Raw genomic sequence first — 72,089 nt, 5'->3', positions numbered from 1 at the left:
AGGCTTGATCTTGAATGAAATTGGACCATGAGGAGCTTCATGTGGCAAGTGATCTTCAGTTTTGTCAAGGATGAATCAGCACGCGTTTGTTGCGCTTGTCTCCACATGCTTCAATGTATCATTTTCACTTTCCTTACTTGCTCCCCTTGCTTAAGTAGTATTTTCCCTGCTTTTCCCCCATGCATGTGTGGCATCTTCTCCGGCAGTATTTGCCCTCTGATGCCGGAGTGGAGTACAACCCTTGCATTTGGATGGTTCATCACTTTTTGGTGACTGGAGACCCAGCTCCAACCGTTGAAGATGACTACTCGAGAGCAATACTAGGTAAGCAATCAGGAAAGGTTCCAGGTAGTCGGTTCCTTACCGGGAGTTTGAGTGGAGGTTCCGACATATTGCTTTCTTTATCCTTGTCTTTGCAGGCAAGAACAAGGACAAAGGAAAGGACAGGGAGATTGCATGATATGAGATAATCTTGCTCTGGTCCCTGAAGATATGTGATAATCTTGCTCTGGTGTGACATGTTTGAAGAGGTATTCTCGGAGAGGAAGAAAACTGAGTATTTCGAGATGCTATGTTGAAGATGCATTCTCGGAGATGAGGAAGAGTTAGGTATTCTTGCAGTGTTGCAGGTCTGCCTTGTTATGGAGAACAGATGTCGACATATATAGAGATTTCTCAATAGCAAGTGGTGGTGCTGTGCTTTTACTCTTGTCAGCAACTGTGGTGTAAATAGAACAGTAAGATTTACGCGTTTTCAACTTTGTCAGAGATCTTTGACAAAGTTGCACGCGATATCTGAAAAGCTGAGATTACGTCTGAAAAATGCCAACGAATTTTATTCAGGAAAATCTGGCTTTTGAAATTCGGAGAGCGGTGCCTCATCGATCATTGAACAAGTGGCTCTGCTGCCTCTTCTTTTATAGAGACATCAATTGTGTTCAAGAGTTGCTCAGAAAGTTGCTGCTTGTAGAAATTTCCCCTATCTTGCACCTTTGAAATTTTATTTGACCTCTGTTTTTGCTTCATCATTTCTGAAAAATGACTTGCCCATCTAACATTTGCTTAGATTTGAGTCTTAGGAGTGATACAGACGAGCAACGTCAGGATAATATATGGCGCCCGTCCTTCTTATCTTCTAATGGTCCTCTTACGGTTGGGGACTCTATGATAAAGAATAACATAACCGCTACTGTGGTAGCTAGGAATCTTTTCACTCCAAGGGATAACAAGATCCTTTCAGAATAGTCTGAAGAGTCGGCTGTTCAAGACTCATTGGCTCTCAGTGTTCAGTGTGCTGGCTCTGTGTCTAATATGGGCCAACGCCTACTTGCTCAAACTCGCCAAGTTAAATTATTGATGGCGGAGGTGGCAAGTCTTAAACAAGAGATCAGAGGGCTCAAGCACAAGAATAGGGTGTTACACGTGCTTGCAAATAGTTACTCTACGAGCATGAAAAGAAAGCTCGTTCAACTGCAGGAATCCGAAAGTCGGATTCAAAGTGATCACCAGAGGTTCGTTGCTAGATTCCAAAAGCAACTGATGCCTTCCCCTTCTGGTGTTTTGCTAAGTACTGGGGTGCCACATGATCAATCTCCAGTGCCTCCTCCTTCTGGGGTACTTCCGAGTACTGAGGCTTCACATGAGCAACCTTTGTGAAGGCTCCATCCTGTTTGTTTGTTTTAACTCATGTGTATGTATATATCTGTAATTTCTTGGAGATATTAATAAATAAGCTTTATTTCATTCAATGTATTGTGCTAAATACAATAAAGCATATACTTCACTAAGATATAGTACTTCTGGACCAAATATTAATTTATCTTTACCCTCACGAAGATAAATGATTATTCTTAGTGTCTTCATCATATGAGTATTCAACTCATAATCTTCAATCCATATGGTTCTTTTAATATCATAAATATCATGGATAAGATTCGTGTTGGTAGATTGTTCGATCTGCAGCTCGAGACAATAATTCCTTTAACACTTTATAATTTTTCTAGACTCTTCAGGAGTCCCAATTTAATATCATCAACTCTTCAAGAGTTCTAATTTAATGTCATTGACTCTTGCAAGAGATTTTAGTATGTTGCAACAATATCATAATGATAGTACTCACTAAGGCAATTTATATCATTAATTGGTATTGAGTACATATTTTATGTTTTACCCTTCAGAGGCTTAATTCAAGCAATTTGAATCCTTCAAGGGTTTTCTACACTTCATGACACATTTTCCTTTGGAATTTATACAGAGCAATTTGCTCCCATGTATACTTGAGGGATTTACTTATGGAGATATAATGTGGGCGACTCACAACCCTTCGTATATAATTCTCCATTCATATGACCTCGTTTACAACCTTGTGTCATATCAGGTAAGTGTATTACACTGTATTACAAATGCCCATATATAACCTCCTTGGTTCAACATCTTTTGGCTATTTGTATTGTATTCAAATATATATAGGTTCATTTGCCCACGTTCTTACAAAATTGTAATGGAATTGCCTTTCTCCATTTTGGCCAATAATTTTTCTTTTGTCGACGAACAAAAGAACGTGACTCAATATTAACACAGCTCATTGATGAATTTAGTAGCTACTTGTAAAAACCAAAATTACCATTGGTTATCATCAATCCGTGATCCCATATTCTCATGTGCATGCGCATGCATAAAAGCTTTTCATTTCTTTGGATATCCATTGCCTCTTCAAGGGCATGACGCTATCTCTTCCAAGATAGTCATAATTTAGAGAATGTGGATCATAACCTCCTCTTGAGCGTTATAGAGCTTGGATTTTAATCTCCACTTCCGGGAGTTGAGTCATTGGAACCTATATGTCTATTATGCTCCATGTATGAGACATCAACATTCCCATGTCTGTGGATTGTCCTATCTGGGACGTGTATCCATGCAACGACTGTCATGCTTCTGGCATGCAACAGTTATGCTTCGGGAATGCAATAGTTCAGTAGTGCCATATTATTCTTCTTTCGAATAACTGAACCTTTTGAGTCTAAAAATCTGTCACGCTTCAGGCGTGCAACAGATAAATCATTTATTGTCTCATTATTTTATCCAACAGAGACATCAATTCTTGTAGGCACATTTGCAGTAAGTATATATGATTTCATCACTTTCGTTGCATCATTCATTTATTCATATTTCATTTTCTCATTGATTGCTTCGTGAATCAAAATAAGACAAATTCTCTTCGTTCTTCTGGAACGGTCTTTTCTCATCATTCTTTTGGAATGATATTTTCTCATCGTTCTTCTGGAACGATATCATTTTCTCCCCCTAATGGCAGGAAAATTGTCTTATCAAAATGACAGTCCGCAAACCAAGCGGTAAATATATCCCCAGTCAAAGGTTCTAAATATTGAATGATAGATGATGTTCAACATCAATGCCCATTTCATTACGTTGTGGCAGTGCAATAGGCACATAGATAACACAACCAAAAACTCGTAAATGTATAATGTTTGGCTAGTTCCCAAACACGAGTTGTACTGAGCAATACTGATGGTTGGAAACTGGTCTCATCCGAACTTAATAATGCGTCATGTAAAATGACATGTCCCCATGTAGAAAACTGATAATTTCGTTTTCATGAGCAGAGTGCGGGTAATCAATTTCATCCGCTTAATAAATGCTTCTGCTAAACCATTTTAAGTATGGACATAAGGAACTTCTGGTCCTTATTAAATAGTCTATGAACTGAGACTTTTATGACCTTTATTATAATTAAGTTGAGGCACTGTGGCACTTCAAACTTAAGGTACTTATCAAGAAACTTCATGTCCGATCTTGAGGATCTAGGGACTTCATGTTTGATCTTTTTGCATGATGGAACTTCGGGTCCTATCATTTTATGTGATGAGGATCAAGAAACTGCAGGTTCTGATCTAATCAAGGAACTCTGGGTCCTTGTTATACTCATCGTAACAAAAGATAAGTACAATAAATAAATTAAAGCAATAGGCGGTAATTCCAGCCATAGTAAATAAATTGAACAATAAATAAATTAAAGCTTGTGACAAGGGCTTTAATTCAGCACCATTCACATAAATCAAAACTTAAAGCAGTAGGCGGTAAAACCGTCCATGATAAATAAATTGCTTTAAAGTAAATAGAACTTGTGACATGGGCTTTAAACCAACACCATGCACATAAATATCGAAGCTTTAAAGCAAAGGTGACATGGGCTTTAAACCAACACCATGCACATAAATAAATATATACATATTTTCTTCTTTCGTTTCAGATGGTGTAACACCATCCAAAAAACTTTACCTTTATTTTATTTTTATTATTTTCTTATTCAATCACATTCTACACCATTCCAAAAAAAAACATTGCCTTTTTCTTTCATTTTACATGGTGCAACGCACCTTTCCAAATCATTGGCCCCATTTCCCCTTTTCTTTGTCTATCTCTACCAGTCTCGAAACCCAGTACCAGCTGGGTTGTTGTGGGGGTTACACAAAACCAATTCAATCCAAAAAGGCTACCAGAGACTGGCGTTGTTCTTGCATGGCCCAAAGAACATGGCATCGCAAAGCAAGAACCTCTCCATAGAGACATAGATGACAGTGAGGTTGACGAAGACACAAGAGAGGGAGACCTGTGTGGAGTCAGTAATGCCATCACCATCTCAGACAACTGAGGATTCATGGAGGTCCTCGAGATCCATTGAGAACGACACGATTTGGGTTTCCAAGTCTAATGAGATTCTTCTGGATCTCTGGAAACCAGTTGTCAGGTACGAGTTTTCTTATCTCGTGACGACTTCAGGTCGTTGGAAATTTCAATTCGCACTGGAATTCGGTGGGGCGCTTCTGGCGCGGTGGGAGAAATGAAAAATGGACATACCTTTGCTTGTTTTGCTGCACCTTTGTTTGTCTATAAGATCTCTCCATCTTTCTTGTCCACGAGAGAAAAATAGATTGCAGGTCTAGTAGGGATAAGGATTAGCACATCAATAGTTAGAGTGATAAAAGAAAAAGTGATAAAAGAAAGGTTGATGGATTTTTGTGACAAGATGATCTTCCCTATTTGACATGTCTGGCTTGCTGTCTCTACTCTGTGAGATTTTAGCTGACCGAGGTGAGAGGTAGATAATGCTTCACCGGATTTATGGTGTTGTGCTTTCCACTGACATGAGAGCTTTTCGTGCTAATAACGTGTTGTAAAATTGACTGTGGGTGCAGTGGAATAAATGAAACAAGACACAAAATTTACGAGGTTCCTCTACAGTCAGTGTGACTGGAGTACGTCCTCGGGGCAGCAGTGGTGCTTTCATTATAATTTGAAATAATAGGAGTACAAAGATAACTCTCTCTATTATCTCCTCTCATCTTCCTCTATTTTCTCTCTTCCTCTTCATTCTCTCTCTTCTCTTTCTTTCTTTCTTTTCATTCCCATCTTTCCCGTGAACTCACCTCACTTCATCTCCTCTTCTTCCTTTATATAAACAAAAGAAAGCACTATTCACTTTACAAATTTTCCACAAATGAATAGTGAAAATACTGTGCATAAATAGTAACAAACTATTCATGTGGACCATCCACATAATATTTACAACAAGTTAATAATTATTAGCTAGATGTTAGGTGATATATAAAGTCAAAGGACAAATCAGTATTTAATCTTACACCCAACTTTAATGAAAAATAGATCTTATTTAGGGATTATAATCAAGTTTTTTTTTTTAAACACTATGTTTGGATGGGGGAAATAAACGTGAAATTTGGGTAAAAGTTGAAATTTATAAATTGACATGCTCCAATTCTCAAGTTTAGATTCATAAACATAGAAATTTAGAATTTCTGCGTGAAAAAAAAAACTTGGAATTTGAGACCTCCAATTCCCAAGTTTAAATTCCATGTAAATATGTGTTATTTCCCAATTTCTATGATTGAGAGTTTAAAAATAACAAATTCCGTATTCAATTTCATTGTTCTTTTAAGTTAACCAAAGAAGAAAATTCACAAATTCACAAATTCTAAAAAATAAAATCTGGTCATTTCAATTTTCATCATTTTAAAATTTCTTATTAATCTTAAATCTCTCCATCCAAATATAGTGTATAGGGTAATGCTAGTGTAACAGCCCGTCCCTAAAAATGATGATTTTATAATTTTAATACTTGAGTTTACGAAAATGCCCTTCAAGGCAGAGTTTTGACTTGTGTTGACTACCGTGTCGTGTCATATGAGACTCATTTTATTGGCGTATTCTCGTTGTGCTCATCGTTACAGACGCGTGGGTGCCAACGGGATGTGATTTGGAGCTATAACGAAAGAGTTATTAACATTTAAAGTTAAGGACATTTTAGTAAATTAATTAATTTTGAGATTTGTGTTGAGGGGAAAATCTAGAGTGCCATGTGGTTGGCCCAGATTAAAGGAAATGAGGAATGGATGGTGGAGATGCAAAGAAAAGAAGATAAAAGAAAAATGAGAGGAAGTGTGTGACCAATAGGGAAAAGAGAGTTAGAATTTGCCCAATTAGGAGAGGGAGAAGGGAGAGAAAGGAGGGAGGTGAAGGAACGCCGAATCCTCTTGGATCCGTACAACTCGACCCGACCCGGTTTCTTGACCCGGCTCTAACTCCTCCGTCTGACATCCATTCGAGGTGATTTTGGTGTCTATGGAAAGCTCTTGTCAAGCCCAATCTCCCTATGGTGTTAGATTATTAAATTCCTTATCCAATTTTCCAAATCAAGGCTCTAAACCCACGGTGGTTCCGACGGGTTTCTCCTTTTTTTTCGATGAATCCGTCAACAAATATTATCGATGACCACACCCAAAAGACTCCCCTCAACCCCAGGGACAAGGCCCAAACATTGGATGAGGAGTCGGAGTTCATTTTGGGTGGCGAATCGTAGGGCTGGGTTCGGTTCTTATCGGTTCGGTTTTTTGTCAAAACCGAAACCAAACCGAAATTTCGGTTCGGTTCGGTTCGGCCCAAATTTTTTTCGGTTTTTTTCGGTTCGGTTTTTTCGGTTCGGTTTCGGTTTTTTTTCGGTTTTTTTTTTTTTTTCCTCCAAAAAATGCAAAACAAGCACAACATAATATAGGAATAGAAAATATGACATGTTTCCATCTCTACGTATAAAGTCTCATAAAACTAAAAGTCTCATAAAACTTAAAGTCCAACTATAAATAGAATCAATCATCAATCAAGTTTAAGTCTTCAAAAAGTCCAAATTAAACATCAAAGTTTAAGTCTTCAAAAAGTCCAAATTTAAACATCACAAGTCAAATAAACCTTCAAGGTTTCATCACTTCATGTCTTGCACAAATAAAATCTTCCAAGTCTTCAAGCTCAAGCTCAACGCATAGGCGGCCTAGGAGGCAACATAGCACCTTTCTTTGAGCTTCCCCTTGCCATTTCTACATACAAATAAAAATAAAAATAAGAACATGACATAATTGGCACACATACTTGGCATAATTGAAATTTCAGATTATATTTTTGGCACACATACTTGGCATAATTGAAATTTCCAGCAACTATAGTACATAGTTACTAGCGAAGAAAACAATACCGATTGATGAAAATAACATCTTGGAAAATGCCTTCATCTCTCTTAGACCGATTCTCATAATTGCAGCCTGGTCATTCAAAATAAGCAGTCACAATGACATAGAAAAAGCAGATGAGATGTGGGTTCAACTTTTACCAAAATTTTTGAGCTTACCTTTGTGTTATTTCCCATCTCCAACCCATCCACAAAACCTGCTGCTATGGCCACAACATTTTTCAGGGTTCCACATAGTTCTACCCCTTCCACATCTTGGATCTATAAATTTCAAACACGGAAAGGTGTCAATGGAGCATTCCAATATAAATTTGATGTCAATCGCTAAATCAAATTATATGCTGGGATAAGCATTTAGCGTAGCTAACATACTACCAAATTTTTACTAAATGTGTGGGAAACTAAAGTAGTTCCCGTCCGTGCCAAACATTCATGATAGTAAAAGACTAAAAGTACACTATTATGGCATTCATTGTAACAACGTATTCGATGTACTCACAGGTGTCATATATCCCATTCAGAGTGCAGTATGATATCCAAATCTAGGGAGACAAATTGGTGATCCATGGTGAAGGAAAAACATAAATGAACGCAAAGATTAACCACGGAAACAAGGGCCTAGCCATCAGTGCGTCTCCTACCGACAACCATATCGAACAATAGGCCCAAAAGTCAAAACCTTTTCGATTTTAAAGTATAATACTGATTCATGAAACTAAAACAGAGAATTGTAGCTAAGTGTGAGATAGGTAAACGCAAGATCTATAAGTTTAATCGACGAAAAACTCATTACAATTTTTGCAGATCCACAGTTTTTAAAGCAAATGAAAGATGATTTCTTCAAAATTTAGCTAAACAATCCCATTTCTACAACCCACAGAATGCAAATCTCAAATCATAAGATCCAAATTCGCAATTAAAAACCGATTCCAATCAGATCTACAGCAAGCAGTGAGAAACTACAAAGATCTACACATTCCAGCACACCCAAACAGCATCACAAGTAAATGAGCAACCTTTCTGAATCAAACACCGCAACACACAGAACCCAAATCGAATCATGCAAAAACAATATCGAAAAATATCCATAAACAAAAAAAATCGAAAACAACCCAATTGAGCAAAACCACGGAGCTCGACGAAATACCAAATGAGCAGAGCAGATGAATATTACCTCAGTCAATGTGAGGCGGGAGGTCGACAGCGGAGAGAGCGAGAGAGATCTTATGCGGAAGAAGAGCGAGAGAGAGAAGAGAGAGGATAGGGAGATCCTTCTCCTCCAGATCTGCCAATCGGCGGGCCTCGGACTTCCGCGTGGCAGCCTCCGCCAGCTTCTCGGCTTCTTCCTCGCGCTTCTTGGCCGCGGGGGATTTGCTGATGAAGCATTCTCGTTGCAGCCATCCCAGGGAGTCGGTGACCCCCAAATCCTTCCTCGCGCTTCTTGGCCACGGGGGATTTGCTGCCCTTCACCTCGCACCAGTACTACTCGTCCTTCTCGCGAGCCTCGCGTTCCTTGCGCTTGGCTTCGATGAAGCTCTTCACAGAGAGACAGAGAGAGTGAGAAAGATGAGGCTCGGCTGCACGAGAAGGTTACTGGGCTAGGTTACACTGGACTGGAGGCAGGGAATGAGAGAGAGAAGAGAGGAATGAAAAAAATAAAAGGTGCGGCTAGGGTTAAAACTTAAAAGGTTTGTTGATTGCTCAAAAAAACTAAAAAACTTTTTTGAAACCCTGGAGGCATGAGGATTCGAACCCATGCGCAGGGACTTGAAGAGTTTCAAGCAAACCAACTTGGTACCTGGTTATGTCTTGTTATGATTGTATCACTAAATTATTTATAATATTGAAAAAAAAATTAAATATATATATCTGTTCGGTTCGGTTCGGTTTGGTTCGGTTTCCGAACCTTAAAAACCGAAACCGAACCAGCCAGGTTCGGTTCGGTTCGGTTTGGCAGTTTCTGTTCGATTTTTTTTCGGTTCGATTTTTTTCGGCCTCGGTTCGGTTTGGTTTTCGGTTTTTTTCGGTTTTCGGTTATTTGAACCCACCCCTAGCGAATCGACAACTACCCAAATCGAGGGTTTCATACGGTTCGTGGTGATTTAAGGTGTTTCTCGGCCCGATTGTCCTTAGAAGCAGTTATAAATCAATTCCTCATATTTTGTAGATGAATTCTCATGTTTGGATCGTTTAATTTGGTGGAGAAATGAGATAGTTATAACGATTTTAAGTTTGCCCAGTTTTCGGCGACCTCCTCCACTTTCGGGGCGTTTTTCGGCTAAACCACTGTGAGTTAGCCATCATGTAAGGTACCAATCTCTTCGTCTCGTCAGGAACTATGATTTCCGTTTTTGAATAACTTGTTTTTTTTTAGTATTGACAAAGTTATGGACATTGAAAGTTGCCCAGAAATTCCAGCAAGTTACCAGTTTTCCAGCAGACAGCTGTTTTTCAAACCATTTTCCGGCCACCTCCGTCCACCATTTGGACTCCAAAGACGGTTGGATCGTGATGAAATTTTAGTATGTTATTTTAGAAGCACAATGTGTATCTTTGGAAGTTACGGATTGAAAATCTAAGTTGTGGATCTCTTGGATTGAGTTATGTAGGGTTGTGGACCCCACCGTCGATCTTTGACCGACAGTTGACCCTTGGTTAATGGATCTCAAATCATTTTAGAATGTCCTTGAGGATGTGCTTTATGTGAATTACGTATTCTATTAATAAGAGTTCTGAGATGTGATTTGATAATTGTTATAGGTGCCAATTGTTCGAGACACCTCGATGAACGTGCTAGTGAATCATAGTGTGGGCTCCAAGTGAGTGGATCTTTTCCCCTTATCACATGTATATAATTTATAGTTCCACAAACATTTCTAAAGTGATTTATGTATGTACCTACAAATAATTATAGTGAACTACGAATGGCTTGATCCTTGTTTAGGGTACGTAGGCAATCTAACGAGACGTTAGATGCAGCCATACAATAAATGAGACTAAATAATTGAGACAACATCTTTGTTTGAGGAATTGATCAATGTGAAGAAGGTTGGTGGAAAAAGCGAGGTTTAACCTTATGAATTTGATGGTTAAATGTTGGTTATAAATCGTTACGTAAGAAATTTAGTGATTGAAGTCAAGAATCATAAGTAATGATAATTAATTTAAACTAGTGTTTTACTGGGCTTGTCGCTGACAATTATTCCCAAAAGTAAATGGTTCGAGAGGAGAGTGGGGTGTTACAGTTATCGCATTTTAGGCCATTTGTTTACATGTTCATATATATATATATATATCTGGAAATATTATGATATGGTTGAATTTCAGATTTACATCCTGGTATATCCATATGTATATTTCTTTCACATAATTATTATGAACGCTCTAAAGTGCAAAGGTGAACGCAGGACACATAGGTAAGTTCAGGTAAGTATACATTATTAGTTGAACTGATGGGGTTATGGTATGACTACATTTATGTTTTAAGCAACTTCGACATTGTCGCACAGGTTACAATAGTAGGCAACTTTGGCATTGTCGTACATGTTGCTTATAAGTCGTACATGTTGTATTAGATGCATTTAAAGCTCATAAACCTGCACCCCGGTGTTAGTGCTCACCGTCCTTCACGTAATGTTCACCTTCCGCACCATACGCTCACCTTGAATTCAAGGTAGGTGCACATGCCTGTCGTACAGACCATTATAAGTGGTTCCGACTCGTAGGTGACTCTTCACGTAATCATAGCACTTGAGCGTATTCATTTACACGCAGCCCTGTCGTACAGACCACTACAGTGGTTCCGACTCGTGTGTAGGCGTAATGTCGTATAGGTCACTAAAGGTGATTCCGACTAGATTGAGATATGAGCTATAGACTTAGCCATACAGACCACAAGAGGTGGATCCGACTGACATATTATTTGCATATGCGATGAGATATGGATATGTTGTAAATGTCATGTAACGCCCCGGTCCCGAAATATTTGTATATTTCGGAAAAATAATTATGGTAGGCCCAACCTAAAAACATAGCTAATTTATTTTCTTCTCTTGGATCAATTTCCATCTATACACTAATTCTCGAATATTTAAACACATTTATTTTATGGTTGCATCTAATGTCTCGTTAGATTGCCTACGTACCCTCAACAGGGATCAAGCCTTTCGTAGTTCAAAACTTCAAAATTTAAACCAAATCCGAAAATATTCCTTTAATCCAGCATATACCAAAATCGTAATAATATTCAAACCACAAAAATTTTGATCTTGAAGACATAATTTGAATGACGAAATTCGTATAAAGAGCAATAGTCGACTTCCTGGCCGTGCGCCGCCGCTGTTGGCGGTCGGCCGCCCCGACTCGTCGGAAACTCAACTATTTCTAAAAATTTCCAAAAATTTTAGGAATGAAGATCTCAAAGCGTAGAGTAACTTTCATACCTGTGACCAAGGGCAATTTAGCTCAGAAATGCTCCAATTTGCCTCAAATCCGCCGGGACCCTAGAAATGGGTGTTCTTGATTCGACTCCATAGCAGCTCCGACGCCCCAAAACTTGTTTGGGGTTTATTCCTGGGTTCTTAAGGAACATATGGGTGGTGGAAATTGGGAGAGTTTGCTTCAGATTTGATGGATCGCAACAATGAACTCGCGCACCCCCCTGTGGGGTTTTGCACATCTTCAAAGCCAATATCTATCTAATTTGTGATAGAATCAGTCAAAGGAAGGTCATGGAACCTTTTTAAAATGGTTTGGTAGTATAATTCGTCGGAAAATCCAACGAAAAGCCACCGGAGGAGGTGGAGGAAGCCGGGTCGGGTTGATGACATAGAACCGGGTCGAAGGATCCGGTGTACTTCCTTCCCCTGCTTTCCCCTCCTTTCTCTCTTATCTCCTTGGTTACTCTCTCTCTCCCCCTTTTTTGATTGGCCCTTCTCTCCCTCATTTCCCTCCTTTATCTACCATCTCCACCACCTAACCTTTCTTACTTTTAATCTGGGCCACACACGTGGCCTTCCAGATTTGGCTCCAAAAATCTTGAGCATTCTAGAAATGATAAATTTACCATTTTATCCCTGACTTTAAACGTTAATAACTTCTTCGTTCTAACTTCGTTTCACAAACGGTTTGTACCTACGCGTTCGTGAGGTCAAGCTCTATTCAAAAATATAAATTTTGACCTCAAATGGTCTACATATTTTAAATAATTAAGGTCCAAACTTTAAACCTCGTAACTAGTTTAATTTAAAACTAAACTTACACAAATTATTATAAATTCTTGAAAAATCATATAAAAGCTCAATAATACAAAATACGTTGATTAATATAATTTCCGGAAACAAAACTGTAAAAGTTCTCGATTAAATTCTTCATAATCATAAATCGATTTATTTTCGATTTTCTCCACATATGCATAATTATGAATATATAATTCATATATTTAAATTTTCAGGGTATTACAATCACCCCCTGTTAAAATAAATCTCGTCCCCAAGATTTCAATCGTCAAGTTCAAAATAATGAATTATAATCGTGATTATTTCTCTCATTCTCATATCCCCAACACATTCATTGTCAAATTAAGTATCAACAATTTTAACCATACCCATTGGTAAAATAATTATCCACATTTAGCCACCAACACTGACGATACCAACATCAGAAAATACCCAATATTGGCAGCATAAATATTATAAATTTTTAGCCATAACTATTCTCGACCAATTAAATACTGAAATTCCAAATCATCCACTAGTAACCTAGTAGAACTGCAAGCGAAATCTTTATAATTGACAAACCAAATATCAACAATTGCAACCAGATTCCAACCACAGCTCGAATAAATTAGTGAGATACATGTCCAGGGCACTATCTACATTTCACCAACCAAAGGAATTTTTTTTACCTTTTACTACTCTAACGGCCAACCATATTAAACCTTATTACTTTCATAACCATGCGAATATATATATACGCTTCAAAATTTTGGTGCGCAATATCAAATTCAACAATGTTAACTCATAACCATGGCAACCCACCAATCAAATTTATAATTATAACTTCCCATCCATTCCTTTCATCAATTATAAAAATATCACATCTCACACCAAAAAAATCCGTTTACATTAAACAAACTTAGAATTTCATTTCATTAGTTTCATTCATATCTACCACCATTCTAATTATATTAGGCAAACCATAACCATAGTTTATAATTCCATTCCCATTCAATAAATCACAATCTCTTCCATAAATATTAACATTTCCAACCAAAATTTTCATGGTCAGAGATTTTTTTTTTCCTAGCTATACTTATCCTTATCAAAACAATGATTTCACCACCATTTTCCTTTATCTCCATAAGAGACTAGTAGGCGGAAAATATTGTATTATACCTGGCCAATATACACCACCCCTTCTTTTTATTATTATTTTTTTCCACGGGCCTTTCTCGCCTAATTTCACATTCATGGGTCATTATGCCTAATCACATATCCACGGGCTCTTTTCAGCCCAATCACATATCCACGGGCTCTTTTCTTCCACTGGCACAGGTATAAAGCAATTTTTCCATCTACTTGTCACCATTCCACCATCATTTTAGCATTTCACATTTTCATAATGCATAACATAAAATCAATTCAATTCTAGGTTAAACCAAACCCTTATCAAATGCTCATTTTTAAAGCTATAACATAAATACGATATTTTAAAATTTTCCTACTCCCATTCAATTCAATTCAAAGCATCATACTTCATAACAAATACATTCCACAAAAGTTCCTTATTATTCAGAGATCTTAGAGAATAATGCAATATAAATAAAAATAATAATTGCTACTATCACTATTTCATATTCATCATGGAATTGTCATCACAAGCACAATGCAATCATATATGTATTTCCTATACGTTTTCCATAATGCATAATATAAATTCAACCCTAAATAAAGGTTAACCCAAAATCTTAATCAATTACCCAACATTAAGGCTATTACAAGAAATGTGACATTTCAAAAATTTCTATTCCCATTTAATTCATTTCATGACGATTTACAACGCATACTTTCCACATAGATTCTTCATGTTTCATAGAATTTATGACATAATGCAATATCTGATGCGAATTTACTTAACACACAAATTAAACCCTTTTGTATCAATTGTAGCAAAGAATGTAAGTAGGGATCGTTCTGGAGCGGGGATTAAGAGGGCTTGCTAATAACCTCTAAGCTGACTTCAAAACATATAAACAAAGTTAAAAACACTAAACTAGACTCAGAGAATTCAAAACAAACTCAAAGAACTCAAAACAAGCTAAAACGCTCAAATTTGCCTAAAAACACAAACTGGGCAGATTTGGACTATAACACACTTTTGGACGAATGTTGGTTTTAACTTGGTTCGAAATACTTAAAAACACAAACTAAATCAGTTTATAACTAATATGACTCAACAAGGTAAAAGGGGTTTTGGTTTTGACGAATTTGAAAACAAAACAAGTAAATTAAAGAACTAATGAAATCTGCACGAATTTGAGTAAATTGAATGGATGGAAGGCTAGCTAGGAGGTTCTTCTCCACACATGACACACTTGCAAACAAAACGATTTCCAGTTGCTTTTCAATAAATTACGAATTCTCAATGCCCCAGATTAACTGTGAATTGCACTAATTAACCCTCAGATTTTCCTAATTTCATTGAATTGGATGATTGCATACAACAACCCAAAGCATTCCCCACAGGTTCCCTACATGAATTGCATAATAGAGATACAAGCAAGAATCATTAAGTTATATGAAAATCATAAGCACTGACGAAACACTTGTAACTATGAATTGCATGAAACTTATGCCAAGAATTTACTTAACATGGTTGTGACGAGCAACCTTCACTACTTGTGAATATAAGTTCATAACGATTAGGTAAAACTCCCTTATATCCTAGCATCAGATTTATGAATGAAAATTAAGCATGCACTCTCAACCAACACACACAAATCAGTTTTAATTCAAATGGATAAGTAAATTGAATTCACAACTTATGAATCACAACTGAAAGTAATCAAATCATATTGCAAGCATGAACATGGTTTCGAATTCCCCCTAGCTAAGGGGGGTTTAGTTCCTCATACTCACAAAGCAAAGATAAATAAATTTAGACATTAAAAACAATAGAATGAAAACACCTAAAAACGCCCCAACAATCCAACTTGAATGGCAAGCACGTTCAATGGTCCTCCTTCGTCTCTTTGTTGCGGCACAAGGTGTGGTTCGATGGATGCGTATGGATATATGGAAGGGAATGGCTGAATGTGTTTAGGTTGGATGGAGGTCACGGCAAGGAAAGGGAAATGAAGGTGCATGGAATTGTGTTTTTGTTATGGGAATGTGTAGAATGGTTAAGAAGAAAAGACTCTGCCTTGCGGTAGAATGTGTCTTCCTCCCTTCTCCCTAAACTGTCCGTGTGAATGTGTCTTTAGTTGGATCCTTCTCCTGATTTTTTGTTATGGTGAAGGGTGGATGTATTTATAGGCTAGGGAGAGGACCACCATCTAATTAAGGTGGTAGTGGTGTATGTTGTGGTAATGAGTGGATGTAATGGGTGTAGTGGATGAGTGTTTGGTAATGAGTGGATGTAGTGGATGTAATGGGTATAGTGGATGAGTGTTTGGTAATGAGTGGATGTAATGGGTGTGGTGGATGAGTGTTTGGTAATGAGTGGATGTAATGGGTGTAGTGGATGGATGTTTGTAGTTGTAGGTCAACACACTTGCACACACACATGCTGATTTCTACCCTTCTAATCTTCAAAAATGTTCATCATGATGTCTTCATGCTTGCACTATCCAATCTTGGCCCAAAAATGCTCCAAAATGCTCCAAATAGCACTTTGTTGCCAACTTTGTTAGTTGAACCTACAAACACACGAAAATAGCTTAAAGTACTAAAATAGCTAGAATTAAACTAAGTAAATGCCAAGAAACAAGCCAACTAAGTTGCATAAATATGCTCCTATTAAATTCCCCCACACTTAGCTTTTGCTAGTCCTCGAGCAAAACAAAAGAAACAAAACGAAACAAAACAAACAAAACACAACCTAACCATCCAACATTTGCCTCAGGGATTTCCAATGCACATGACATGTTAAAAATCATCATTCCCACAGATTTTGGTTATCTTCACACTCGAGCACAAACTTAATCACAGTCACTACTTACTAGTTCACAATTAACCAATTAAAACAATGTTTTGAATGTAGTAACATGCCTTAGAGAATTTACTCAATTCCTTACAAGATACTCTTTATTTTCACACACATTTTCTGACTACACACCCTACACTAGAGACTGGGACTCACATATGTTATAACAAAGGAAGCAATTTTCTGGAGTTAGTAAGCATGTTTAGATATGATCTCATGAATGGTATGCTACTACTTAGATGCGAGAACCAGTGACACCATATGCTCATACCAATTTCGAACTCCACAAATTGAAACACACAACACTCAAGATTGAAGTCAAGGGTTGTCATAGGGCTTGGGGGTAATGGCTAACAAAGAAAGGATAGGAATAACAAACGTTCTTAAAGCTATCGCAAGCAAAGCAATGAAATAGACACTTGGAATTCACTTTAGAATGTAGAATCAACTTTTACATACAAAGGGAAGATTCATGCAACACTTAAGGCCGAATTCAATGTTTTGGACCCTTTTTTAACAAACAACACTTTAGACCTCTTTTCCATACTATTTTTTTTTCTCTACCCGTGCCTTATTAAGGACTTTGGCACACATACACACAAGAATCACTTCCCCCCACACTTGCTTTCTGCAATACATTGATAAAAAAGGAATTCCTTTTAGGTCATGCTTTACTATGCTTCAAGAACAAGGGTATGGATGGTCCTAAAACTAGGCTAGGTAAGGATAGTGTGGGTTAACAAAGAACATATGCTTAACAAGGCTCAACGGGGTTAAACTTAAACATATAATGAAATAGGGGCACGGCAATTTGGCTTTGGTGGTTACTACATAACTTCATCTTGAATATGTGTTATGCAAATCAATAGCATGCTTTGAATGAAATAGGCATGAGTTCTAGCATTTGGAACTAAATGATGAAACGCCTTCTAAGTAGCAACCAAGCAAAGAATAATGAGATCATGCAACGACTTTAGAAAATAATGATGCACAGATTATTAACTCTCCAAATAAACGTTTAGGCTCAAGTCTCACAAGGTTGTAGCGTTCATTTGAGTTCCTCCCTTCAAGCATGTTACAAAAACTGATTTTTCCTTTATGATTGCATGTGAATTCATAAATTATAACCACAACCAAGCATACACCACAGAGTAAATCAATTTTCATCCATGTTTATAACTCTCTTTAACAGTCATGTAATTAAAAACCAAATCCTCATCGTTGTGTTGGAAGGTACCCTAAGACACAAATAAACACACAAAAACAATTCTTTTTGGGTTTTTCAAAACATTTTTTTTTTCAAATTTTTATGAGATTTTCGGATTTTTATGTCAAAACACTCTAAAATAGCTTAAAAACACTTAAAAACACTTAAAAACAGCAAGGAACAACACTAGAAGTAATGGGTGATAAACTCCTACGAATTTCATGCAAAACAACTTGGTTACCCCCCCCCCCCACACTTAAATCAAACATTGTCCTCAATGTTTCAAGCATAAACTCACACAAAAACAAGCAAACAAACAAACAACAAATAAACATGACAAGTATGGTAAAGTAAAAACCAGACAGAGTAGAGTTTAAGAACACAAATCTGGTTTTGGAAATAGATGATCTTGGCGACTTTCCACAGCTTTGATCTCGAATTGGTTTGGAATTCTGAGCGAGGAATATCAAAGTTCCTTTGTTTAAAATCAGACTCTTTCTGCTGGGTTGATTTGATTATGCAGTTTGCATTCTTCTCTGCTTGTTTCTTCTGCACGGTAGGCAGGCACGAGGTAGAGGTGATGGTCTGTTTCGTTCTTCAATCTTTCCAAGTGCCGACCATTTGCTTTCTTTCTCCTTGTCCCTAGCTGAGGATGAATTACCACATTGTCTCCACATGCTTTGAGGTATCATTTTCACTTCCCTTATCTGTTCCCCAGGCAGATGTGGTAGACGAAGAGGAAGCATAAGATGTTGAAGATGAGTACTCAAGAGCAAGGTTAGGTAAGCAATCAGGAAGGGGTTCCAGGCAATCGGTTCCAGATCGGAAGATTAATACCAAGTGCTGGTTGATTGCTCTCTTTTTCCTTGTCCTGCAGATGAAAACAACGACAAGGAGAAGGACAGGGAGAAAGCATGATATGAGATACTCTTGCTTTTAACCTTCATGATATGAAATACTTTTGCTTTGGATGAGTTGTTTGCAGAGGTACCCTAAGGAATAAGGAACACTGAGTGACTCGAGAGGCTTCGTTGGGAAGGCATTCTCGGAGATGAAGAAAAGTTGTGTATGTCTGCCTTGCAATGGAGGGTGAAGGTTAACATTTATAGGAATTAATAACCGGTACTATTCTTTCACTCTTCTCGGCAACCATTGGATGATTTAACAGTAAACTTCATGTGTCTTCTACTTCACAAGAAATCTTCGACAGATTGCTCGTACTTTTCACAAAGCTGAGTGTGCATGTGACAGGCACTGACACTTCTGGAAAAGCAAGTGCCTCTTCGATATCTAGAATCGGCACTTCGACAAACTGCCCGTGATTTTCGCAAAGCTAAGTGTGCATGTGACTGATGCTGACATGTCTGGAAAATCAGATGCCTCTCCGATTTCTGAGCTTACCTCTTCGAGTTCTGAGCTCGCCTCTTCGAGTTCTGAGCTCCGTCGAGTGCAGAGGTTGCATGTGACAAGTGCAGACAAATCTGGAAAAGAAGATTGGCCAGTGGTTTCTGAGCAAGCCCAACTTTTGAGAAAGTTAGCGCCTCTTCGATTTTTAAGCTCGCCTATTCGATCTCTGAAATCCCGTCGAGTGCTAGTTTTTATATAGGTGCGCAGTACGTTTCAAAGCACACTTGAATTTCTGCCTATAGAAACTCCCTTCTTGCACTTCTACGATCTTGACTTGTCCGACCTCTTCTTTCTTCAACACCTTTGAAAATGTCTGGCCCCTCCGACCGTCGTTTTGACTTGAACCTTGGTGAAGAGGCAGCCATGCCTTCTCCAGACAACATATGGTGCCCATCCTTCATATCCCCTATTAGTCCTCTTACCGTTGGGGATTCGGTGATGAAGAATGATATGACTGCTGCGGTGGTGGCCCGGAACCTTGTCACTCCCAAAGATAACAGACTACTTTCCAAACGATCTGATGAGTTGGCTGTTAAGGATTCTCTAGCTCTCAGTGTGCAGTGTGTAGGTTCTATGTCCAATATGGCCCAACGCCTATTTACTCGAACCCGTCAAGTTGAATCGTTGGCGGTTGAAGTGATGAGTCTCAAACAGGAGATTAGAGGGATTAAGCATGAGAATAAACAGTTGCACAAACTCGCACATAACTATGCTACAAACATGAAGAGGAAGATTGACGAGAGGCAGGAATCTGATAGTCAGATTTTACTTGATCATCAGAGGTTTGTGGGTTTGTTCCAACAACATTTGCCTTCGTCTTCTAGGGCTGTACCGCGTAATGAAGCTGCAAATGATCAACCTCCGATGCCTTCTCATTCTGGGGCTCCGTCGACTGCTGAGGCTCCACCGACTACTGAGACTTCTCCTAAATAGCCTTTGTGAAGGTTTCCTCTTGTATTTTTTGCTTAATGTTCCTTTTTTCTTTTCATGAAAATGAATGTAAAAATACTTTGCATATCTGTCAATGTTTCAAAAATAAACCCACACCCAATTAAACAACAAAAATAAAAATGACAATCATGGCAAAATAAAAATGCAGAAAAGGGAAGGTTTTTAGAAGTGCAAAACTAATTATGGAGCGATTCGAAAATCTTCCTTATTTGAATACATGGGTTGCCTCCCAAGAAGCGCTTGCTTTAACATCTTCCAGCCGGACGATACCTCCGTTTAAGCTTGAACAGGGCCCACGACATGGAGGGTTACATTCTCCATGACATGCTCCTCAAAGGCTTTATAATAGGGCTTCAAACGATGCCCATTCACCTTGAATTCTTGTTGCGTTTTCAAAATTTGTATTTGGACTGCACCATAAGGAAAAACATTTGTAATAACAAAAGGACCAATCCATTTGGACCGCAACTTACCCGGAAATAAACGAAGACTGGAATTGAAGAGTAACACTTTTTGCCCTATAGAGAACGTCTTGCTACGAATCATGTTGTCATGGAATGCCTTCGTCTTCTCCTTGTAAATACGAGCATTCTCATAAGCTTCATTCCTAATTTCCTCAAGCTCATTCAATTGAAGCTTTTTATAAAGACCGGCGGCATCAATGTCCATATTGAAAGTTTTGACGGCCCAATGTGCACGATGCTCTAACTCAATGGGAAGATGACATGGTTTCCCATAGATAAGCCGAAATGGTGACATCCCAATTGGTGTTTTGTAGGCAGTACGATACGCCCACAATGTATCATCTAAGTGTAAGCTCCAATCCTTCCTTGTTGGCCCAACAGTTTTCTCTAAAATCTGTTTGATCTCTCGGTTCGAAACCTTAGCTTGGCCATTTGTTTGAGGATGGTAAGGTGTAGAAACCTTATGGTTGACATTGTACTTCCTCAACAACGCCTCAATGGTTCGATTGCAAAAGTGAGACCCTCAATCACTGATGATTACTCGTGGCATGCCAAACCTTGCAAATATGTTAGTTCTAATGAAATCTGTAACCACTTTAGAATCATTAGTCCGGGTGGCTTTTGCTTCCACCCACTTTGACATATAATCAACTGCAAGCAAAATATACATGAAACCATTCGAGGAAGGAAAGGGACCCATAAAATCAATACCCCAAACGTAAAAAATTTCAACATTGAGGATGGAAATCTACGGCATTGCACTTATATTTCCTGTTCTTAAGCATTTATCACATGTTAAGCAAAAAGTTCTAGCATCCTTAAAGATACTAGGCCAATAGAACCCACATTGTAACACCTTAAATGTTGTTCTTTGTGTGCCAAAGTGACCACCACATGCATATGTATGACAAAAGCTTAAAATGGAATGAAACTCAGAATCATGCACACATTGATGAACAATCTGATCAGGGCAATATGTCCACAAATATGGATCATCCCATACATAAAACTGTGCGTCATTTCTAAGCTTATCACGTTGGTGTCTAGTAAGAATGCTTGGAATTCGTTTAGACACCAAAAAGTTAACCAAATCAGCATACCAAGGTTCACTTACCTTAATGGACATCAATTGTTCATTAGGAAACGTTTCAGCAATGGGTAGGGACTCCTCATTATGCATCATACGGCTTAGGTGGTTAGCCACCACATTTTCACTTCCCTTTTTGTCTCGAATCTCAATGTCGAACTTTTGGAGAAGCAATATCCATCAAATTAGCCTTGGCTTGGCCTCTTTCTTGTTCAGCAAATATTAAAGCTGCATGATCAGTGAAAACAATTACTTTAGTACCAATTAAATATGATCGAAATTTATCTAAAGCAAAGACAACGGCAAGAAGTTCTTTTTTCGTTGTGGAATAGTTTAATTGGGCATCATTCAACGTCCGTGAAGCATAGTAGATGACATGCGGCCTCTTATCCTTCCTTTGTCCTAAAACAACCCCTAAAGCATAATCGGATGCGTCACACATGAGCTCAAAAGGAAGGCTCTAATCCGGTGGAACAATAATGGGAGTCGTGGTCAGCAACTCCTTGAGTTGTTTGAAGGATGCCGTGCACTCCTTATTGAGGTCAAACGCCACATCTTTTTTAAGGAAACGGTAAAGAGGTTGGGAAACCTTTGAGAAATCTTTGATAAATCTTCGATAGAAACCTACATGTCCAAGAAAAGAACGAACCTCTCTAATCGAAGTAGGAGAGGGTAAGTGACGTACAAGATCGATCTTTGATTTATCAACCTCCATTCATTTTTCAGAGATGATATGTCCTAAAACTATGCCTTGTTTAACCATGAAATGACAGTTTTCCCAATTGAGAACAAGGTTAGTTTCAACACATCGTTTTAAGATCAAACTGAGATTATGCAAACAACCATCAAATGAATCACCAAAAACGTTGAAATCATCCATAAAAACTTCAATAATTTTCTCAACATAATCAGAAAATATGCTCATCATGCATCTTTGAAATGTGGCAGGTGCATTACATAAACCAAATGGTATGCGGCGATAAGCAAATGTAGCAAAGGGGCATGTGAAAGTGGTTTTTTCTTGGTCCTCGGGTGTTATGACAATTTGATTATAACCAGAATAACCATCAAGAAAACAATAGAAAGCATAACCCGCTTACCTCTCAAGCATTTGATCAATGAATGGCAAAGGGAAGTGGTCTTTCCTAGTGGTGGCGTTTAGCTTCCTGTAATCGATACACACCCTCCAACCTGTTTGAATTCAAGTAGGCACAAGCTCATTTTCGGCATTTGTCACCACAATTACTCCGGATTTCTTTGGGACACATTGAACGGACGAAACCCAACAACTATCGAAAATAGGATAGATCACTCAACAATCTAAAAGCTTGATTATTTCCTTCTTCATAACTTCCATCATCGGAGGGTTGAGTCGGCGTTTAGCTTCTCGAGATGTTTTAGACCCCTCCTCCAAAAGTATGCGATGCATGCAAGTGGTAGGACTGATTCCTTTTATGTCGGCCAATGTCCACCCAATTGCTGTTTTGTACTCCCTTAGCACCCTTACCAACTTGTCCTCCTCTTGTGCCGTGAGTGTGTGATGCAAAAATTAACTTAACACAGCAATTTAACCCTCTTTTGACAATTGTAGTATAAGTATAAGTAGGGATCGTTCTGGACCGGGGATTAGGAGGGCTTGCTAATAACCTCTAAACTGACTCAAAAACATAAAACTAAGCTTAAAAATATTTAACAAGACTCAAAGCAAGCTTAAAATACTCAAAACAGCTTAAAACAACTAAATAAACTTAAACTAGACACTAGGAATGACTTTAGATGAAAATTGACTTTTACTTGAATCAAAACATTTAAAAACACAAATTAAAACAGATTCTAACTGATTAGACACACTAAAGTAAAGGGGGATTGAGTTTTGGACGAAGTTGAAACAAACAAACAAGTATGAAAAACTAGACAGATTGTAAAACAAATTTGAGAAATAAGATGATGGATGGGATATCAAGAGGCTTTTTCTCCACACATGACATGTATGCAAATAACTCGATTTCCAGTTACTACTTCATTGAATTATGAATGACAATGCTCCAAATTAACCGTGACATCACTAGTTAACTCTCAGATTTTCCTTGTTATTGGATTGGATGACATCATTCGACAACCCAAAACATTCTTCTAAAGTTCCCTACATGACATCATAATAGAGATACAATCAAAGATCATTACGTTTAATGAAAATCATAAGCATTGACAAAGCACTTGCAACTATGACATCATGTCACTCATGCTAGGAATTGAACTTAACGCGATCGTTTATAAGCGACCTCCACTACTTATGAATATAAGTTTGTAACGATTATGTGAAACTTTCTTATATTCTAGCATCGGATTTATGCATGCCAATTAAGTGTCGACCCTTAATCAACAAATACAAATAAGTTATCAATCAAATAGTTAAGCCAATTGCATTCACGATTCAAGAGTTCATAACTGGAATTTATCAAATTATATTGCAATAAACATAGTCCTGGCTTTGAAAGCATGGGTAAAATGGAGTGGTGTTGAAATGATTGAAAGGTGAAAGTGAAGTAATGATGCAAAGCATGGGTAAAATGGAGTGGTGTTGAAATGATTGAAAGGTGAAAGTGAAGTAAGAAATGGAGTGGTGTTGAAATGATTGAAAGGTGAAAGTGAAGTAATGATGCAAAACATGGGTAAAATGGAGTGGTGTTGAAATGATTCAAAGGTGAAAGTGAATTGATGATTAATGCAAGAATTAAACATGGATGGAGTGCATGGCAAAGGTTTGTTATGGTACTAGGAACCCTTAATTTGTGTCCTAAAATGCATGTGAAACCTTCGATGTTGCTGGAACTTAGGGACATTTAGGATTTAGGAAAGATCAAACCAAAATAGGAAACATTGGCTTAACTTTCCTACTTCAAGTAGGAATCGTCATCTTTAGGTCTTCAATTTCGTCCATTCCTTTAGTTCCAAGCATGTGATATTTATTCCAAGCCCAAAATTGCTCCAAAAAGCTCCAAAATGCACATTTTTGCATACTTTGTCCTTAGAACCTGAAATTGCACAAAAATGACTTTAAACACTAAAACAACTAAGGAATAACAACATAAATGCATGAGAACAAGCTAACTTAGTCGCATAAATATGCTCCTATCAAATTCCCCCACACTTAGCTTTTGCTAGTCCTTGAGCAAAACAAAAGAAACAAACGTATCAAAACAAACAGAACAAACTTAACCTTCCAACATTTGCCTCAGGGATTTCCAATGCACATGACATGGTAAAAATCATCATTCCCACAGCTTTTAGTCATCTTCACACTTGAGCACATACTTAATTACAGTCACCACTTACTAGTTCGCAATTAACCAATTAAAACGATATTTTGAATGTAGTAACATGCCTTAGAGGATTTGCTCAATTCCTTACAAGATACTCTCTATTTTTATACACATTTTCTGACTACACACCCTACACTAGTTATATGTGAGCAGAATGATGTAAACATGGAAGACTAGTACTCACATATGTTATAACAAAGAAAGCAATTTCTGGAGTTAATAAGCATGTTTAGATATGATCTCATGAATGGAATGCTACTACTTAGATGCGAGAACCAGTGACACCATATACTCATACCAATTTCAAACTCCACGAATTGAAACACACAGCACTCAAGATTGAAGTCAAGGGTTGTAACGGGGCTTGGGGGTAATGGCTAATAAAGAAAGGATAGGAATAACAAACATTCTTAAAGCGATAGCAAGCAAAGCAATGAAATAGACACTTGGAATTCACTTTAGAATGCAGAATCAACTTTTAAATACAAAGGGAAGATTCATGCAACACTTAGGGCCGAATTCAATGTTTTGGACCCTTTTTTAACAAACATTTTTCTTTTCACTCTTTTTTTTTTCTACCCGTGCCTTATTAAGGACTTTGGCACACATATACACACAAGAATCACTTCCCCCACACTTGCTTTCTGCAATACATTGATAAAAAAAAGGAGTTCATTTTAAGTCATGCTTTACTATGCTTCAAGAACAAGGGTATGGATGGTCCTAAAACTAGGCTAGGTAAGGATAGTGTGGATTAACAAAGAACATAGGCTTAACAAGGCTCAACGGGGTTAAACTTAAACACATAATAAAATAGGGGCACGGCAATTTGGCTTTGGTGGTCACTACACAACTTCATCTTGAATATATGTTATGCAAATCAATAGCATGCTTTGAATGAAATTGGCATGAGTTCTAGCATTTGGAACTAAATGATGAAACGTCTTCTAAGTAGCAACCAAGCAAAGAATAATGAGATCATGCAACGACTTTAGAAAATAATGATGCACAAATTATTAACTCTCCAAATAAACGTTTAGGCTTAAGTCTCAAAAGGTTGTAGCGTTCATTTAAGTTCCTTCCTTCAAGCATGTTACAAAAACTGATTTTTCCTTTATGATTGCATGTGAATTCATAAATTATAACCACAACCAAGCATACACCAGAGAGTAAATCAAATTTTCATCCATGTTTATAACTCTCTTTAACAGTCATGTAATTAAAAACCAAATCCTCATCATTGAGTTGGAAGGTACCCTAAGACACAAATAAACACACAAAAACAACTCTTTTTGGGTTTTTCAAAACAATTTTTCAAATTTTTATGAGATTTTTGGATTTTTATGTCAAAACACACTAAAACACTCCAAAACAGTTTAAAAAACTTACAAACAGCAAGGAACAACACTAGAAGTAATGGGTGATAAACTCCTACGAATTTTATGCAAAACAACTTGGTTAACCCCCCACACTTAAATCAAACATTGTCCTCAATGTTTCAAGCATAAACTCACACAAAAACAAGCAAACAAACAAACAATGAATAAACATGACAAGTATAGCAATGTAAAAACCAGACACAGTAGAGTTTAAGAACGCAAATCTGGTTTTGGAGATAGATGATCTTGTTGACTTTCCACAGCTTTGATCTCGAACTGGTTTGGAATTTTGAGTAAGGAATATCAGAGTTCCTTGGTTGTGCAGTCTGCATTCTTCTTTGCTTGTTTCTTCTGCACGGCAGGCAGACACGAGGTAGAGGTGATGGTCTGTTTCTTTCTTCAATCTTTCCAAGTGCCGACTATTTTCTTTCTTTCTCCTTGTCCCTCGCTGAGGATGAATTAACACATTGTCTCCACATGCTTCGAGGTATCATTTTCACTTCCCTTATATGTTCCCCAGGTAGAAGTGGTAGACGAAGCGGAAGCATAAGATGTTGAAGATGAGTACTCGAGAGCAAGGCTAGGTAAGCAATCAGGAAGGGGTTCTAGGCAGTCGGTTCCAGATTAGAAGATTGATACCAAGTGCTGGCTGATTGCTTTCTTTCTCCTTGTCCCGCAGATGAAAACAACGACAAGGAGAAGGACAGGGAGAAAGCATGATATGAGATACTCTTGCTTTCAACCTTCATGATATGAAATACTTTTGCTTTTGATGGGTTGTTTGCAGAGGTATCCCAGGGAATAAGGAACACTGAGTGACTCGAGAGGTTTTGTTGGGAAAGCATTCTCGGAGATGAAGAAGGGTTATGTATGTCTGCCTTGCAATGGTAGGTGAAGGTCGACATTTATATGAATTAATAACCGGTACTATTCTTTCACTCTTGTCGGCAACCGTTTGATGATTGAATAGTAATTTTCACATGCTTTCTACGCTTCGACAGATTGCCCGTAATTTTCGCAAGGCTGAGTGTGCATGTGACAGATGCTGACACATCTGGAAAAGCAAATGCCTCTTCAATATCTAAAATCGACGCTTCGACAAATTGCCCGTGATTTTCGCAAGCTGAGTGTGCATATGACAGATGCTGACACGTCTGGAAAAGCAGATGCCTCTCCGATTTCTGAGCTTGCCTCTTCGAGTTCTGAGCTCCGTTGAGTACAGAGGTTAAATGTGACAAGTTCGAACAAATCTGGAAAAGAAGATTGGCCCGTGGTTTCTAAGCAAGCCCAGCTTTTAAGAAACCTAGCGCCACTTTGATTTTTGAATTGGCCTCTTCGATTTCTGAGCTCGCCTCTTCGATATCTGAAATCCCGTCGAGTGTTGATTTTTATAGAGGCGCGCAGTTCGTTTCAAAGCACACTTGAATTTCTGCCTGTAGAAACTCCTTTCATTGCACTTCTTAGATCTCGATTTGTCCGACTTCTTCTTTCTTCAACACCTTTGAAAATGTCTGGCCCCTCCGACCGTCGTTTTGACTTGAACCTTGGTGAAGAGGCATCCATGCCTTCTCCAGACAACATATGGCGCCCATCCTTCGTATCCCCTACTGGTCCTCTTACCGTTGGGGATTCGGTGATGAAAAATGATATGACTGCTGCAGTGGTGGCCCAGAATCTTGTCACTCCCAAAGATAACAGACTACTTTCCAAACGATCTGATGAGTTGGTTGTTAAGGATTCTCTGGCTCTCAGTGTGCAGTGTGCAGGTTCTGTGTCCAATATAGCCCAACACCTATTTGCTCGAACCCGTCAAGTTGAATAATTGGCGGCTGAAGTGATGAGTCTCAAACAGGAGATTAGAGGACTCAAGCATGAGAATAAACAGTTGCATAAGCTTGCACATAACTATGCTACAAACATGAAGATGAAGATTGACTAGATGCAGGAATCTGATGGTCAGATTTTACTTGATCATCAGAGGTTTGTGGGTTTGTTCCAACAGCATTTGCCTTCGTCTTCTGGGGCTGTACCGCGTAATGAAGCTCCAAATGATCAACCTCTGATGCCTTCTTCTTCTGGGGCTTTGCCGACTGCTGAGGCTCTACCGACTACTGAGACTTCTCCTAAGCAGCATTTGCGAAGGCTCTCTCTTGTATTTTTCTGCTTAATGTTCCTTTTTTTTATGAAAATGAATGTAAAATACCTTGCATATCTGTCAATGTTTCAAAAATAAACCCACACCAAAAACAATTAAACAAGTAACAAATAAAAATGACAATCATGGCAAAATAAAACTGCAGAAAATGGAAGTTTTTAAGGAATGCAAAACCAATTGTGGAGCAATTCAAAAATCTTCCCTATTTGAATACATGGGTTGCCTCCCAAGAAGCGCTTGCTTTAACGTCTTCCAGCCAGACGAAACTTCCTTCTAAACTTGGATAGGGCCCATAGCATGGAATTGATCCTTGAATGGAAGGTGATACTTGACGTGATCCGGCAATGGTTTAAATTCTAGTGTAGGCGCCTGAATCATCAAAATCAGCAAGTTAGTATATAATAAAATCGAAGTTGGAGAAGATGGCTTACTTGCTTGTTCCAACACAAACTCAATTACGAACACCACATTAGGGATATGGGACTTGGCCAGATTTGGTGTTTTAAGAGTTATGACTTTTCCCATGTCATAAAATCCAACTTCTTTGGGAATTTTCGTCTCAAGTGTATCTTCTTTGATGAATTCTAGACATTCCCCATCTACTTCTTGCTCTTGATTCTTTGGAAAGGTTTTGAAGATGCCTTTCTCACCCTCTTCTTCCTTGGATTGCATGATCTTGCAATGAATAAGGACATTTGGTGAAACGGGGTCATGATGAATTGAATTTAGGCTTACCTTGGTTGTAGTGGATGGCATAGAAGGCATATGGGGCTGCAGCAATGGTGGTTCTTCCCTTGCCGTGGCCTTGTTATTCTTCTATTCTTCGAGCAGCAGCTGTTCATCCATGTTTTGGCTTGGTTTGGATGTCTTGGGTTCACCTCCAACCTGCATAGCACTTCCCAAACTGATAGCATCATGAATTTCAAAATCTTCCTTCAAATTTTCAATAGTTGAGTTGGAGAGTTCACTTTGCTCTTGAATTTATGTCATGAACTCCATAATCTCTCCAAGTTGATTTTTCAATTTGCTCATCTCCTTAGATTGATTGAGCATTGTTTCATTTTGATTTTGCTGCCACTGCACCAAAGAGGTTAGTAATTGAAAATTTTGATCACTATATGTGGACATACTTGAATTTGATTGGAATTGTTGTAGGGGAAGTTGTGGTGGCTGCATAGGTGTTAAATAAAACTCCTCAGATTGCTGCCAATATCCATTTTGTTGGAATTGTTGAGGTTCTATGTAATCTGAATAATCTCTCCAATCCGAATTGTAAGCGTTGGAAAACATGTTATCCCATGATTGGCTATGGCCTTGATAACCCCAATCATCTTCATTCGCAGTGAATTGAGAATATTGCTGAGTTGGATATCCTTGCCCATAGGACACACCACATGTAGGGACACTTTGCATTGTGGTCCTTTCGGCATATTGTGACAATTGAGAAGTAAGTTCTGCCAATTGAGCTTGAATGGTAGCAAAATCCATGTATTACTTCTCTAGTATCTGAAATCAAGGAAACAAAACTAAATCAAATATCAAAAGTAAAAAAAAAAAAAAAAACATACAAACAGAATTAGTAACTAAAAACAAAAGACACAAAAATAAACAAAAAGACATAACAAGATATTAGCAAAGTTGCTAATCCCCGGCAACGGCGTCAAAAACTTGATGTGAAAATTAACTTAACACACAAATTTAACCCTCTTTTGACAACTGTAGTATAAGTATAAGTAGGGATCGTTCTGGACCGGGGATTAGGAGGGCTTGCTAATAACCTCTAAACTAACTCAAAAACATAAAACTAAACTTAAAAATACTTAACAAGACTCACAAGACTCAAAGCAAACTTAAAATACTCAAAACAGCTTAAAACAACTAAATAAACTTAAACTAGACACTAGGAATTACTTTAGACGAAAATTGACTTTTACTTTAATCAAAACATTTAAAAACACAAATTAAAACAAATTCTAACTAATTAGACACACGGAAGTAAAGGGGAATTGAGTTTTGGACGAAGTTGAAACAAACAAACAAGTATGAAAAACTAGACAGATTGTAAAACAAATTTGAGAAATAAGATGATGGATGAGATAGCTAGAGGCTTTTTCTCCACACATGACATGTATGCAAATAACTCGATTTCCAGTTACTACTTCATTGAATTATGAATGACAATGCTCCAAATTAACCGTGACATCACTAGTTAACTATCAGATTTTCCTTGTTATTGGATTGGATGACATCATTCGACAACCCAAAACATTCTTCTAAAGTTCCCTACATGACATCATAATAGAGATACAATCAAAGATCATTACGTTTAATGAAAATCATAAGCATTGACAAAGCACTTGCAACTATGACATCATGTCACTCATGCTAGGAATTGAACTTAACGCGATCGTTTATAAGCGACCTCCACTACTTATGAATATAAGTTTGTAACGATTATGTGAAACTTTCTTATATTCTAGCATCGGATTTATGCATGCCAATTAAGTGTCGACCCTTAATCAACAAATACAAATAAGTTATCAATCAAATAGTTAAGCCAATTGCATTCACGATTCAAGAGTTCATAACTGGAATTTATCAAATTATATTGCAATAAACATAGTCATGGCTTTGAAATCACCCCTAGCCAAGCGGGGTTTAGCCACTCATATTTACAACAAAACGAAAGGAAATGAATTTAAACATTAGAAACAAAAGAAAGAAAACACCTAAACGCTCCAACGATCCAAGTTGGACAGCAAGCATGTCCAAGCACTTTCCTTCCCTTCCTTTGCTACGGCACAAGGTGTTGGTGAGTGTTTGAAGGTTTGTTTGTATGGAGGAATGGATGTGAAGATGAATGGATGTGTTTGGATGAAGGTTGTGTTGAAATGGGAGTGAATGATCTAACCAAGTATGAACTCCATTTATGTTACACACACTTCCTTTTATAGAGGAAGTGCAAGGCAAAGCATGGGTAAAATGGAGTGGTGTTGAAATGATTCAAAGGTGAAAGTGAAGTAATGATGCAAAGCATGGGTAAAATGGAGTGGTGTTGAAATGATTCAAAGGTGAAAGTGAATTGATGATTAATGCAAGAATTAAACATGGATGGAGTGCATGGCAAAGGTTTGTTATGGTACAAGGAACCCTTAATTTGTGTCCTAAAATGCATGTGAAACCTTCCATGTTGCTGGAACTTAGGGACATTTAGGATTTAGGAAAGATCAAACCAAAATAGGAAACCTTGGCTTAACTTTCCTACTTCAAGTAGGAATCGTCATCTTTAGGTCTTCAATTTCGTCCATTCCTTTAGTTCCAAGCATGTGATATTTATTCCAAGCCCAAAATTGCTCCAAAAGGCTCCAAAATGCACATTTTTGCATACTTTGTCCTTAGAACCTGAAATTGCACAAAAATGACTTTAAACACTAAAACAACTAAGGAATAACAACATAAATGCATGAGAACAAGCTAACTCAGTCGCATAAATATGCTCCTATCAGTGTGCTTGAGATGATGACGGGCAACGTCTCATCATCGCCCAAGAAAACGTACTTTAAATGGCTTGGCAATGGCTTAAGTTCAAGTGTAGATGGCTGCACAACTGAAGGAAGTAACTTATTAGCCAAAATTGAAATGGAAATTGGGTCAAAAAACTTACCAGATTGTAACGGCAATGATTCGAGGGCAGCCACCATCTCAATCACGTCTTCATTAGGGGGGCAAGGGAAAAATCATTCATGCCGTGGGGATGCATGGTTACTGCTTCATTGTTTTGAATGTCCATTCCTCGTGCAATGACCAATTCAAGTGCATCGTCATTCAATTGTTCAAAATGGTCTTGCGCCAAAGAAGCAAATACATCAATAGAAAAGCATGAGTGATCGTCACTAGGATACTTGATAGAATAAAAAAGATTGAAATTGATAACTTCCCCATCAAATTCCATCGTCAAAGTTCCATTAAACACATCAATCTTAGTACGGGCAGTTTTCATGAATGGTCGTCCAAGGAGGATGGGTAATGTAGGGGAGTGGTCCGACTCGTCCATTTCAAGCACGTAGAAATCCGCCAGAAAGATTAAGTGATTGACCTGTACTAAAACATTTTCCAAAACTCCCTTTGGATAGGCATTAGATCTATCGGCCAATTGTATAATCACACCATCCTTTTTCAATTCGCTTAAGTGCATCGATGCATAGATTGAATAAGGCATGACATTTATAGATGCACCTAAGTCTAACATGGCAAATTCAAAACGAGTATTCCCAATTACACAAGGAATGGTAAAACTACCCGGATCCTTGCATTTAGTGGGCAGTTTACGCTGTAAAACAGCTGAGACATTTTCACTTACCTTGACAACCTCCTTGCTCGAAATTCTCTTCCTAGTTGTGCAAAGTTCGTTCAAAAACTTGGCAGACCTTGGAACTTGCTTAATTGCATCCAAAAGTGGTATATTGACTTGAACTTTTCTAAACGTTTCCAAAATATCCTTTTCAAACTCCTCCTTCTTTGATTGCATAAACCTACGAGGAAAAGGTACATTTGGAGGAACAACGTTAGAATTAATCAAAATTGGAACTTCCTTACCTTTGTTGGCCGAATTGGATGGTTTATGAGCTTTTGGGGCCTGCGGTAAAGATGTTTCCACCCTTGCCGTGGGGGTGCTTTGCTCATCCTCTTCAATTATCAACTCTTCAACCTCGTTGGAACGAGAATTGGACGGTTAGGGATCAGATCCAACTTGTTTTCCACTTCGCAAACTCATGGCTTTTGCATATTCGAATCCTCCCTTCAGGTTGACAACGGTCAAACTAGGCAACTTACCTTGCTCTCTGAATTGTCCTACAAACTCCGCAATCTGCCCAATTTGCTTCTCCATTTGGTCCACCCTTTTGTCTTGGTTTTGCATTGCTTTGGCTTGATTTTCTTGCCCCTGAGACAAATTGGTGAGTAACTTAAGAAGTGTGTCATTATCTGAAGATGTACCTGAGGTGTTTTGGGCAGGTTGTGGGGCTTGTGTTGGTGCGTATTGCTTGGTATAGAAGCCCGGAGGTTGCTGCCTAAAGCCTCCTTGTTGTTGGTGTTGTTGGGGCTTCCTCCAGTTGAAATTTGGATGGTTTCTTCACCCTGGATTGTATGTATTAGAATATGGATCGTTCCTTGGCTGGTTGTGGCCTTGAAATTCAATTGCATTGGCACTTTCCCATCCACCATTTTCAATCAATTGAGGGCACTTTTCAGAGGCATGTTCTTGGATATAACACATACCACATACACTTGGTTCTTTCATCCTCATTCCTTCGGCCATCTGAGACACAATGGAAGTAAGATTAGCTAACTGCGATTGAATGTCGGATATGGAACTTACCTCATTCACTTGCTGCCGTGGGGTGTCCCTTTGACCAACGCCTTCATATTGTTGAGCATTCAATGCTCAGTTAGCAATTAAGGTCTTGGCAGCCATGGGTGTTTTTTCTACCAAAGCTCCTCCCGCTGAGGTGTCTAGCATTTGGCGTTCAATTGGTAGAAGCCATTCATAGAAATATTGAAGAAGAAGCTCCTCCTTCATCTGGTGTTGTGGACATGAAGCAACAAGGGTTTTAAAACGCTCATAGTAAGTGGGAAATGATTCACCTTGGTTTTGCTGAATGCCACTAATCCTTTTGAGTAGTAGAATAACTCGAGAAGTTGGGAAAAACTTCTCCAAAAATGCCCGTTTCATACTCTCCCATGATGTGACAGTTCAGGGGGCTAGCTCATACAACCAATCTTTAGCCTTTTCTAAGAGAGAAAAGGAAAAACCCTTCATTTTCAGAATGCGCCCATCAACATTCACAGGGGTCATGCTCGAACAAACAACCTCGAACTCCTTCAAGTGTTTATTAGGATCTTCCATGGACATCCCGTGGAACTTAGGAATGTGATGCAACAAACTTGATTTCAATTCGAACTCGTCCGTCTTCCCTAGGGCAGCCAGGGGGTATTAGATGCATAGGGGAACAGCATTGTCCAATCCCAAAGCGGAAAGCTCCTTGATTGTTTGATTGTCCGCTGCCATGTTGAGATCTTCCTCTTCTTCTTCAGGTGGATGTTCTTCAAACTCAGGTTCAGGAATAGGTGGGTTACGATCTTGCTGATTCCTATTCCTTCTCAAAGTCCTCTCAAATCGTCGTCAAAGTCTAAGATATGCTCACGAATCGGATGAAAACTCCGAGTCATAAACTAGTACCTAAAACAAGAAAACAAACAAGGTCAGTAACTAACATAAAAACACACGAAAATAAACAAAAAAGAAATAACAAGGGATTAGCAATGTTGCTGATCCCCGGCAACGGCGCCAAAAATTTGATGCGAACTTACTTAACACACAAATTAAACCCTCTTGTATCAATTGTAGTAAAGAATGTAAGTAGGGATCGTTCTGGACCGGGGATTAGGAGAGCTTGCTAATAACCTCTAAACTGACTTAAAAACATATAAACAAAGTTAAAAACACTAAACTAGACTCAAAGAACTCAAAACAAGTTAAAAACGCTCAAATCTACCAAAAAACACAAACTGGGCAGATTTGGATTCTAACACACTTTTGGACTAATGTTAGTTTTAACTTAGTTCGAAATACTTAAAAACACAAACTAAATCAGTTTCTAACTAATATGACTCAACAAGGTAAAGGGGGTTTTGGTTTTGACGAATTTCAAAACAAAACAAGTAAATTAAAGAACTAATGAAATCTGCACGAATTTGAGTAAATTGAATGGATGGAAGGCTAGCTAGGAGGTTCTTCTCCACACATGACAACTTGCAAACAAAACGACTTCCAGTTGATTTTCAATAAACTATGAATTCTCAACGCCCCAGATTAACTGTGAATTGCACTAATTAACCCTCATATTTTCCTAATTTCATTGAATTGGATGATTGCATACAACAACCCAAAGCATTCCCCACAGGTTCCCTACATGAATTGCATAATAGAGATACAAGCAAGAATCATTACGTTATATGAAAATCATAAGCATTGACAAAACACTTGTAACTATGAATTGCATGAAACTTATGCCAAGAATTTACTTAACACGGTTGTGACGAGCAACCTTCACTACTTGTGAATATAAGTTCATAACGATTAGGTGAAACTCCCTTATATCCTAGCATCAGATTTATGCATGAAAATTAAGCGTGCACTCTCAACCAACACACACAAATCAGTTTTAATTCAAATGGATAAGTAAATTGAATTCACAACTTATGAATCACAACTGAAAGCAATCAAATCACATTGCAAGCATGAACATAGTTTCGAATTCCCCCTAGCTAAGAGGGGTTTAGTTCCTCATACTCACAAAGCAAAGATAAACAAATTTAGACATTGAAAACAAAAGAATGAAAACACCTAAAAACGCTCTAATAATCCAACTTGAATGGCAAGCACGTCCAAGGGTCCTCCTTCTTCTTTTTGTTGCGGCACAAGGTGTGGTTCGATAGATGCGTATGAATATATGGAAAGGAATGGCTAAATGTGTTTAGGTTGGATGGAGGTCACGGCAAGGAAAGGGAAATGAAGATACATGGAATTGTGTTTTTGTTGTGGGAATGTGTAGAATGGTTAAGAAGAAAAGACTCTGCCTTACGGCAGAATGTCTCTTCCTCCCTTCTCCCTAAACTGTCCGTGTGAATTTGTCTTTAGATGGATCATTCTCCTGATTTTTTGTTATGGTGAAGGGTGGATGTATTTATAGGCTAGGGAGAGGACCACCATCTAATTAAGGTGGTAGTGGTGTATGTTGTGGTAATGAGTGGATGTAATGGGTGTGATGGATGAGTGTTTGGTAATGAGTGGATGTAATGGGTGTAGTGGATGGATGTTTGGTAATGAGTGGACGTAATGGGATGTAATGGGTGTAGTGGATGGATGTTTGGTAATGAGTGGATGTAATGGGTGTAGTGGATGAGTGTTTGGTAATGAGTGGATGTAATGGGTGTGGTGGATGAGTGTTTGGTAATGAGTGGATGTAATGGGTGTAGTGGATGGATGTTTGTAGTTGTAGGTTAACACACTTGCACACAACATGCTGATTTCTAGCCTTCTAATCTTCAAAAACGTCCATCCTCATGTCTCTATGCTTGCACTATCCAATCTTGGCCAAAAAATGCTCCAAAATGCTTCAAATAGCACTTTGTTGCCAACTTTGTTATTTGAACCTACAAACACACGAAAATAGCTTAAAGTACTAAAATAACTAGAATTAAACTAAGTAAATGCCAAGTAACAAGCTAACTAAGTTGCATAAATATGCTCCTATCAATATCAACGAGACCCATAATTCACATTCACAACTGAACCATATCTCATAATGTAACATGGGATCATTTGCTCTGATACCATTTTGTAACGCCCTGGTCACGAAATATTTGTATATTTCGGAAAAATAATTATGGTAGGCCCAACCTAAAAACATAGCTAATTTATTTTCTTCTCTTGGATCAATTTCCATCTATATACTAATTCTCGAATATTTAAACACATTTATTTTATGGTTGCATCTAACGTCTCGTTAGATTGCCTACGTACCTTCAACATGGATCAAGCCTTTCGTAGTTCAAAACTTCAAAATTTATGAAGGATGATTTTGTGAAAATATGTTCATTTGAATAACATCTATAGCATGCATTTAACAATTAAAAGGCGGAATCATGCTTGCATGCATTCAAAAACAAAACATTAACCATGAAATTCAAAGCCTAGTAGATTGGTGAACCAAGACTCAACTCAAATCAAAGTGAGTTGAGAAATATATACCTTTGTAGATTCCTCTTTGCATAAGCAAAGGCTAATCACCCAAAGAGAGGACCTTCATTCCTTGCTTCTTAGATCCATGGATTTGGATGGAAGAATATGGTTCTCCAAGTTCCCAAAATTGAGAACCTCTAAGTCTCTACACCAAGGTAAGATTTAGGTAGAAATGAGTGACCTTGGAGGAGTAGGATTGCTAGATACACCCTCCAAGGGGGCCGGCCTCCTAGAGAGAAAAGGAAAGACATGTTCTCTCCAATTGTCTCCAAAAGAACCCATAATGAATTTTAGGCTATAAAGTTCTTTATATAGTCACTTCTTTAAATGACCTAAAGAACCAAAAACCCTAATTCAACGTACATGGCCGGCCATATAAGGGATATGGGCTTTGGGGCCTTTGTGAATCTTTATTCATTAAATTGTCATACAACTTAAGTCAATGGGCTTGACGTTCGAAGCCCATTGGGCCTTAAGGTCCAAAACTATCCCGAGGTCTTTAACGAACTTATTCGTTTGATTAATTAACATATTAATTAATCTTTGCCATAAATAATTAAACCATTTAATTATTCTTACTCATCTCCATTGTTTCTCCAATCTCCACCTTACACGGTGTACGATCCATTAGGTTCCTTTTAGCGAGGCAGTGGGCGACTAAAACTCTTTAAAATCGATTGTGAATTGAAACTTACTTTCAATTCTCCCTTTAGTGTTTATACACGTTTAAGGCTTCCACAAACCAAGAGTGACACCTAGCAGCATATCATGGTTACCCAAGCTAATCAGAAGAGGTAGAGAACCTATTCAGTTTAGGATTACAAATGCAATACGGTCTTTCTCTAATACACTACTCTTGACCACATTGTTTGGTTTGATAGTTTATTCATGTCTACTATCCAATATGATTCGTGTGCTTATATGATTACCTTGAATGTGATTTGGAAAGACTTTCCTAAATCTCATTCATACTCTGGCCATAGATTCTTAATCATATCAAAGAGTATTCTCCCTCAAACGGTTTGAAGGTTAGAGATCCCTTGTTGCGCATTCACTTGCCTCCATAGCTAAGTGGCTTAACCCCAACGATGCCGTGGACACCCGCGGATGGGGTGACTTTGACATAATCAAAGATCAAGGACTTAACCACATGACAAACGTGATGCCTCAGGTCAAAGGACTACTTTGCATTATCCTAACCATGAGTTCTCATGTGACATGAATATGAGAACTCTTCGTTGATCGTGTTCAGTGAACTCATTCTATATTGAGCACCTATGTACTTGTCTTGATGTCACACACACCAATGACTCGAGACTAGTCACTCTTCCTGAGAAAATACACAGCACGTACTGATCTTAACGGACTGTCAATGCCCAATTGGCAATCCTATGATCAGGAACGTTTAGGATGTGTCTACGAAAGAATGGTTTCATGAATCTAACTTCTTTAGATCGCATTCTCCCAATCACATATTCCTTGGACTTATCGTTTAAGCATATAACATTTATATGAGACGGCTCAAACAATAATCTTTGCCCTTGATATTAAACTAGATTAGTTTAACATGTGAAATGTCCGTAAAGTATCATCATATGATTGGTTTTAGGGCACATTTCCAACAATTTAAACCAAATCTAAAAATATTCCTTTAATCCAGCATATACCAAAATCGTAATAATATTCAAACCACAACAATTTTGATCTTGAAGACATAATTTGAATGACGAAATTCGCATAAAGAGCAATAGTCGAATTCCTGGCGGCGCACGGCCAGGAATTCGACTATTTCTAAAAATTTCCAAAAATGACAGGAATGAAGATCTCAATGCGTAGAGTAACTTTCATACATGTGACCAAGGGCAATTTAGCTCGGAAATGCTCCAATTTGCCTCGAATTCGCCGGGAACCCTAGAAATGGGTGTTCTTGATTCGATTTCATAGCAGCTCCGACGCCCCAAAACTTGTTTAGGGTTTATTCCTGGGTTCTTAAGGAACATATGGGTGGTGGAAATTGGGAGAGTTTGCTTCAGATTTGATGGATCGCAACAATGAACTCGCGCACCCCCGGGTGGGGTTTTGCACATTTTCAGAGCTAATATCTATCTAATTTGTGATAGAATCAGTCAAGGGAAGGTCATGGAACCTTTTTAAGATGGTTTGGTAGTATAATTCGTCGGAAAATCCTATGAAAAGCCACTAGAGGAGGTGGAGGAAGCCGGGTCGGGTTGATGACATAGAACCGGGTCGAAGGATCCGGTGTATTTCCTTCCCCTCCTTTCCCCTTCTTTCCCCTCCTTTCTCTCTTCTCTCCTTGGTTACTCTCTCTCTCCCCCTTTTCTGATTGGCCCTTCTCTCCCTCATTTCCCTCCTATATCTTCCATCTCCACCACCTAACCTTTCTTACTTTTAATCTGGGCCACACACGTGGCCTTCTAGATTTGGCTCAAAAAATCTTGAGCATTCTAGAAATGATAAATTTACCATTTTATCCCCGACTTTAAACGTTAATAACTTCTTCGTTCTAACTTCGTTTCACGAACGGTTTGCGCCTACGCGTTCATGAGGTCGAGCTCTATTCAAAAATATAAATTTTGACCTCGAAAGGTCTACGTATTTTATATAATTAAGTTCCAAACTTTAAACCTCGTAACTAGTTTAATTTAAAACTAAACTTACACAAATTATTATAAATTCTTGAAAAATCATATAAAAGCTCAATAATACAAATACGTTGATTAATATAATTTCCGGAAACAAAACTGTTAAAGTTCTCGATTAAATTCTTCATAATCATAAATCGATTTATTTTCGATTTTCTCCACTTATGCATAATTATGAATATATAATTCATATATTTAAATTTTCAGGGTATTACATGTCACTACAGGTGACTCTGACTTATGAGCTAGCATTGATTGATGAGATATGAATATGTCGTATAGGTCACTATAGGTAACTCCGACTTATGAGCTAGCATTGATTGATAAGATATGAATATGTTGTACAGGTGACTCCGACTTATGAGCTAGCATTGATTGATGAAATATGAATATGTCGTACATGTCACTATAGGTGACTCCGACTTATATGTTAGCATTGATTGATGAGATATGGATACAGTTGTACAGGTCACGTTAGGTGACTCCAGCTGGTATATGATCCTATATTGATTAAGTTCATTTGGCCTACTCGTTAATGTGTGTGTGTGTATATATATATATATGTATGTAGTATTGTCTTATGAAAAGGATACTGGTTTTACATTGAGGGGCATTACTTTTAGAAAGGTAATAACTTTGGGAAGCTTGGTTTTATTGCTCACTCACACTCTCTGTTTTGTGCCCTCCAGGTTTTAACTGCTAAGTTCGTATCGACGAGGATCTTTGGCGAATCTTAGTATTGATGGCTACCTCTGAGGGTATGATTCCTACCCATGCTACTATACTTTACTTATGCTCTGACATCGCGTGTGAAATGTGTTCGCTCCTGCTCACAACACACTCTGGTATTTAGATACTTTTAGATTCAAATTTATTCACATTTTTCTACACTCTATCACATTTTATGGCTTCGTCACCTTCTAGGTGTCGGCCAACACGACTCGATTCGGGATCCTAGTGGACATTCTGGGTCGGGTTGTGTCAGTTAGGGAGACTAAATTTGTAAACAAAATTATGGAAACTAAAGGACATGGAAGTTGTTGATTGGTTTATTACTTAAGTGTTGATAAACGTGCTCATTCCTATTAGTGACACATCATTTAGTTTGTAAATTTTGTCTCCCTAGCATGACCCTTTTTTAAAACATGGTTGATGTCCATTAATGGATTTGTTTGTGAGTACCACTAGACCAAATAATTATGTGTATGGTATCTAACTTATCACAACTTTATGTCATGTTCAGTCTTAACCTATTCCCTCATTCTCTTAGTGTAGATAATATCGTTTGTTCAAAAAACCAAAATATTTATCTCCCCCTGCATGTAATCCTTAACTTCTTTGTGTCTACTTACATTGTCCATTACATCTTTAGAAAAGACAAAACTCAGTCCACCTAAGTTGGTTTAATTAACCTTTAACAAAAATTCGATATACAGTCAATAAATATTAAATATAGTACAAGTAGCACTTTCAGAAAAAGGGCCACATACTATTACAGTTTCTTGGTAATTTTTTTTTTTTTTTTTTTTTTGTAAGTGAGGGATCTTTGATTTGATTACCTTCAATGGTGAATACAAACTAAATTATTATAACTAACCCATTATGAAATTTAGTTCACTTTCCTCACCCCATTAATATAGATAGGGTAATGCTACCGAGACCAACTTCTTAAACTACATTTTGTAAATAATATAATATGATTGTTGATGATTGTATTATTACAAGTGTTGATTAACGTGTTTATTTTTTATTAATTACGCATCATACAGTTAATTGTTTGCAAATTTGATTTACCAAGCATTATTCACATAGATAATATCAATATTAAAAACAAAACCAAAAAAGATTTTAGATCATGGTGGTGTTTGAGTGGAAATTTGACACTAGGTTTTATGAGGATGGAGGCCCAATGATACAAAAGCGAAGGTGAGACTGGGCTTGGACAAGTTGATAGGCCTGAGTAGAATTGAAAACCATTTCAACAAGGCATAGACCACATGCCTATGTTTGAAGTGATATCTTTTGTCAGGTTTAGAAGCTCTACTACCTTCCCCCAATATTGTAGTATCGATTCCCTCTAGTAAAACCTATTTACATTTTGTTCCCTAGAGTCTACATGTAAACCCAAAAAGAGGTGGTTGTAAGAAGTTGAACCTTATCCGACAAGGTTAAGGCCCCGTTTGGGATTGAGGTGATTTTAAAAAAAGTCACTGTGAAAAAAAGCTGAGGGTCATTTTTGTGTTTGGTAAACTGAAAAAAAGGGCTTATTTTGGAAGCTGCTATGAGAATAAGCTGAAAATCAAAGGAAAAGCTGAAGCTGCTATTTGCTGCTTTGAAAAAAAGCCAGTTTTTTCAAAGCACACGGAGCTACAGTGCTCCTTTAATGAAAAGACACACTATCATCCTGATTTTTTTTCCAAAAGCACTTTCACAAAAAAGTTTACCAAACACTCTACTGGCTTTATTTCACAGCCGCTTATTCTCACAGCACAGCCGCTTATTCTCACAGCAGCTTTTTTTCAAAGCACAACAATACCAAACCAGCCCTAAATCTTGCCTGAGTCTCTTTTGCTTGTACTTACATAAAGTAGATTTGTCGTTTAATGCATATCTCATCGTGTTCTAAATCACTTTCAACTGTTTTTCGTTCAAAGTCTCACATGTGATCAATCTGGCCAAACTTAGTGACTTTATTTCTTTAAAGTTTTAACTGTAATGGTTGTAAGGACCTTGAACCCCCTTCATTTTGGACATACAATATCATGAATTAAAAGTCCTTGTTTACAAGGCAAGAAAAAGAACTTTATATAAACTTAACCCATCTATAACAATTCATTGATAACCAAGAAGTCTAGGTAACTTGTGGTTCAAGTAATCAACCCAATTCACAACTAAACAACAATTTGTTATATAAAGATAACAGTGGCACGCTCAGATCCATGTTATTTTTTATTGTGAGTCTCAATGCCTAACCAAATGCCCCATAAAGGCACCATTCAAACTAGCAGCAAACTTATATTGTAGCACACCAAGCAACAAGCCATGCCCGACAGGCAAGAGCCCTGAGGAGCCGTTCGAGAGATAGATCCGACCCGAACAGGTGGACAAGGCCCGCTCATCACCAGGCCCAGTTCGGTTTCAAACCCCCAAACAATAAGATGCGTCGTCTGCAATTGCGCTCGTCCGGAACACAAAAGAGACCGCCCTCTTTCCCTCTCTCTCCCCTCCGAAATCTCATTTTTTTCATACGAAAAAAGCTTCTGCAAATTCATCCAATTCAACAATGGAGAACCGGGCAGTTCAAGAGGTAACCTCTCTCCTTCTCATTTTTACATACATTTACATATGTACATTCAAAAACTGAGCTTTTCGATGATTTCTGGTAGATATTGGAGAAGCAATTGCTGACGGTTGCGAAGGCGGTGGAGGACAAGCTCGACGAGGAGATCGCAGCCCTAGATCGAGTTGACGATGACGATCTAGAGGCGCTTAGAGAGCGGAGGCTTCAGCAAATGAAGAAAATGGCGGAGAAGCGCAGCCGTTGGATCTCCCTCGGACATGGCGAGTACTCTGAGATTCCTTCCGAGAAGGACTTCTTCTCTGCCGTCAAGGCCAGCGACCGGGTCGTCTGCCACTTTTACCGCGAAAATTGGCCCTGCAAGGTTGAATTTTAACTTTTTGTTTAAGTACCATTGTATGAAAATTCAAGCTTTCTGTTAAAATTCTAGTTTTGGGGTGTATTTTCTAGGTGTAATTGTTTGAATTTCGGCGAAAAAGTTGTACTTTAGTGTAAACTGTTGGGTTTTCTGAGCTTGAAGTGTGGAAAGTAGCATGAGGGGCATTGTATGAATTTTGAATTTTGTATTTGGTGATTGGAGGGAGTGATGTAGATGCTGTGCTTTATAATTGGTTAAGTTGGGTGTTCATTTCTCGGGGCACGGAGAAGTTCAAGAGTATAAAGGGAGAGGGGAGGATGCAATTCTTTACACAGAGGAAACAATATGGATGAAAAAAGGAAATTGTAGTTGAGTTCTTTCGGAACCTCATTGAAAATTTGGATAGATATGATGAAATTATTGAGCATACACCTGCAGACTAATTAGTTTTGAAGTTTGGCATTTTCCGTTTTCTGGAGCTGCTTTTGAAGTCTTTCTGTTTGGGTTTTGTTGATTGGAAGTTAAAATGTATGGACAATGTTCAAAAATTTGTGGATGTTTTGGATATGTAGAAGTATTACTTTTATCTTGGATGCATATTGTAGAGAGCTAGGGGTATTTGATATAAAGTTAGTTGCAGGGTTACTTCGAACATGTAGCTGTTCTGATTTCAGTGCTTATTCCCAAAATGTTTGATCCTCTAGAAGTATATGGGGCTTCTACAATATCACTTCTAGCTGTTGTTGGTATCGGTTAAATATCATAGGTTTTATCTAATGAGTACTTGTATTACTGATAAAGTTTACTCAAAAGTTAGGACAGACAATTTATATGTACATTTCATTTGCAGGTAGTGGATAAGCACTTGAGTATATTGGCGAAGCAACACATGGAGACACGTTTTGTGAGGATCAATGCTGAGAAAAGTCCCTTCTTAGCGGAGAAGCTCAAGATTGTTGTTCTTCCAACCATTGCTCTTATTAAGAATGCCAAAGTGGATGATTATGTGGTATGTATAGGAAGGACTTGCACACCATAGACTAAATTGATAATTTGCTTTCTAATGGCTGGTGTCCATTATGCAATAGGTTGGATTCGATGAGCTTGGTGGGAAAGACGACTTCAGCACAGAAGAACTGGAAGAGAGATTGGCTAAAGCCCAAGTCATTTTTTATGAAGGTGAATCGTCTATGAAGTCTAGTGCACAAACCAGGAGCGTCCGGCAAAGCAGCAAGGCCGACTCATCAGATTCAGAGTAAAGCCATAGCTATCTGTTTTGGTTGTTATTAGAAAGCAGAGCTGTTCTTTCTTCGCCATTTGCGGAGTCACAAATTCACCTGCTTTTGTGGAATGGCCTAGTTTATGATTCGTATGAAGTTCAGATGTATTACTGCCTCTTTACGGTATCGTTGAGACCATCATCTAGATGGTATAACAATAGTGTCGATGCTTGTATTAACGAAAAAACAAAGCTCTGTGAGCTTTTCGCAAAATATTAATCCCCAGTGAGGTAGCGAAAAATTGAAATTATCATGTGGTTTGTTTGCTTTGTTTTGTTAGGTTTCTGCTGTGTGGGGGTTACTGGTTTTTGGTCAACATGTTACACCAGTTGAGATTTCTCCTAAATGAATGCTTTTTTCTGTTTGATCTGTGAGTTCACCTTCTCATCTCCTTGCATTATCGCTTACAAGATATGGATCCTCCGCTATTCTTGTTCCAAATAAAAGGTCGTACCCAGTGCACAAGGCTTCCGCTTTACGCAGGGTCTGGGAGAGGTAAATGTCGGTTAGCCTTATCCCCATTTATGGAGAGGTTGCTTCCAAGTCTCGAACCCGAGACCTACCGCTCATGGGTACTTATTAACTGTTAAAGGGACTTTGGTGTAGCCATCATGATTAGAACTGCTCTTTCATATGCACTTGAGTTTATATCTTCCTCACAACTATAGATAAATTGTATTCAAAAGAACTGTTATGCACTCAAGTTCAAATCTCCCTCACAACTAAGATAAATTGTATTCAAAAGAACTGTGGGTCTAAATGGTTAAGACACGGCAGGATTATTATCTAGTTTTGTGTTTATCATCTAATTTCAGGGTACTTATTACCTAATTTTGGTATTATTTTTTAGATTTAGCTACAATACTTGCACGTAGACAATTTCAATTGAAAGTTAATGATAGAATAATTCTATAATCTTCACCCTAAGGGAAGTTTTTCACCATCGTATGGCCCGTCATGAGTAACAAATTTGATTACTTTATTTTTTGACAGAAATATTATTGAATAATTTGATTTAATTGATAAGAAGCTATAATAAAGTAGTGACAATCTCCATTGAATTTTCTACGAGTTCAATACATAAGTTCAAGCCATTCTTTAGCAATTCTTTAGCAAGTAGCAACAACAAAATCAAAGTCAAATGCTAGCGACAATCACCCACGTGATTGTTGATGACTTGATACATAAATAGTTGATAGTTATTCACGCATGCATAACTGTCAAAAGTAAAATCTTAGCCAAATATTAAAAAACACCATAGATTATATATCAATATTCTGAGATCAAAATCTCTATAACTTAGCAACATTGGGAAGCCTCCATAATCTACAACCATCCACCTAATGGCTTGGTTAGTGCATCAAGCGCTTGAAACACATGCCATATTGTAGGGCAGATGGAACTCTTCCTCCACGCTAACTTCCCTACCACAACGGCCTTAAAAAAAGCCAACATAACAACAACAAAGTTTAGTCCTCCTAATACATTTATACTATAATTAACAACCACAACAAGGTTGCCACTAAAACATTTAGCCTAGCAACAACAGTAAGAAGTTTACTCTAAAGAGTTAGGGATAGAGAGATAATGCAACATAACAAAAGCCCAGAATCGGCAAGGTTATGGCGCTTCCGTCTGCTGGTCAAGCTACATTTTGTGGTTTACATGATTTAGTAACGATGCCTGTGACCCCTGGTTTTGTCCAGCACCCTTTTCCCGTAAAGATGACTGTGGAGATAAGGGTAATGGCTCCGAACGAGTTGCACAAGAGTATTATGAGCAGCTCCCTGCTTTGCCAACAACGAATACATATTAGATCACTACAACATGTACATTGGTATCAAATTGTTTTTTATTGTGCACACAAGTGATAGAGACAGATTAGATCATTACAACATGTATATTGGTATCAAATTATTTTTGATTGTGCACACAAGTGATAGAGAGCTAAGCGCTAAACCATGACTGTTTATTCCTTTAAGACATGATCAGTGGACATAAGAGGTAACAGAAAATAGAAAGTTCGAATTTCTTCGAAGGTATGTATGTCCAAATATGGGAATTAAAAAAAAAAAAGCAAAGTAGGTTGTGTAATAAGATAAGATTAGAATACATCAGAGTTTTGATTCGCTTTAATATAACGGAGAAAAAATAAGGGAGAAAAATTTCATCCAATGGCGATATGAATTGTTTGTATCTATCGCTATGAGACTATGGTCATGTGACCTAGTATGTAATGACAAATAGATATTAGATAGACACATAAATACTATACAGTTTCATGAAAGTTACAATAATCCAACAAAGGAGGCATCCAAGATTACTTAACGAAGGAAAGATTATTAAATTTAATAATTGTTTACAAGTATCAAGGTAATGTCCTCTCATTTTAGATATATATAAGATTTTATGTCACCGAATATGGAATTATCAATCTAACACCATACATTTTAAATGAGATTACGTTCATATCGATTTTTGGATATTGCCATAATCAACCCAAAGGAGTTAACAAGTTAGTGCAGCAAAAGCATTTTGTGTATGATTTTACCTTGGATACTCCCAAAGCAGATTGAGCAACATAATTCCCATAAGGATCTTGAAGAAGAGCCAAAAAGTGTGGACTATTAATCATCTCGTAAACAATGGTATTGACATGCTCTTCTCCAGCCTCTTTCAAGATCTTCTCAACCACATTACTGCCATACTTATTCATGCATAGATTAACAAAACTACCTCCAAGTTGTGCTAGTATGTCAGTTGTAACACGCGGGTTCTTTAATCCAATTATGTACTGCACGACATAGTTCCTGGTAAAAAACAAAAAGAGAATATAGTATCATAGATGATATATGATGTCAACTATAATTAGATTGAGGTAATACTTGTGAGATACCAGAAACATGTTATGTTGCTACGTATAGTTAAAACCTTGTTACATAGGGAGGAGGATTCTCTCACCTCCTAATCTCTCTCCCCTTCCCTCCCCTCCTATTTATACGGTCACGGTTAAGCCATATCAATATCTTATATTGATTTTTTTATAAAGACAATAAGACAAAAAACAATGTGTGAGAGGAGGGGAGGAAAGTGGATGGGAATAGGAGATTATTTAACTTATAATTATGAGCTCGAAGTATACATAGATATTACGTACCTTTATAATCAACCAAGTTCATTTTTCAGAGAAATCAATCCGAGTTCCTTATCTTCGTTGAATTCTTAGAAACCCTAGAATTCTTGCTATCTGTTCAGGAGCTATATGGAATAATCACTGAGATTTTCTGAATAGGTATGACGAATCCGATCATTATGGCCGATTAATCTAAGCACTACCTAGTAATACAAAGTCCACCTAAATCATGGTCCAAATTAACAAGCTAGTTATATTATAAGGAAAACTAATGAAAAAGGTTCGAAAACTTTGAGTTTTAATTAAAAGGACAAAAATATGTTGTAAGTGAATAGTACCATGAGTGAATTTTTAGAGTAAAAATGTCATTTTCGTTAAAAGTGAATAGTACCGAAAGTGTTTCGTTGAAACTCCCATTATTATATTGCCTAGAACCACAACAACCTGATATACAGGTTAAGATATGACATTTAAAATTATAAATAAAGTTAACATATGATTGTTCCTTCAGATAATTAATGAGAAGGAAGTTTAAAAACAAATTAAAGGGAAAAGTGTGATTTCACTAATGCCAACATATTGCCCGCAGTTCTCTAATGAGATGAAATGACGAGGTGATCTACCCTAATAAATGGTAAACAAGAAAGAAGTAAATATATCTCAAACAATAGTATATACACTCCATCTACTCGTTGCGTTGATGACTACATCACTCACATATCGTGTCAAAATCAACAGAACTGTTCCACTTGAGAATTGAGAAATGTAGTTAAGCGTAAAACAATTTACATATATGGCAAACATGTAGGTTAGAGGACAAACCCGTATGGATCTTCAGAGAGAACTCGAGCATTTTCAGTTATGTCAGCCACAAGACGCTCTTTAGCTTCTGTATAAGCATAATGAACACTACTTTGCACTAAGCAACACCCAAATTTGTCTTTTGCAAGAGCAAGGCAGTTTTCGTATACTAATTCCAGAAGACCCTGCAAAATAATAACAATTTGCAGTTGAGAGACTTATAATTGGAAATTAACTCTCTAATACATAAGTTCAGCTACGAAATCTATATAAAATATACCATGACAACAATTCATATTATACAACTTAGGTACAAAATTAACCAAAATTAAGATCCAACTAATCATAACCAAAATTAAGATCTAACTAATTAATCATTACCAAAATTAACAAATTTTTGTCCAAACATACAAAGTATTAGAAAGTTGTGGCATACACTTACAACATGTATCCCAAAGCCGATGTGTGTATTGAAGAACTAGCTAGCCACGTACCCATGCACAACTTCTAATGTTTCGCTGTGCTAATTTCTTGTTATTCTATCGATTGAAGAACCAATTCTTAAAAGATAATGAAATGGACTACAAGTTTGTTTTATTATGTATTGCCTGATTATGAAGAACAAACTAGTCATAAAGATAATAAAATGGTTGATACTTTTAACTATAAGCTTGTTTCATTATATATCTATATATATATATATATATCGCCTCTCTGTGAAGAACAAACAAGTCTTAAAGATAATAAAATGATTGATACTTTTAACTATAAGCTTGTTTCATTACATATTGCCCCTCTATGAAGAACAAACATGTCTTAAAGATAATAAAATGGTTGATCCCTTTAATTACAAGCTTGTCTCATTTTATATCGCCCCTCTATGCAGAACAAACAAGTCTTAAAGACAATGAAATAATTGAACCCTTTTAACTACAAACTTGTTTCATTATATATCAGATCTATATAGAACAAACAAGTAGAGATAATAAAATGGTGGATCCTTTTAACTACAAGCTTGTTTCATTATATGTCGCACCTCTATGAAGAACAAACAAGTCATTAAGATAATAAAATGGTGGTGCTTTTAACTACAGGATTGTGTATATACTTTCTCTATGAAGAACAAATTGCAAGACAAAGTCCAACAGGAAAATTAGTAGTTCAAAAAAATTATATTTAGTTTCCTTCAACATCTTATTTTGGACTTGATTGTACATATGTAACTAATTAATTTGTACATAAATTTTTTCAAATGATAAACTTTTTCTTATGCATTTTATGCATATAAAGTTAAAAATGAACGAAATGAAATGTGTGCCCACTACAAGCCAGCTGTCTGTTTTCACATATCCAACATGAAAATTAGTAGGTCATACCAGTTTGTCATACATATTCAAATGCTAAACAAAACTTAAAGCTTATACGTTTATCCTGGTGCATTGAACAAGTAATTTATCCTGGTACATATACAAATGATAGATTATTGATCCTTTAGCTGCAAGCCTTAATTTCTTCCTCCACAAGATGATAGATAGCGCAGTAATTAAATCAATCATACTTAATAAGATACACGATAAGAATAGTGAGCAGTTGATCAATTTAATTTTTACACATACCTCAAGAATTAAATCACATACTAAAAGTCCTTAGGTAATTGCTGCTGCCTCAATTTGCATTATCATAAGATTAACTATCTCATTATATATATATATATATGAAAAGCACATTCCTTACCTTGGTGGATTCAGGAGAGAAATGTTTCAAGCAAACTTGAATCACATAATAACCAGGCTGGGTCTTGCTCAAGGGAATCGTTATATGCTTCAGAAGCCGCATGAATGCCGACTGTTGCTCACGGGTTTCAACGCGCTCCAGCAGTTTCTGCATTGCTCGACTTCTACAACATCAAACACTTCCACACAATCAAAAATTGGTTTTCGGTTCACTTAAAAATAACACAATAAAAAATTGGTTTTCGGTTCACTTAAAAATAATTTTGAGGACTTGTAGCTTCGGTGGTAGAGAGTACTTTACATCACGACATGAATTAAGATTTTGAATTGTCATCACCGTCACTTAAATAAAAAATTAGAAAAAAAAAAATCAATGACGTATCATTTGTACCCGTGCTGATCAGTGCATATGTCCTTGAGTTTTTTCTCATCACTCATCACCAAGTCAAGCATTTTGGACCATCCTTCTTTGTTGGCTGCTTCAACAAGTTTCTGAACAAGTTCGTTGCCGAATTGATCAACCATCAATTCACGGAAATCCGCCTCCATGACCTCGGAGAAAATGATAGTAATTTCCTCCGGCTTGCCCTCCTCCATCTTCTTCTGCAAAAATTTAGACCCGGCATGATCTTTGGCCACCAAAGCAATTTGGCCCCTTATTTCTTCTAAAGTCAGAGAGAAAGTACTTGGATGCTGCTGCCGTGCAGAGCCATTAGCAAACCTTGATCCCCTGATGCCATGATCATGATCTTTGGTAATTAAATTACTACTAGTCATCACTTGGCCGCTTTGTTCCAATGACGATGATGATGAGAAATTAGTACGTAGACGCTGTCGTCCTGACCCATTAGCATACCTTGATGATGATCCGCGGCTGCTAGTTAATCCGTTTCGCAGCGAATTATTAGGCCTCATTGGATGATATCCATAAGCACCAAATTGATCAGCAGAGGAAAATTGAGCAATATTATTTGGCCTAGAAGTACTACTACTCCCACCCCGACTCGCTCCTCCTGTATAAATAGGTTCCACCTCTATCAAAGGAAAATTACCGCGTGCCGCTGACAAAGAATGGGGAAGAGCACCATTGAAATTATGGTTATTAGTGGTACCATGATTGGAAAAGGATCCATGAAGCCTCACGTACTGATCCATCTGTGCCATCAACAAAACATACTGATTCTTCAACCTCTCCAAATATTCCTCCTCCTCTTGCACATGATGAGGGGATGGGTATTGAGTAGTAAAACCATTACCTCCTGAGAAGCTGTTTGCTCTTAGGTTCGACGCAGTACCACCAGGCTGCGGCTGATGATCATGATGATGAGAATTGTTATTCGATATGCTCAGTCGATTCAAAGCAGCAGGGAGATGATGCTGATTTTGGCTCTGATCAGCAAAATCAGTATTATTATTGAGATTGGTGTTTTGTGAGGGGTTAGGGTTTTGGTATAGATGATTTGGGAGCATGGCGTTTTGATATGAAACGTTCCCCAGACTAGGGTCCCAACAGATGTCCGGCAAGGAAGCAGAAGGAGAATCGCGACGAAGGTGGTTTTCAGGGAAGATGTAAGGGGAGAGGACTAGATGGTCGTTGTTCGGGCCTGTAGTATTAAACCATTGAAGCGCAACCTCTCCTCTCTTCATCTCCATTAATGTTATGCTTTGTAACCGATCAAATATGGGAAAATTGAAAGAGAGATAAGAGAGGAGGAATGACTGAGTCTGAGGCTGAAGGGTTTTAAAGACCTAGGTTGGGTTTAGAGATGTGTAAGCTCTATAGAGATAGAGAGAGAAGGTACGAGGTTTTCACAATGGGGAACATACATATATTGCTAGCTAGGGTTTAATCCAAATGGGCCTATAATTATTTTGCACCCAAAGAGAGAATATCATAATTAAAAATATAAGATAATATATACAGACATTAAAAAAAAGATTTGTAGTTGGGAAAAGGCAAAAGGAAAAGATTTTAGGGGATGAGAAAAGGGAAGAGTTTGAGTAATATGAGGAATGTTTTGGGTTAACAGATTTCGGGCTTTGAAAATAAAGCGTTTATATCCTTGTCAATCTCTTACTGCATGAAGTTGACACTCATCGACCAATAGAATTACTCTTCATTCCGCTTCACTCTCCCATTCAGCGCGGTTTCTAGATAAAATGTGGAATATTATTATGCTTCTATTTTCAATTTACTTATTTTACTTTACCCCAGCTATTGTAGTTCTTGCTAATTAAGTTGAATTTTAGTGAAATACCTCTTTATCTTAGTGTCAAAGTTCGTTGGAAAAATTGTTTTAGTTTCAGAGAAAGATTGGTTTTATTTTTATTACATGGAGAGACAAAACTCATTTATATATGACTATTAAAAAAGGGTGATGCGAGCGAGACTGAATTTATAGATAAAATTTTGTAAACGAAATGACATGGAAGTTGATGATTGGATTATTATTTAAGCATTCATAAACGTGCTTATTCCTATCGGCTACACATCATTTAGTTTGTAAATGCTGTCTCCCCAATATTACCCATTAAAAAAAAGAACAATTGGTTAAATAATAATAGAATCAACCTTTACACAAAGATATGGAGTGGTTTGGTGGCTAATTGGTTGTTGTGGACTCCTTATACCAGGTTCTACTTCTTCTTCAGACCATGTGTTATTTTTAATCACTACTACAATAAACAGTTTCCGTGACGAACTTCAACTTCGGTCGCTTAAACATTGGCACGACGAAAATGTCGTCGCACAAAGGTAGGGGTATCATCGCGCCTAAACAAAGGGTACGATAGCTTGTCGTCGCATTGAGTTTACGGCCACGACAACTAGTCATTAGGTAAGGCTGTGTGAGAAGAATTGTTTCATTGAGTAAACAAGAATGCAACAAAATTTGTCACATAATATTTGGTCTTCGAGTAATTTTAATATTTTGAATTATGAAATTTTCGTCGTTCAAGATACTGCACGACGAAGGTCTTCCTTGCTTTTAATCGTATACGATGAAGGTATTACGCCACGCAAAGGTTTTTCTTAATTTTTTTCATTTATATTTTTGTTAAATTACATAATTTGTAATTATTTTAATTAAATTATAAACAATAATTAATAAACAGAAAAATATTATATAACACACACACACACACATATATATGTATGAAAATGTGCGTGCAAGTTGAATTTTTTTATAATATCTGAATATTAAAAAAAAAAACTACAGAAGAAAGTCATCAAGGTCTACTGCATCGGCCTGCTGGGTGGAGTGGTTGGAAGCTCAAAGGTGGTGAGGAACATCTGCTGGCTGAGGAGCAGCTGGTGGCATCATGAATTGGAAATCAGACAACTAGAGAGCGTGTAAGATCTAGCTCGTCTTACCGTCATGGGTCACAAGCTGGGCATACTGTGCTGAAAGTTGAGTAGTTTAGTCCGCAAGCTGGGCATCCTGAGCCACAAGCTTCTGCTTCATGTTCACAACTTCTTGTGTCAACGTGGTGACCTGTCTCGTGCTCTGTCGAGAAGAGGAGGCAGTAAAGTCACGATGTCGTGGATTTGCCATCCCTAGGACAACCTTACTAGGCCTACGACCGAGGGTCTGATCCAGGGACTCAACAATGACATTTCTTAATAGTTTTTCATGTTTTTTGAATGCTTCACTGTCCATGGTTGGAGGGGCGTCATCTTCCCCTTCCTAATGGTGTTCATTAAGGCATATGGATAAGCGTCATTTAGAATATCCATAACTTGTTCATTACAATCCATATTAGATTAAACAATCTCCACTCATGTCACGTATGAAGGTGAAGCATGGTATAATCGTTCCCCATGATAATTTCCTCTACTATAGGTCTCCATTACCCCATTATTACTAAATGAAAATCGCACATTTTCGAATGTCTCCAAATTTGAATTGTTACACTTCCTACACAGACACCGGATTTGAGTTGAAACCTGGTTGTGTCTACTTGTGAATTTAATAAATTGATATATTCTATCCAAGTATTTAACAACAACTCTGTTCGGATTCTATACCCACTATATGTCCATTTTGTTTGCAAACACAATTAAAGTAGTATGATTACAACAACTTCAACTGTCTTGTCACCTTATCCTTCAGTGTAACAACATAGTTATGTAACGTAATTTACGACTCCATCAGATTAGATTTCGACGTGAAATTTTTTTGGCATTCCTATAGTTCTTCAAGTGCACAACGTAGCTAGCATGCACTTGTAAAGAGATGCTACCAAAATTTCAATGATCGAAACCTAATTCATGAACCAAAAACTATGACACATAACTGTGCATTCCCAAACTGTCTAAAAAATTGGACAATTCGAGAATCAATTGGACCACAGTCATACTTCGCATCCATGCGCGAAATCCAACTAATTCTCAAATGGAAAATTGAGCTTTTCTTGAACAAAATATATATGAAGTTAAGTACTGTTAACTCCATACAACATAAATATTTTTCTACATGATGTACAAAAATATTTGCATATAAATAAATTAAATCACAAAAATTACAAAAATATTTGCATTTAATTTTGTTAGTTTGAATTCACAATTGAAAATTTTAAATACAAAATCAAATTGCTTACCGGAGAGGGATAGATCGAGGAAGGGATAGGAGATGGAGGTGGAGATGGAGGGAGATAGTAGATGAATTTGAGAGAGGAGGGAGTGGAGGAGATTTCAAAGAGATATGAGGAGGGGGGGAGAGGCAATTGCTGCAGTTCTTGTGCAATTTATGCCTCTCTCGCGGTTGGGTACTTTGATTATAAACACGAGATCTTTGCGCGATGAAGGCTTCATTGCGCAACACATATGTCACCAATTAACCCTAATTTAATTTATGTGACGAAAGATTCATCACTCAAAGTATCTTCGTGCGAACAATGTTGAATTCGTCCCACGAAGTACCTTTGCACGACCAACTTGACTTTCGTGGCACATAGCACCTTTACGCGACAAGAGCTTTGTCACGAGAGTTATTTATTAATTTTTTAATTTAATTAATATGGACTAAATTTTTTTACTAAATTAAAGAAAATAAAATATTTAAATGAGATATTTAAATCATCCATATAATAAATCAAATAAAGCAAACAAATACTTAAAGTAAATATTTAATCCAAATACAAATTAAGAAAATATTTAAGGTTACCATTCACAAATGTTAATATAATCTGATTACATGCTAAAAAATTATTTTATTCGTTCATAACATCTAAATAAAACATTTACTACGCTGGTGGTTCTTCTGCATTTCGATCGGCGTCATGCTTCCACTCCTGATAACGCCTCTTGAATACGCAATCAATGAAATTCATCAGGTTAGGGTCCGTTTCATCAGTAATAAAATCAACCTATTATGCACAAAATACTAAAATATTAAACATTACAATATATTATATAGCAAAAAAAAATTATTAAATTACTAATTGGCACTTACTGATACCTCATCCAACAAAGACTTCTTCAAGTCCTCTGGCATTTTTTCCAAGATGCCAACTCCCTAGGACACGCGTTCTGCACCTATGTTGTGCCCAAGCATGGCTTGCGTCTCCCTCTTTGATCTTTTAAGCTGCATGTCATATTTGATTCGCCTTGGCCCGTCAATATTCTTGCTTCTGGCCCACCCTGACATTTTTGTTTTTGTTTCTCTACAGAAAAAACAAATTTTAATAATCAAAGTAAGTAATTCGTCAACTTTTATTATAATAAACTAGTAAAAAATTTCAACAAAAAAAACAAACCATACAATTCATACAAAATTTTGGTATTACCTGTCCGAGATCATTGTCCTCAAATTCCTGTTTAGTTGGAGCAACAATGGAATCGAATCTCTACAATAGTATAATTTGACTATATTCGAAAACCCACAACTTATGAGACATAATTTATAAATTAAAATTAATTATCGAAACAAAATTATTCTTCATTTAGATATATAAAGATTTACCTTGGAAATCGAAGATTGTTGACAGAAAGAGTCACAGAAAAGGGAAACAAGAATTGAGATATGAGGGGTTTGGGGGAGAAGAAACGAGGGGATAAGGGGTTTGGGGAAAATGATGGGAAGAGAATGAGGCAAAAGGGATAGTGGATCTGAGATTTTATAGAACTCGTGAAGCTTTTGCACGACGAAGCCCCCAACATGCAAAGTCTGCAAAATTACTCTGCCTTAAATGTCTCACCGACCACATCGACCATTTCAAAGTGCTTTACACGACGAAGTGTTTGTCGCACAAGTTTTACACGACAACCTGCTCCATCGCGCAAAAAATCATTTGTCATGCAATATATTAGTGCCAAATCTTCATTTACCGACCTTTTTTTTTTTTTTCCTGAAATTGCACGATAAATTATTCAGTTTGTCATGCTAAGCCTTCCTGTGCGGAGAAGCTTTTGTTGCCTAATATTTTGATATATTTTTTATGGCCTTCATGTTTGTGCGACGATACCTTTATTTTGTCCCGCAAAGGATCCTTGAGCGACGAAAACTGCTTGGTCGCTTAAAATTTGGTCGCGCAGATAGTTTTTCTACTAGTGTGTTTTGTTCAACAGCTGGCATGTGATACCAAGAGCATGTGTACTTTTTATGTTTTGTCCAACAGCTGGCGCGTGAGACCTGTGCGCGTCATCCACAGTGATCTATGTGTCAGCTAGGGTTCATTTATTATTTTGAAAATTAGTGTGAGATCTATTAAGAACTGAAAAGTTGCGATTTTTAGGTAAAATACTTTGTGTTTTTGTCTTTCTTTATTATGCTCCTAGTTAGTTGAGGTGTTACAAAAAGTTCACTTCTTAATTAAAAAAAATCAAGATACTTTCTGTTTGTGCATCAATTTCTATATAGAAAATTTAGAAAATAAATAAATCTTTATACGGTAAACAATAATACTAGAGAAAAATTTGCTCAACTAACCCACGAAAAATCAAAAGGAGAATCTTCTGTTCCCTTGAAGAGTACATATAACGAAATAAGAAGCATGAGAATCAAGGATTTGCTGTATTGAATCTTCAAATTTTCCCCTTTCTAGGATCATATATTAAGATATGCATACTTTAAGGGAATTTACATTGGAAATAATAATTTCCTATAATTTTGAGATATAAGACATAGTATTGGTAATTTTGAACTTTTATTTGTCATCATTGTTATCATGATTATGTTCCTAGTAAAATTGGTGCCATGTCATGTTTTTGTGCGTTTTTTTCTTTTTTTCTAGCAAACGATATATTATCTATACTAAGGGGTGGATGAACTTAACCTCATAATAGGCTAACAATAATATGGTTAGAATTCCCTTTTGGCAAGAATCATACCTAAGACCTCTCACTTACAAGGAATACTACTATACCATAGTACTAAGTGGTATGTTTTTTGTGCTTTATGTAAATACTTTTTTGAGAAATGCTAAGGAGACTCTGTTAAAAGTGGGACTCTTCATGAACTATTTGCCACCTTATGTTTTTGACACAATATTTTATAGTGTTAGCACGAAAATTGATGTTAAACTGTGAGGTGACAGAAAGTCTATGAAAAATCCTGCTTTGAGAGAGTCTCCTTAGCATTTCTCGTATTATTTTTTTGTATTGAAGAACTGATGTGTATTTTTTTTTCTAGTCTAAACATGTGATGACATTGTTGTTGCAACTCAATCTTGATATTGTTTACAAAGTTTTAGAGATGAGTTGATGTAAAAATGTACTGGCTTTACTTGCCTTGTTATATGAATTTTTGTATTGATATGTTTTGTGTCATTTGGTCAAATACATCCGGTTTATAATGGTAGTTTGTTTCTAATACATGTATGCGCTCTTCTACCGTAAATTGTCACATGCTTTTGTGCTATATATTGTCACATGCTTTTGTGCTATATGCGCATATATATATATGTTGACGAATACCTTTTTCTTTAGGAAACTGATGTGTATTTTCTTGACATTTAAAATGTCTTGGTTCCACTTAATTTTTCATATTTTTACTTTTTTTTTTTAAAAAGAGAGGACAACTGGTGACAAGTTACAATTATTCACCATTTATGGACCCGAAGAGGCTATGAGAAATTTCACCTTACCCGTGGCCATAGTCAAACAAACTCACTAGATCGAAGCATTGGATTTGTTTATTGATATCTTATCTGTCAATTGGCCAAGTACATACGTTTTGTCACGTAATTTGTTTCTAAGGATAGTACTATTTACACACACCCTTATTAATTTTTTATAATTAATCTTCTTTAACTCAGTAGTTGTGGATGTAGATACTTACATATATTTTTTTCTTAAGAAAACTGATGTGGGACAAGAATCGCATTATTTTACATGAAACAAAATTAATGGGGGTTCCGGTCCTTGATTGACTAAAATCATGATGTTTCATCCATTGATCTTTACATTAATCAAGTTTTATGTTGCTATTGTAAAATTGGTGTTATGATATGATATTTTAGCAGCTGAGTGTATAAACACTTGTGTATATTTTGGTTTTTTCTCGAGACATGTAGTAATATTATCATGTTAGTTGTTTTTCGTGAAAAGAATCGAGTAATACGATGCATACAAATTTTATTGATGTAGATGAGTTGTACTTACGTTTTTTCACATGAATTTGTATATTGATATCTTTTATGTCATTTGATCAAGTACATAGTTTGTTTCTAATACAAGCATCTGGCTCCTCTACCAATCTTGACATTAATCAACTTTTATCTAGTATATATATATTTCAAAGATTAACCTTTTATGTTTACTAAAGCCCTTCATAAAATTTCATCTTTCATCCGATCAAGTTAAGAGCGCGCATCCGTGGCTTACAATTAATATTAAATTTTTAAGAAGATTTCTTTTAAAATAATGCTAGAAAAATCACATTTTGTGAACAATATATGAACTAGCTCTCTAATAAATGTAGGGCCCGTAAAAACAAGTAGGTTTCAGCTCTCTCACATGTGGTTATCCAATATAATCTCCATACCATTTTCCTCTCTTTTATATGCTTTGTTGTCTAAACAGATTGCCTTCCGTACACACGGTCTTAGGCAAGTCTCTTGCTTTTTGCAATGGCTTATTTACTCAATTCTAACTTAATCCTTTGGAATTCGATTTTTATCATTTAACTCCCTTAAACTCAACTCATACCTCACTTGGCCCCCATACTGTCAAAATTTGTTAACAAACCCATTAAATTTTCTTATGTTCAACAAATAAGGCCCGTTGTTGCTAAGATGGGTCCCAAAAAACTGTGTTGGACTTTTATTTTTGTTTATTTGAAAAGATAATTTTGAATTGAAATTTTTTCCCTTGTTGACCATTTAGCCACATGGAACTATATGACACACATATAAAAAAGGAAAATTAATGAAAAAGATTTTAAAACTTTAAGGGGGTGTTTGTTTGCCCTCACTAAGTGTTACTGGACTAGATTGGACTAACTATTAGTCCAGTCCCGTGTTTATTCCGTAGTGGGATTATGTTTAATGAGATTAAAGGGGACTCGCATGGATAAAGTGCTTCGTTAGGAGTTCTTAGCGAGACCCCCAATACCCATAGGGTTGTTAAGACCTTGTCTGCTCCATTTTCGTATGCTCCGTCTCATCCTTTCTTTGCTCTCTGTTCTCTTGAGCACCGACAGCCACCATCACACCACAACTCGCCAACTCTAGCGAGATCACACCTGAACCCATAATTTCGAACTGAGGAAGATCCCGCACTTACCGTTGTTCGTCCAACTCGAGCCGTCTTGTCGGCTTTGCACAATTGACGGGATCTTGTGAACCCAGCGATGGGTGAGCCACCCAAAGCGCTTGAAGGAATATAGGAGGCCAAAAACGCTGGAGCCTACGACGGCGGTAAATTGGGTTTTGGATTCTTGTTTTCATTTGGTTTTGATTTAAATTGGGTTTTGATTTCGAATTGGGTTTGATGTGATCTGGAATTGGTATTTGATTTGCTCTGCAATTGTTTGAATGATCTGCAAGTGTGGAATGAATTTTCAGGAGAGTAGAAGAGAATTTAGAAAAAGAAAAAATGATTAAATAATAAAATATTAATATATATTAGATTAAATAATATTATATTAGAATTTGTTATTATCCAGTTTCTTAGTCTGACACTGCATTAAACACTTCATTAAGTTAGTCCAGCTTAGTCTAGTCTAAGCCAGTCCAACTTAATCCCTAAAGCTAGTAGTATCCGAGATAGTCCGGTGCAACAAACGCACCCTAAGTATTAACCAAAAGTCATCTAATAACTTTATTTAATGATAAGGATAAAAAATAAAAATGAGAAGAAAAAAACTCACCTCAAAGTATGTGCAAGTGCACACCAACTAATTGAAGTTTGTTTTATTTTGTTAAATCAAGCGTTTACATTGAGGAGTGAGGACTGAAGAGAAAACAGGAGTACTACAATAACCGAGGAAATGGAATTGATAGATGAAATATTTTTACACACAAATTGCTTTTTAAATGTTCCATGAGGAAGAAGAAAAATAAAAGTAAACTAAATGAAGAGATTAGATGACAAAAAAAAAAAGAAGGGAAATACCCCAAAATGGGACAATTTCTTAATCTTGGGATAGAAATAGGACAAACCAATCATGTACAAAACCGAAATTACTAATATAAATACTAAAAATCATCAACCCATTGCATCACTGTTCTCAATTGGAAGAAAGGGCTGTCGAGAGAGCTCTGGATTTCTTGGTTGAGCTCAGATCTCTAAGATCAGATTTCGAAGAGAGGGAAGTCCAAAGAGAGGCAAGAAGAGTGAGCTGGGTTTTGGGTTGACCTCATACCTCTAATTTCGAACAAAGGGATACGAGAGAGAGGTGAGAAGAGTGAGCTGAGTTTTGTACCATATTTTCTGTTTTGGCTAGAAAGTTCTATTTTTTCCAATAACTAAGGCTTCGGCAGGCATAGTAAGGTAGGGTGTTTAGTTCCAAGTTCCTTCATCAATGATTTATGGAATAAATGGGTTGTTTGTAAGATGAATTAATACTTAGAAGTTAAATTAGGATTTGTGTTTCATGTTAGGGCATATGGGTTGTGGAATAAATTTCAAGTTTTGACGTGCTAGAAAACTAGGATGGAACAATTTCTGGTTCAAGTGTCCAATTGCAGAAATTTGTGAAAGTGTTTCTGCAATGTGCATGTGGTATGCATGTCTACATCTTAATATGAGAAGCGGGAATGTTCACTAGTTATGATGCACGTATGTTGTGCCTTGGAATTTAGCGGTATGAGCACAACCTAGATGGCCTCGATGAAAAATAAAATTAAAAAAAAAAGCTTAGAGGACGTTAAGGGTCATGCATGTCCATGAAATAACGACAATGAGTATCATGTTTTCCATATGCATGGTTAAGTGGTGGTTGATATATGTAACAAGACTTTTCAAACTATCACTGTAACCTTATATACGTAACAATTATGTTTTAATTGTATCCAATATACCAATATGTTGCCGTTAAAGTTTCTTCCGCTCTGTGCATATCATGTGCATGTACTGTACGTATTATGTGCATGTGGTGTGTATATAGTGTTTATGATGTGTATTTATATCTTTGATACTCATTTTATTAATGTAGTTTACTACTTTTTCCTTCGGTTCAAAGGCAGGCCCTGTAAATACGAAAAAAGTGAACGAGTTCGTGAAACAATTTTCTATGATTCAGCTGGGTTCTTTCGTGCCCATTTAAACTGCAATTTTCAAATCTTTGAAATATTTGAACCCAATCAAATTTGATACCAAATTCAAATTATTGAATATGTGATTCTTCATATAATGTTTAAGGTCAATTTTCTAATTTCGAAGAGAGACCTGTGAGCTATGGGTTTTTTGGTTGAACTTAGATCTATGAGCATAAGATATGCATGTCATATACATATAGTGTATGAGCGAGCTTAATATGAAAAGAGCAAATGAGTATGCGAAACAATTTCGTCCATATCATTCTCTCTTCCTTCTTTCCACTTTGATTTCTCTCTTTTCCTTCGAATTTATCTCTTCTCCAAAAGGCAACTGACCTTTAATACGTTTTTTCATTTAATTGCAGCAAAAACGAAACTCTATTTTCGTACTTGTAAATTTGGATCGAGAGAGAGGGAGCGTAGGGAGAGAAAAGACAAAAGAAATGAAAACCCACATATAAATTAGAGAAATGGTAAAAAAAATAAAAAATAAAAATTGAAGGATTTGGGTCTCCTCCAAGAAACACCAAACCAATTACTTCAACTCCAAAATCCATCAATCAAAAAGCAAAATTAAGCAAACCCAGTTCACAAAACCTACAAATGAAAAGGTAAAAATAGAAGAAGATGGGTGGGTTAAAGAGAGTTTTTGTGCATATTCGAAATGTAGAGAGAGGAAAGAGAGAAAGAAAGAAAGAGAAAGAGCTTGGATGAATAAGATGTGTGGGTTAGAGAGAGCTCTTAGATGAAGATGGGTGGGTTAGGATTCTTCAAATTGGAATTGGAAAGAGATTTTCTCTCTCTCCTCTCTGTTTCTCTCTACAAAATGAGAAATGAAGGCTGAAATTTCTGAATAACCCATTTATATGGAAGGACAATTTGGTCATTTCAAAGTGTAGGAAAAATCATATTTCTGTCCGATTGTTATGCATGCCGTGTGCATATTTGAAATGTCCTATTTCTGTTCTAAAATTAAGAAATTGTCCCATTTTAGGGTATTTTCCAAACAAAAAAATGGGAACTTTAATGAAAAACTCCTGGTACTGTTCACTTTAACGAAAAACCACATTTTTACACTAAAAAGTCAATTATGATACAATCACTTTACTCTTTATTTTGTCTTTATCATTAAAACTCAAATCTTCCAAACCCTTTTATTTAGTTTTCCTAAAAAAAATGGAACTTTAACGAAAAGTTCATGATATTGTTCACTTAAAAGAACAACCACATTTTTACACTAAAAAGTCAATTCTGGTACTATTCACTTTATCCTTTATTTTGTCCTTATAATTAAAACTCAAAGTTTTCAAGCTCTTTTCACTAGTTTTCCTTAAAAAAAAAAAATGAAGAGATAAGAGGTACACATTGGCTTCACATGCACCCTTCTGAATCTTCATTATTTTTTAAACCTAGAGATAGGACTTCTTCAATTTTTTAAAACCTAGAGAGAGGGGATGTACAGAAAGAAGGAAAAAAAATAGCCATTTTCCAAGTTTATTTTTCAAATCATTAGCCACTAGTTTCTTGGCCCCAAAACAGTAAATGCTAGTGTGCACTTTCCAGTCGAGCTTTGTCCATTGTTCATTGTTTTCTCTGCCATGGTTAATTTGCTGCAAACTTTTAGATCGCAGCTCAAGTTTTCTGTGTACTAGCATAGTTTCACTTTCTGCTATATCAGTGATTTTGAATAGTTTGCTTTCAAGGGTCCGTTTTGTTTATAACACCCTAATTTTCTTTTGGATTAAAAACTTCTAAATATATTCTGATTATTTTGTGTTAATTAATGATTTATTAAGTTGTTTAGTGGAAAAGAAAGTGTGAAATTGTTGAATGGACAATTGAACCAGCATACAGACTTTCATTTTTTTCCCAAATTCTTCTATCCAAACATAGGAAATGTCAGTGCTAAGGACACATGGGATTGGAATTATCCATGTTTTGTTTTAGAAATAGTGTAATACATATTATCAGTTTCAGAAATGATTAGTGTTCGATTATATAAATAGTTTGTTTATTTAGAATTTTTTTTAGAAATAGTAGTAGTACTCGTGTTTAATTTTAGAAATAATTAATTAGTTTTCAAAAATAGTGTTTAGTTTTAAAAATAGTGTAGTATCGTTCAGTTTCAAATATAATGTGGTATCGTTTAGTTTCAAATATAGTATTTAGTTTCATAAATAGTGTAACTAAACACTATATTTGGAATTAAAGCTATCTCCCTCACTTTCTACTCTTTCCGTTCTCTGTCTTCCTTATCCCACCCTTTTTCCTCCCCACTCTCTCCCCTCTCCGATGAAACCCAGAAGCCACTGTACTTTTCTGTCCAGAATTTACAGTTGCTCTCTCTCTTAGTATGGTTGCAAAGTTCAAAATATCCATGAAAAATACTCGGGCTAATCCACAATTGGAATCTATAACCGGAAAAAATAACACAAGATCTGAAACTTGTGTACTTCAAGTGCATATGGGAAATTGATGAAAAAAGAATTAGGGAGAAGAATTTGATCAATTTGAACTCGAAATATCAGTCTCTTTCAATTTTGATTCTGTTTGGGTTAATATTTAACTTTGGACTTGAAGAGAAGAGGGCCTAAAATAGCTCAATAAAAGAGATTTTGCCCAAGGCCCAGAGTCAAGCCTATATACCCATTTCGAGACAATATGACAGATTCCCATTTAATGCAAAGGGTAGGTGTTTACAAGAGAAGTGACAATCGATGGAAATCCACCTACTCCCGGCCCAAAAACACTTTCTGAATGGTAGAACATGTAAAAATGTTGATGACTCACTACCCTTCAATTGCTTTCGGGTAAGAGCAGAAACAGTACAATCAGATTAATTCGCCTATAAAAGGAGGAAGAAGGCCCAGAGACAAGGACACTAAACCAATAAAAAAACAAACATACAACTTGCCTCTCAGTCAAGCAAATATCTAGAAAGCTGTGCTTTGTCCAGATTCTGCAACCTTTTAGCCTTAAACTTCTTTTAGAAAGACATCTTTTGTCTATGTAAAAGCTCTGTTACCTTCTCTAAATGTTGTAGTATCGATTCTCTTGTATAAACTCATTTACCATTCATCCCTCTTTTAGTACCTAACCCTTTGTAACTACAATAAAGAAGAGACCGCAAGACGTTTAACCTTGCCCAACAAGGTGAAATCTTGCCCCCTCTCTTCGTTTCGTCTTTCAATTAATAGATCTGGTGTTATAATGCATTCCCCAATATATATTCAAGTCATTTCCAATCTTTTGATGATCCATAGTTCCATCAGTTCTCAGATCTGGTTCACTTAGTAGTTTTATTGTCAGAAGAAGATTAAAAGTGAATTAAAGTTGATGACTTGATCAGATCTGGACCTCCACCCTTTAAACATGCAAGATAACGAACTAAAAGTCTTTGATCTCAAGGCATAGAAAAGAACTTAATGTAGACTTAACACATCTACGACAATCCTTTGATAATAAGAAGTCATAATAACTTGGGGCACAAGTGAGGCTTAAATACACTTGTTTTACATCTGCCATACAGAGATGGCAATAGCACGCCTTAGCACTTAGTTAGTTTTGATTGCGAGCCTCAAAGCCTACACCTAAGGCCCCACAAAGGCACTTTTTAGAACTAATTTTGTCCTCCTCTTGTAGCATTTCGGCAAGTAGGAGCCCGACAATCAACCAAAGTGCCAACTCCTCGGGGAGCTATGTGCTCGAACCAGGGACCCCTCCCCGCGAGATTTCCTGCCCGAACAAATTCTACCTCTGCATTTTCTAATTTTCCATCAAGGGAAGGCTATATTGAATCTTCATAGGCAAATCATGCATATATCTTCCCCGTCAAATAGGGTTTTGAGATAGGTTTGGTGGTGAACATGCCGGAGATGATTTGGGAGATAAACTGTGAAGAAGATGGAAGAGTGAGGATGGAATTTGGTGGGATCCAACTGCAGATGGAAAGATGGAGAGAGAAAGGATTTAAAAGAAACGTTTAGGAAAACTAATAAAAAAAAGGTTTGAAAAGTTTGAGTTTTAACGATAAGAATAAAATAAAAGGTAAAGTGAATAGTATCAAGATTGACTTTTTAGTGTAAAAATATGGTTTTTCGTTAAAGTGAACAGTACCCGGAGCTTTTCGTTAAAGTTCTCTTTAAGTCTTAATTTTTAGTTTTTTTTATTAATTTATATAATAGGACCCATATGCTGTATTTATTCATTTGAGAGAGCTGCACATGGCTAGAGAGTCCGCATATACTCGTTTTTAAGCGAGTCCTCCTCGAATTTTTCTTTTTTTATTATATTAAACCTTTTGTTGTATGCCTAATTGATTGAACTATATTTGGAACTAGAGAGGGAAAGGGTTGGCGGCAAGAGAGAGATGTAATTCTGAGGTGTGTGTTGTATCACCCCATTATGCCTTTATTTATAATAGTAAGATAGGTTAAATTCTTATCCTAATAGGATTCCAACTCTAATAGGATAATATCTGCTAAATGGAATATTCCAAGATATCCTAGATTCACTAGGATTTACACAATCACATTCCTAATCTAATAAGACTGCAACACTCTTCCTTGAATATGTCAATAATCAAACAAAACTTCGCATCAGGTCTTCAGCAGTTGAGGTAGAACGGTTAATGAAGTAGTAGGCACAATGGGCGAATGCGAGTCTCAAATTTAAAGAAAGTATGCATTGGTAGTAAAACTCACAAAACCTTGCTATGGTAAAACCTAAGGTAGGTAAAAACTCATAGACTAAGGAGAAAAGTGAGAAGTATGGATAATGTCTAAAACAAACGTCAAACGGGACGAAAGTAGTGAACTCAACTGAGTATGATCATCCTAGAATGGGTGCCTCATCAAAACCTCGTTAGGTAGCAAAAACTAGTGGGAAAATGCTCCTAATCATAGGAAAAATAATACATTAAAATCAAGTGAGTATGCTTCTAGATACTCTCCCTGAGTTAGACATAACTTCTAAATAAGAGAACTACAAGCAATTTAACTCAGATAATTTACGCATATCGATTCCTTGGATGAGCTTCTGAAAAGTAAACTTGGGCAATGACTTGGTGAGAAGATCGACCAGGTTGTCCTGGGAACATATTTGCTTGACTTAAATGTTTTGATGATGTTGTTGCTGGTAAGAGTAAAAGAACTTCGGAGCTATATGCTTGGTGTTGTCTCCCTTGATGTATCCCTTCTTTAACTACTTGATACATGCTGCATTGTCTTCAAAGATCGTCTTAGGAAGGTCAACGACGAAAGTAAGACCACTAGTGCTTCAAATATGTTCCATAATTGCTCTCAACCAAAAGCACTCACGTGAGGCTTCATGTAAGGCGAGAATCTCAGCATGGTTCGAAGAATTGCAACTAACGTGATATAGAGATGTCTCCAAAGATAAAGATATAGCCCGTTTGAGAATGTGCCCTATGTGGGTCAGACAGATAACTAGCATCTGCGTAACCAATGAGGCAGGAATTAATCCGAGGATCGAGGGGGTGACGGCTTCTCTAGAGGATTCATGGGTGTAGAACAAGCTTAAATCCGACAAACTTTAAGGTAGCGGAAAATGTCTTTAACACCATTTCAGTGTTTGCGTGTAGGCACGTTGCTGTATCTAGCCAAACGATTAACAGCAAAGGTATCTTGTTTAGCATCTAGAGTCTGAACGACCATAGGAGTACTCGAAGGCTTCACTTTATGCTCATTAAAATGCCGCAACACATTTTGGGTGTAGTTCGATTGATGTACTAGGATTCCATCCGAACAATGCTCGATCTCCAGGCCGAGACAATATTGAGTTTTCCCAAGATCCTTCATCTCAAATTTCGTTTTCAAGTGAACAACAATTTCCTTAAGCTCTGCAGGGGTTCCAATGAGGTTCATGTCGTCGACATAAACTGTAATGATCGGAAATCCAAAATGTGACTTTTTAATGAACACGCATGGGCATAGTTCGTTGTTCACATAACCCTAACTTGTCAAATATTCACTCGACGGTTATACCACATCTGCCCAGATTGTTTCAATCCATAGAGTGATCTCCTAAATCTAATCGAGAGGATGTTCCGTGGTCTAGAACAATTTAAACTAGTCAATGGCAGTCATTATGGAACTTTCATGTAGATTTATGTATCTAGATCCCTATAGAGATATGAGGTTACCAAGTCCATAAGCTGCATATTCAGTTTTTCAAAAACTACCAAACCGATAAGATAGCGGAACGTTATGACGTCCATTACAGGAGAATACGTCTCCATATAATCAATCACAGGGTGTTGAGAGAAGCCTTGCATTATGAGGCGTGCTTTGTATCGCATTATGTCATTTTTCTCATTATACTTCCTCACGAAAACCCACTTGTAGCCTACGGGCTTCACATGTGGTGGAGTAGGAGGTACGGACCCAAACACCTTGCGTTTCGCAAGTGAATCGTGTTCAACCTAGATTTCTTATTTCCAATTTAACCAATTGGTTCCACGTCAACATTCATCAATGAAACTTGGTTCAATGTCATTGCTCAGCATGATGTCGGTAGCAACTGTATACGTAAATGCATCATCGACAATCATCTCATTCCAATTCCAAACCCCATCCAATAATGCATAATGGACTGAAATCTCATGATTTTTGGGAAACCGATTTGTCTCGTCTAAGACAACACTGTAACCTAGAATAACCTTATGCGTTGTAACAAATGAGTAAGCGATGATCGGATTCAGACTAGGGTCACTAGTTTGTGCCGTTTTCCTCCTTCGGGGTTATGAATCCTTTGAACCAGGAGGTCTGTCACGCTTCAGGGTAAGAGCAGATTATTGGCTAGCCGCTAGTGTACCGGGCTGTATATGAGGTGCGGCCGCCTTACATTCGGGGACGGCCTGGCCTTCTAAGGTGGTGTTATGGCATATTTTAAGTACGTCCATCCTTGCAGGTGCGTTTGCAGTGGGTATATGTGATTTCTTCACCTTTGTTAGATCAGTAAAAACATCCAGCATGCTTTAAACAATGATGTGAAGATCTAGAATACGACACACTTCAGTTTCAGACTGGGCAGTGTGGGGTTCTAACGACAATTCGCAGTGTTTTATAGGAAAGTTAATGTTCTTATCTCCCCCTAACGACAGGAAGTTTGTCACATCAAAGTGACAATCCGCAAAACGTGCGGTAAAGATATCTCCTGCCAAGAGCTCTAAGTAGGGAATAATTGATGGCGAATCATAACCGACATAGATTACCATTCTTCTATGAGGACCCATTTTGGTACGTAGTGGCAGCGCTATCAGCATATAGAATGCACATCCAACACACGTAAATGCGAGACATTAGGCTCGTATCTAGTAACCAGTTGTAATGGTAAATGAGGTTGGGTAACAGTGGGCATTTGGCGAACCAACATAGTTGCGTGCAATATTACATAGCCCCAAGCAGATACTGACAATTCGATTCGCATAACCAAAGTTCGAGCTATCGTTTGAAGGCGCTTTATAAAAGCTTCTGCCAGGTCATTTTGGGTGTGAACATGAGGTACAGGATGTTCAAATTCAATCCCAACAGACATGCAATAATCGTCAAAAGTCTATGACGTAAACTCTCCAACATTATCCAATCGAATTGACTTAATCGGATAATCAGGGTGTTGAGCTCTAAGCTTAATGATTTGAGCTAGGAGTTTCGCAAATGCAGCATTGTGTGTGGACAATAAGCAGACATATGACCAATGTATCGATGCATCAACTAACACCATGAAATATCTAAATAGTTCGCATGTTGGTTAGATAAGTCCATAAATATCCCCTTGAATCCTCTGAAGAAACTTAGGAGGGGTCGTGAATACTCTTTGTAGCTGAGGGTTGAATATTCAACTTCCCCAGGGAGCAAGATTTGCATGGTAGATGGTCAAGATAAGATTTTAGGTGATGCTCGTGTGATACTTTGAGGATACGGCACATCATATCTCGTCTGGGATGTCCCACTCAATCATGCCAAAGCAGGAAAATGCTTTGGAACCTAGGCATAGGGCCGGCCACATGGTGGGTCTCTACAGATCAAATGGTCGTTATGTACAACCCACTCGAGGGACGTTCTAGCTTCTCGTGAATACATTTCTAGCCATATTCGTAAAAAGTGATACAAAGAAATTCAGAACCATTCTCTTTAGTGGTTTCAACATAATATTGATTATCTCGAATATCTCTAAAGCTCAGAACGTTCTTTCAGAATGTGGAGAATAGAAGGCCTCTTTAATGGTTAATTCAATACCATTAGACAACATTATACGGGCCTTTCTGTATCCTTCGATCAGGTTGGATAGGCTTGAGAGGGTTGTTAAAGGTGTATTTTTAGGTACAAAGTTAGTAAAATAGTGTTGGTTACGCAAGATGGTGTGCGTGGTAACACTATCAACCATATAACTAATTTCCCCACTAGTCATACCTAGAAATAAATTAATTGAATCGGTCACATGCATAAATATAATTCCATTCATTCAATTAATCAATCGAGAAATAATATCCATAAAAATAATTATCCATAATTCAAAACAAACCTAAAACCAAACAAATAATTCCAAAGACTTAGAAAAATTGACCAAAAATTTAAACCATAAACTAAAAAATATAAGGGGGGTTGGCCATTAGGGGTGTAAAACACCCTAACAAGTCCTAGAACAATAAACTTAATTCTTCCATGGGAACGGATGCCTCCTGAAAATTTGAAACCTCCTTAGTTGTAGTAGAATCTTCGGGATGTTCCACATGTACAAAGTTAGTCTCACGATGGGAATGATATTTGGCAATACCCTCAAGGGTAGCTCGACATACGCGTGACCAATGATCATTTGATCCACAACGGTAGCATATGTCTAGTACAGTGGAAGCCAGTTGAACTATAGCTTTTCCCTTGTTTTTGAAGTTTGGGGTCTTAGGGGCAAGAGGTTAACGCTTCTAGCTCAAATTTCCTCCCTTGGGTGGGCTTCTACTCTGTTAACCTTGGGCCTGTGGTGGGGCATGCTGCCCATTTTCATGGCCACGACGGGGTTTCTGTCGGTTGTGGCTGCTATAATTAGTTGCATGCACTTCAGGTAGAGCATTCGAGCCAGTAGGTCGAACTTGATGATTCTTCATCAAAAGCTGGTTCTGCTTTTCAGTTATGAACGATTTTAGTTATGAACGTCTAGTTCATATATAGGGGTACTTGCAAGAACACAGAATACAATATACAACTAAGTGTAGTAGATTTGTGGATTACTTTAGGAACCCAAGTGTGAGTGCGTCAAGACTACGAAAGATAGTCAACGGTTCAAAGAAAAGAAATAATTTGTTGAATCATTAATTACCAAAAAGTGAGCTTCAGGCCAATAATTTTGGATTAATTGTCAAATTAATTGACTGCGGGTCACTTTAATTAGTTCAATAGATTGTAACAATTCAGGTTTGATAGTAAAAGCAAAATAATAACATTTGGGTTAATATTAGTAGGAATGCTAAAAAATAGCTTTGGATTCGAAAAAGCATAACCTAATATCAATGGGACGATTTCTGTATAAGGGGCAAGGCCCTAAAAGGGTTTAATAGGCCATGGGTTGGCTGCAGGC

The 72,089-nt window shown here is 37.1% G+C and overlaps 3 protein-coding genes and 1 long non-coding RNA gene across 4 annotated transcripts; 1 reads left to right on the top strand and 3 right to left on the bottom strand.

Annotated features, from left to right (window-relative positions):
• Positions 1–4,352: 4,352 nt before the first annotated feature.
• LOC139195914 (uncharacterized) lies at positions 4,353–5,432 on the bottom strand. Its single transcript, XR_011580991.1, has 2 exons — positions 4,879–5,432; positions 4,353–4,750 (listed from the first exon to the last, which is right to left on the bottom strand). It is a non-coding gene; the product is annotated as an uncharacterized lncRNA (long non-coding RNA).
• Positions 5,433–7,099: 1,667 nt separating this feature from the next.
• On the bottom strand, positions 7,100–11,316 carry LOC103423784 (uncharacterized). The gene is made up of 5 exons (XM_070821774.1): positions 11,240–11,316; positions 8,727–9,129; positions 7,712–7,813; positions 7,559–7,625; positions 7,100–7,403 (listed from the first exon to the last, which is right to left on the bottom strand). Exons 1-5 carry the CDS (start codon positions 11,314–11,316, stop codon positions 7,342–7,344), a joined length of 711 nt encoding a protein of 236 aa, XP_070677875.1. The 3' UTR covers positions 7,100–7,341.
• Positions 11,317–43,139: 31,823 nt separating this feature from the next.
• Positions 43,140–45,496, top strand: LOC103436422 (thioredoxin domain-containing protein 9 homolog). Its single transcript, XM_008374848.4, has 4 exons — positions 43,140–43,502; positions 43,582–43,857; positions 44,702–44,860; positions 44,940–45,496. Exons 1-4 carry the CDS (start codon positions 43,479–43,481, stop codon positions 45,108–45,110), a joined length of 630 nt encoding a protein of 209 aa, XP_008373070.1. The 5' UTR covers positions 43,140–43,478; the 3' UTR covers positions 45,111–45,496.
• A 1,305-nt stretch (positions 45,497–46,801) lies between these two features.
• LOC103436429 (putative pumilio homolog 8, chloroplastic) lies at positions 46,802–52,451 on the bottom strand. Its single transcript, XM_008374860.3, has 5 exons — positions 51,190–52,451; positions 50,800–50,962; positions 49,087–49,250; positions 47,683–47,941; positions 46,802–46,918 (listed from the first exon to the last, which is right to left on the bottom strand). Exons 1-5 carry the CDS (start codon positions 52,449–52,451, stop codon positions 46,802–46,804), a joined length of 1,965 nt encoding a protein of 654 aa, XP_008373082.2.
• Positions 52,452–72,089: the final 19,638 nt, after the last annotated feature.

Source organism: Malus domestica, chromosome 05, assembly GCF_042453785.1.
Source record: "Malus domestica chromosome 05, GDT2T_hap1".
In the NCBI taxonomy this organism is placed as follows: Eukaryota; Viridiplantae; Streptophyta; class Magnoliopsida; order Rosales; family Rosaceae; genus Malus; species Malus domestica.
Note: the sequence above shows the minus strand (reverse complement) of the source record. Positions and strands in the feature narration are given on the sequence as shown.

Coding starts and splice junctions, on each gene's coding strand:
- LOC103423784 (XM_070821774.1), bottom strand. CDS start 11,316: ATGAATACGCTCAAGTGCTATGATTACGTGAAGAGTCACCTACGAGTC. Junction 7,626..7,711: donor AGATGGGAAATAACACAAAG/GTAAGCTCAAAA, acceptor TTGAATGACCAG/GCTGCAATTATGAGAATCGG. Junction 7,404..7,558: donor GATGTTATTTTCATCAATCG/GTATTGTTTTCT, acceptor ATTTGTATGTAG/AAATGGCAAGGGGAAGCTCA.
- LOC103436429 (XM_008374860.3), bottom strand. CDS start 52,451: ATGGAGATGAAGAGAGGAGAGGTTGCGCTTCAATGGTTTAATACTACA. Junction 49,251..50,799: donor TCTCTCCTGAATCCACCAAG/GTAAGGAATGTG, acceptor ATTATTTTGCAG/GGTCTTCTGGAATTAGTATA. Junction 46,919..47,682: donor CTGCTTTGGGAGTATCCAAG/GTAAAATCATAC, acceptor TTGGCAAAGCAG/GGAGCTGCTCATAATACTCT.
- LOC103436422 (XM_008374848.4), top strand. CDS start 43,479: ATGGAGAACCGGGCAGTTCAAGAG. Junction 43,858..44,701: donor GCGAAAATTGGCCCTGCAAG/GTTGAATTTTAA, acceptor TTTCATTTGCAG/GTAGTGGATAAGCACTTGAG. Junction 44,861..44,939: donor CCAAAGTGGATGATTATGTG/GTATGTATAGGA, acceptor ATTATGCAATAG/GTTGGATTCGATGAGCTTGG.